This window comes from Poeciliopsis prolifica, unplaced genomic scaffold (assembly GCF_027474105.1).
Source record: "Poeciliopsis prolifica strain line A6 unplaced genomic scaffold, Auburn_PproV2 SCAFFOLD006, whole genome shotgun sequence".
NCBI classification, from domain to species: domain Eukaryota; kingdom Metazoa; phylum Chordata; class Actinopteri; order Cyprinodontiformes; family Poeciliidae; genus Poeciliopsis; species Poeciliopsis prolifica.
The window spans coordinates 9280310-9334241 of record NW_026562381.1 but is presented as its reverse complement, the minus strand read 5'-3'; the positions used below and the strand labels follow the sequence as shown (position 1 = coordinate 9334241).

Below are 53932 nucleotides of genomic sequence, written 5' to 3'. Positions count from 1 at the left end.
CCATTTAGACAAGTCAGTGGTTTTAAATGGGGGTTTAGCATCCTAATAGTTTGAGGAGCATTTGACGCCTCTAAAAGCAGAGGTGTCATTTATCAAACAAAACTCAACCAGCACTTTTAAAAGGGTAGCATTATGAGTTAGCCAGGCACGTAATGTCATGTTATAACAATGTTATGCATATCAAATAAGACTTAAAAGACCTGATTTATTGATATTGAGCCTCTGTCTCTTTAAATATTCTTGCTTTTTCTGAAACTCTGCCTTCAGGAAGTCATCACATATCTTCTCTATCAACCTTTAAGAGAAGCAGTTCCACCAGGTGTTTGCTAATTGCTGCTGGTGATGGAGCTGAGCAGGGGAGGGCTGCTTTATGAGGCACAAGCTCTGTATCAGTTTTGCCAGATTGGGTGGATTTCCACCCAATTATGCTTTCTTGAACACATTTAACTGGAAAAAAACAAAATTGGATGGATTGTTAAAGTTTGGATTGCGGAGTTTTAGAAAGTGTTCGTAGGAACATTCTTTTGAATTTCCTTGTGCAGCAGAACTTTAATAAATGCAGTCTTATTACACTTATCTTATTAATTAACGTATTTTGAAATCTTTAGAATTTGTTGAGGATTTTTCAAACATGCATGAAACAGTTGTGGCAACATTGCAGGTATGTTTTTGATGAGAAAATAATATTATAATATGATGTAAAACTAAAAAAAAAACCTTTATTTTACCTTTATTGCCCCTTTAAAATGTGACTTGGTTTTCTTCTCTTTGCAAGGAGAATCATGAGATACTGAAATATCACAAGGGAATAGGACAGACTTTTTGTGACCCTCTACATCAGGTTCTGTTTGTGTACTTTGATGTGTCACTAATTCTTTTGAACCCGAGAGAAATTAGTCCGTTTTTAATTGTCATTTTTCTGTTACAAATTGTAGAGCTGAGGCGACTTAAACTTGCCAGATTTATCAGCATCACATTGTTTGGATGGACAATAAACACATGACTTCACAAATCATATGTGGCCATTGTTCTACGAACACGTCAGAGCCAAGTCTGCATCACGTTTTGACAAATGAGGCCCTAAGTGTTTATGAGTGTTTTTTTTGTTTTTTTTTTTTCAGAGCCAAAGGTTCTACACACCTTGGCCATGGAGAATTGTAACAATACCAGGACACAGAAAAGTCAGTTTTTACCTTCCTATCAGGAACAAAATGAGAACAAGGTGATTGATTTTTCCCTTATCTTTTCCTATCTGTGTACATCCTTATCTGTGCTGTCTTTTCTGTTTGTGCTGATCCTTGTCAAGCTTTGACATCAGAATTTGAATAAGAACTTGTTAGAAATCCAGCATGACTATTGTACAACATGAGAATGCCAATGCATGTCAAAGCCATTTGGTTGAAAATTACAATTTCTAAAGTCGCTTTCCATTAACATCTGTGCTACCTTAGTTTATAAGGTTATAGGATAAATCAGTAGATCTTGCAAAGGTCAAAAGAAACAAATAGGAAAAATCCAAGTGAAGTAATCTGCATGGAAGAGGTATTGCCAGGATCCTGAAATAAGGGGCGTGTAGACAGTCCAGAAAGAGTTGAATATTTACACAACAGTGGTACATTTTTAAATACTTTCATATAACAAAGACCATTTTGGACCCATTTTGGAATACTGAGTGAAAATGAATTAAACAATTCATCTTGTTTAATTCATTCAATGTGCAATTCTCTTGCTTTTTTGTTCATTCTCAGGAGCCAGGCATGAATATTTTCCTGGATTAGTGGCAGCAAAACCCTATGGGATGTTGAAGCAGCTTGTTTAGTTTTTAATCCAATCAACCATCTGTTGCAGAGGATTCCTTGTTGATTCCCAATGTCATTCTTGACCTTTTATGCCCCCTTTGCAGAGCCTTGCAATGATATCTGCACCACTTAAACTTTTTCACATTTTGTGACATTCCAACTAGACACGTCAATGTGTTGTGTAAAAATTTTATGCAATATCTTATAACTTATGCTATCCATCAGAAAGTATTTTATAATGTGACATGGACAAGAAAATATTGCATGGTATTGACATTTCTTTAACTAAAATTGTTACTGTGGAGAACCAACTCTTACAAGTGCCTCTACCAGCTTTGGTCACATAGAAACCAAAATTACTGAACATTTTGTTACTTTTGCAAAACAGCAGAAGCTTTAGTTCAATGGCAGCTGAGTCCTTGTTTTATTCTCACATAGGTTTTGTTTGACTGACAATAAAGTGAACAGAAAAAACACATTAGGTTATTACATTTTTGATATTTTACAGTATAAATTGTTTCTCACAAATCATCTGGTATGTATGTTAAAAAGCAATTCCTTTTTGGTTTAATCTACAACTTGGAATTTTGTTTTTTTAACTATTTTGCTTTAAGCTTCCTACAGTTTTCTTCCTGAACTGCCTGGTGAGTTTCTTAATCTTTAATAATATATTAAAGACTAAAGTTTTGTGAAAATCTTTTAAGACCTGCAGAGAACCAATGTGTTCAGTTTAAATCACACACAAATTGACTCTATCTACTCTTTAGGTTAAAGCGTATGGCATTTTAATTAAATATTTAGTTTCTCAATGTAAACTAAATACAAATACATGATATGCTTTTCAAATTTAGCTGTAAAATAATTGAAAACCGTAAATCCTTTTTTTTCCACTTTACATTTGTGCGCTGCTTTGTGCTGGTTTTTTGCATGATCTGATTCAAGTACTTTAAAACCTGTGATTAAAGCTTTGAAAGTGTATAAATACTTTTGCAAATAACTGCACTGCGCAATATTTTTGAATGAATCTGTGACAATCTAAAATTTCAAATAACTTAGTTCTATCTCTAAGAGTCTACTTAACAGATGACAAATCATGTTTTATATTAAAAAAATTGTCTAAAATTAAGAGTTTATCCACTGACAGATTTCAATTCAGATTTGTTTATTTACATAGTCAAGATGGACAACTTCTTCTTGTCTCCAAAAATGTTTATTTTCTGGGTGTTTTTGTCTGCAAGTTTAAGAGATTTTGTCAGGGTTGTTTGTTGAATGAGAAATACATGTGGACATTTTAATTAAGATGGCAATATAAGTAAAAAATGTGTTTTAACGTTCATGCTAACTGTAGCTGAAACAGTTTCTGAATAAAGGAAGTGCCTCTGTACACCCACATTTTTTTTGTACAAGAAATAGCAGTGCATTTATTTCTTTTAAGTAAAATAAATTGTAACGTGGTTCTGCATTTGTTTTTAGATACCACAGCAGCTAAAAAATAGAAAAACTAATTCAAATGATGACAGTGATTGAATGCCAGTAATATTCATCCAGAATATCTATTAATATGCCGCAGCAGGAGGCCATGTATTATGAGACCCAAATCTGCCTATGGAACACCTCGGAGATTTATTAGATAACGCCTAGATTCACTATCTGCAGCTGTTATATATCATCATTTATGCAAGTCATGTGATCGACCTTACTATGTGCTTATGTGATTTTGTGAGTGTGTGTGGCTAAATGCGACAAGGAAAAATTGAGGACATCTGCAGTGCTCAGTTTACATGAGTATCAGGCTCTGCAGCTGCTCAGTCTGAACAGCTACAGCACAATAATCAGGTATGTGTGCATGACAAATATGTACTTTTGAGTCTGTCAACTACTTAGGAGAGCGAAGATGCTTTCCATTCTGATAGAAAGTAATTTTGTCAAAAGGAAAATCAGCTTATAGTGAAGATTGCTGGAGAAAAAAGCTTTTTAAAACCAAAAGCTAAACTTACAACAGTTAGATTTAGTTGAAATAGTCACAAAATCATATCCCTCTCATTAATTAAAGTATTATTTTTAACAGTCTCAACTTTTACAGCCAATATTTTTATGTTTTTCTCAGAGGATTTTGTTGGCTCTAGAGGCTGTATTTTTTTTTAAGTAGGCTAACAGGAAAGAGAGAGGGGGGAAGACATGCAGCAAATGTCCCTGGAGCCGGGAGTCGAACCCGCAACGGCCGCGTCGAGGATCAAGGCCTCCATACGTGAGTTGTGCTAAACCACTACGCTGCCACAGCCAATCTTTCTAAAGGCTGAATTCATTTTAGAGGCCCCAATTTACCGACTCATCCCTCAGACCATTTTTGACTGGATAATCCTCCTTTGCTTTCAATGTCTCATTTTCTTCACATAGTGAAGATAGTTTTGAGTTTAATATTTGAACTTTTCATTTGTGTTGCTGCTTTGATCATTTTCATATTTAATTGCTTAGATCCTGCTACTTTAATGGATTCCTAGTTCATTTATTTCCATTGTTGTTAATTTGGGCTTTTATTTCACAGGTTCAATGAGGGTAGTGTCTTCACAGATGCATCTGATTCCCTATTTTACCAACTAGAATCATTCTTGGGCAATATCTTGTGATATTTTCTGTCACCAAATTGAGACTTAACATGCCAACTCAGTCTGGTTTCTTGCTGCCAGTCTTGGTGGTGGGATATTTTTACAAATATTCTTGTCTTGGTTGCATCTACAGCTCACACTTTCTTTGAAGAATTTGTCTGATTTTAGAGCCTCCACAGAGCTATGCTCCCTCCTACATAATTTCCCATTCACTTAGTGTTACACTTGGGCAGAAGGTGCAATCAGGCATGCCATGCTGCTGTAATTCCCAGGGCTCTCTGCAGCTCTATTACAGGTTGCCGATATATGCTCAGTATATCAAATGCTCAAAACCCTTTTGAAATAAATATCCCCAGTCCAGGTATTTTCACATGTATGCTCACTCAATCATTTAAAGCGCTTTTTTCTTCTACTTTTCACTCTATCACAAACACAAATATCTGTATATCAGTAGAAATGAAGACAGAGATGCTTTGAATCAGCTTACCAAACTTTTCTGGGAAATGGACTGAACTTTTCCAGTCATTTTGACCACTCAAAGCGCTTTACGCTAGAGTCACATTCACCCATTCGCACACACATTCATACACCGATATGCAGGTTAAGTGCCTTGCCCAGAGGCACATCGACATATGGGGAAACTGGAATTGAACCTAAAACCTTCCGATTGCAAGACGACAACTCTGCCACACAGCCACAGTCGCCCGAATTTCAGTCGCTCAAATTTCATGTTTTAACTTGCAGTACATAGTTGATTTTATTTCCTGGTGATTTTCTTCTTGTAAAGCATATGTTTTTTTTTAGGCCAAAATATCTTCATTGATATATTAAGAAGATATGTCAATGAATATATCCACATATATTCATTGAAACATAAAATCTACCTCTGTTGAGTTTTCTCCAGTCACATTTTAACATTCACTCTGATGTTTCCCTCTCTTCAAAAGTTATCCACATTCACGACAGTGACTCATATAAACATGTATTTCTATTCATGAGTTTGTCCTGCTCTTCTCGTAGTTTCATCCATGAAAGTGTCAACATCACAATTGCACCCATGAGACACGTTTTACTCACCACACCTGTGAACAAAACACAGATCCATATTTACTAGGCTCGTCTTTTGTCAGTGCTTCCGTCTGCCATTCAAAGGCACATAATTATAGGCATTTTCATGTTTCTTCTTGTTTTTTATTTAGTTTTTAAAAATATTTTTTCAGAATTATGCACATCATTACTAAATACCAATGGACATTGTATGATCTGCTAAGATGTTTTTCTCTCTCCATCTGTTTGCAGAATTTCACAATAAAACATACAGTTCATCTAATTACAAGCCATGACACCATCTTTTTTTAATGTTTTTTAAATATTTTTTTAACAATAAAAAAGCCACTGCCTCTCTCGTTTGGTTAAATTACAGGTACAAATCAGGAACACAATGCTCCTATATAATTTCTTCAAACTACAGATTTTGTTGCAGGAATCTGGAGTGGTCAGTTTTTCTCACTTTCTTTGAAGTGTCTTTCTGCACATAAATTTTTTGATTTTCTGTAAAATATTGTTCAGCTTCATTTGGGATAAAACAATAAGCAAACAGCAGTAGAATAGAATGGGAGGAAATTCAGGTGTTGATTTTAGCACCTGAATATCTCCTATGCTAAATTTGTTTTAGCAAAGGAAACCTTCTACCCAAAATCCCCAAAAGCAGTACTTTGTTGCAGTTGCCTGCCCAAAATGAGTAAAGAATCTGAACATTTTATAGACTTTGACAAACTGCAATCAATACCTTTTTTTTGTTTCTCCATAGACATTGAAGTACTCTTAGGCTACTTGTATTATTTATCTTGAAACTTGAAGCCCACACATCTATTTTGAGTTAAGTTTAAACTGCACTGTCCAACAGAAGGTCCCACTGTTTACAGATATGCCATAAAAACAAAAGACCTTGCAAGGAAATGACAGTGCCGATACAGCACATTGAGCCCAGAGCATAATGGTTGTAAAATGCATGTGTGGTCATGAGAAGATGCTTTCAGTTAGAGTGTGTTTGTTCTTTTGATCAGCTGTGATAGTTAACTACTGTTCAGATAAAAAGATACTTTATCAGTGACTGTATATTAGCTAACAGTTTTTAAAATACCTGCAGGCTGTTTAAAGAAAGAAGACATCCAGTCAGCATCAAAAATTCAAGTTTGGATTGGCAGTGAATTATCAGCCACTTTATCAGGGTTACTCTGCTAGCACCAGATCAAAATTACTTTGCCTTCAGAACCATCTTAATTTTTCATGGCAAAGATTCAGTGAGGTGTTGAAAATATTCTTCAGAGGCTGAGGTCTATATGGACTTACAAGTGCAACAAAGTTGCTTCAGATTCATCACCTTCCCTTCCATGATGCAAATCCATTTTTAAGTGGTTCTACTGGATTAAGATGTGGTCAACATGGAGGTTATTAGAGTCCCGTGAATTAATTTTCATATTAAAGAAATGTGTTTGTAAAGATTTGAGCTTTGAGCCTCCTTCTGATGGCAGCAGAAGGATACACTGTAGTGACATTAACAGCACTCAGGTTGACGGTATTAATGAAATCAATGCTAAATTTATGTGAAAAGTATATTTACCTCTGTTTTTCTTGCTCTTTTAAATAAAGGAACAATTCCCCCTCCTATCTTTTTATTTCAAAATCAATTCAAGAGAAAAAACATACATTTGCTATTTGAAGCTTTGATCATCATAAAACAGCAGTTTCAGTATTTTTATTTGAGCAAATAAGCACAATGATGATATCCTGTTGGACAAGATAATAGTTAGTGTCACGTTCAAGTTCACAAACAAGCACAGTTCATAAAGCTTTGCATGTCCAAGTATGGTATAAAGGATAGAACCCAGCTACAGTAAAACATGCTGGTTGTTGTTGCCCCCACAGCATTAATATCTTACTTGTCTGTAAATTATTCACCGTCATTAAACTTTAAATGAACAAAAAAAAAAAAAACCCTCTTGTAGTTTCTCGTGTTTTTGATCTTGTGCATCTGTCGAGACATCTTTTTTGTATGTGTATATTTTATTATGAAAACTTCAAAGTTCATTTAATGTTTCTAGGTAAAAAATAAATAGTAGGATTAGATTAGAATTAGGATATCTTCAAATTAAGATATATAATGATGTGGAATTTATTTTGTCATGGCATCAAATGAGATTAAAATTGCATTGCAATCATTTTGCAAAATCTTGTGAAGCGCATAAGAGACTCTGAAAGTCTTAGAAGTTATCACTGAAAATCTGAATGTTTTCAGTAATTGAAGCAGTGTGTGACATCAGTTCAGCTACATTTCCTGCAGCTTTGGAGAAAAGCTGCAATTTGGGACTTTGAAGAATTATATAAGATGACACCAAAGACATATGTTTGTCATGTAAACTTGAAAAAGAATTTCAGCTAAGTTGAGCCTAGGGTCTGCAAGCCAGCAAATTTAAATGAAGCCTACTATTTCTGATAGGGAGAGTGGTCACATTTCCACCGAGGATGCTAGAAGCTTTTTGATGGCTATTCAAAGCGTGTGGATTCTCTGCAGCTTTTTGCGGGATGTTTATCTAAATATTGGTGAGGCTGTACATGTGCATAATGTTTGAGGTTGTATTTACAGCCATATCCTATGACTGAGAATATGCTTTCAGATGAGGCTTGTGAGTCAAAGTATGTTTAAAACCATTTCAAATGTAAATCTGACACAAGATGGTGAAACATCACATGTCAAAACAGTTTTCTGTCAACTGTATGGAAAAAAAAGGTTACCATTGATCCTATTGGAACAAGTGAAAAGTTATTTTTGTCTGTTATAGAGGACATAAAGATGTCAGAAATATAATCCAGTCAATTGTTTGAAAACTGCATGAAACAAAATATTTTGTTTCATGGGTATTGAGAGTTTTAGTTTATGTGCAGTGTGTTTTTTTGTGTGTTTTTGAGTTTGTAAGGATTTTTTTTTGTATAAGTCCAATGTTTTGTGCTCACCATCATCTGGATGAAAATTGTTAACAGTTTTTGCACTTGAAAAGGAGCTTGAGGTCATCCATCTCATATTTTCCCCACATCATCTGACAACACATTGCTCTTCTCATCACAATTTCCTCTCAGACGAAGCCTACTTTAACTATAGCAAATGCTTCTGATTAATGGGCTCTCTGGTCACTTTAATTTCTGGCGGAGCACCCTTTGTTTGTTCAATCAACTAAGGGTTTTGAAATAAAGTTCTTTAGAGTAAATCTAACCCATAAAACAAGAAATGAAGATATTATATGCCAAAGTTAAAGTGGGGGTCCATTTGTAGATGTCTAAACAACATATTTATATTTCCCCAAAAGCAGGTTTATGATTTGCCCTAGAAAAACATATAAAACACATCATCACAACTCCAGCTGTCACAGTATTTGGCTGAAACATTTTCTTCCCATATGTCAGTGTTCTTTGTAAATATCCATATACAGTATTAAAAGTGAACAACTTTAATTCTGTCCTTTCCCCAGCTGAGCTTGGAAAATGCTAATAAATTCCCCAAAATAGATCTATGACATTAACAAGCATTCACAATCACTACTGGGAGCTATCAACGTTGAAGCTGATACATTAATCATACTTTACACTTTAACCCCCAGATATTGATCTGTTGTTAGTTGGGGCACAGTGGTTCTACAGACCGCCACAACTCTCCAGTGTATTGTTGGTAGCCTTTGCATTAGAGGGCATGGTCTGTAGCACTGAGCACAGACCAATTAAATCTGGCTGTTTGGTAGAACTGCTGCTGAAAATCCTCTTGTGTTTAACAAAATGTAAATCAACAACTGGGACGTTTTTACTGTCTGAGAGCCTGGCAAGGTATAGATTGTCTGTGCTATATTATCTATGTACCACAGACTGCAACCAAAATATATATAAAGCACAGTCACATGTAGGGTTATTACATCCAAATAAATACATGACTAATCTCTACTGTAGTTTTCAGATTCTACACTGGATTATTTTTATGGGCCTGAAATTTTTTTCCCCTACATTGTGACTTTTCTCTCTTTCCTTTGAGCACACACTATATCTGTATTTGTCAAGTAGAAGAATTGGACAGAAGATGAGTAAAAAAAAAAAAAAAAAAAACTAGATTCCCCCGCAAAAAACAAAAACAAACCTACACCCACCTTCAGAAATCCAAAGAGCTATTGATCACCAAAAAAGTTCAATAAATTCTGGGTCATGGAAATAAATTGATGGCATAAAAAATTTGCACAATACCATCCAGACTGTTTGCTCCATCATCTCTAAACTCCACTAGCTTTCAGGTAAAATGCAAGTGATTACAAGAGTAACTGCCAACTGGAGCAACAAACAATTTTTATTGTTAGATGTCTTACTTCAAGTGTTTCATAATGTTCAATTTCTTTCTTGCACTTTAGTTTCAACAAAGCCTTATTATTTTTATATAATTGCACCAGCAGGTCTCAAGCAGTAATACCCCCTTCCTGCCACAAACAACCAAGAAGGTTTTTATACCAGCAAAACACAAATGATAGTAAAACATTCATGACATTATTAAATCAAACACAGAGAACATTTGAAAAAAAAAGATACATCATGCATTTTAATAGACAGCTCTGTTTTTGAGTAACTTCACGGTGCGATCCTGTTGTTCATGTTCAGCTCATTATCATTGATTTTATAGTGTGTCATAATCCCACCTTTTATTTCAAGTTTAGTTTTTTTCACTTTGATTTAAAACCTTATATTTTTTCTTTTAAAAAAAAGAGATAAACACTGAAAAATAAATGTAATTGATTTGAAACAATGTAGGTTTGTATTTGCTTTAAATCCAGGATTTAATCATTTTTTTAAAAATGATGTATCAATCTATGATGTATTCTTCATACCCCTGATTTACTTTCTTGTTTTATAGATGTCGGTCTCTTTGTGTTTTTGTATGTAGCCTTAAACAGAAGAAAGAAGACAGAAACTGAATCTACAAAACTCAGTTGCTCTAATAGACAAATATTTGTGTGTGTGTGTTTATAAGGGATTAACTGTTAGGAAAACCTTAAGACTAACAGTGCCCAAAGGGAAGGTCATGGTATTTTCATGTTATTCCAAATGATTTTATATTTCTCACAAAACCAGTGATTATGAGCTCAGTTCTTGGCTCTGAGGCAAATTAACTCCTTTAGCACAGTTGCCTCAAAAATGTAAAGGACAAAAGGACATAATTGTTAATAGAAAATTATTTAGTGAGAAAAAGTATCATTTTAACTGCATAACAAGGGCATCAAGTTCATGTGGTCTCAAACATGATGTTTGCGATATAGATTTTGTAAATTAAAGCTTAATCTCTTACAAAAATATGCTGTTTATTCAATCTGCCACCATGTTGTGAGAGTATTTTCTTTATAGGTGTTTTATTTTTTTAAAGAATATCTTCTAAGGAGGCTGTTCTTTTCTTAAGCGTGTCATGTGTAGATTCAGAGTCAATGTTTCAACAAAAAATTTGTTATGGTTGTATGATGACAATAAATAATCTTGATTTGTCATTTTATAGACCGGCTAAATGAACTCATTTGTAGGTTTTGTCATGCAATATTGTCTCTGCTACATAATTGCACACATGCAATTTTATGTGCATGGTCAATTATGCCAACATAATTACATTGTTTACAGACTTTGAGCAACTTATTGGACAGCCAGTAGCTATTTTCCTTACTGAAAAGTTGGAAGTACAGTTTGCATTGACGGATAGTTAATAAAGATGTTGTCACACCCATTTACAACCCTTTGTTGAATAAATGCTAAAGAGGCTAGCACAACTTTCAGACTGTTTCAGAATTTGTGGTCTGAAAATGTCATAAGAGAATAATTTCTATCCTCTTGTGATAGAAATTATTAATATTCTAAGATTCCCATGCATGTCTGTTTTTTTTTGGTTTTCAGTTGTTTGTGTTTCGACAGTTTCTTGATTATTTATATATACTTGTTAGGTGTAGCCATATTTTACTCCATTTCCTTGTTGTGCAATAGTGCTAGAATTGACTTTCTATTTGAGGATTTCTGTTTACGTTCTTTGTTCATTCTTGTGTTCTGCTCTTGGTGCAACTGGATTTAGTTCTCTTCTCTCAGTGGTGGTGTTTTTCCCTGGTTTGTTTCTTGAGTTTTAGCTCAGCTCTCTTTTGTTAATTAGGTTTCCCCCCTGAGTTTTTCTACCTTCAATCTGCCACAACTGTTCTTCTTTGCCTCTGATTAGCTCATTTGGTTTCTTCGTAAGTTTCCACCTCTGCCTCTGTGTTTTAGCGTCTGATTTGTCATGGTTCTTTCTAGATTCCTCCGTTACTTGCTTCACTCACTGCCTGCATTCGATAACCTGCTCTGCCTGCATCTTTTTTGTCTATAATCCCGGGCTTCCTCTTTTTTTGTGATTTTCACCCAAAAAGTTGATCTTATTTAGTTTTATTGTGAAAGTGCTCAACTTTGCCATAGTTTGTCTCTGCACTTGAGCCCTCTTCATGCCTCAAACCTGAGGTTTTAATAACTCCTGATTCTGGACTACATGTGATCACCTTTTGTAGAAAATTCTAATCTGAACACTATTATACTACATTGTGGAGCAATTAAGGCATTTTGAGATTTATATTTGTCAAAACAAAAAAGGGCGCTTTAGTTTTATGGTGTATTAGACAAGCATATTAATCACAATATATGTACTATTCTCCTTATGTTCTTAAAACATTATGTTCTTTGCTTTGCTTGCTAAAGTTAAAAAAAAATAATGTTTTCCTCAAATTTGTTAAAATTTTTCCATAAAACCTTAAGTAATGATGCTGTAATAGTACAAGTTGAAAGAAACGTTTACCTGGTTTCACCATGTGCTTTGCTGGGAATGGAAGCTATAAACTACCATGATCAGGAACATTGTGCTGTTGTTTGGGATAATGATTATTTTTTCCCCGTTTGTTAAAAAATCGACATAGCTCGCACTTTCACTTAGATTTTTGTCTGACTCTTCTCATTTCTTCATGTCATTTTTTTCCTGTGTGGTGTCAGTGCATAATACTCAACCTACAAACCATGTTGTTGATTTGGGTAAGTTTTCCACATTTTTAACAGATTAAAAGGATATGTGATTTGATTGGACTAAGTAAGATTTAACTAATGTTTTAGAGAGAATCTGTAAAGACGTTTTAGTCACTTAATAGCTTAAGAATTATGTAGTGGCAATTTTGTTTCAAGCATAGAGATTTAGTGTTTTTCTCTGTGTATGACTTTGCTCTTTGTACCATTTCTCTCTGGACCAAAGAGTAAACAGAGGGGCATACTGGTCACAGTCTGGCCCAAACATTTTCTTTTCTTTTGTAATAGATCTGAATCAATATCAACCTCTCCTCTTCCTTGGCTTCCTGACTATCTGTGGGACAAACACCCTGTGGTCCAAATGCTAGAACTGCCACATTCATCACTGAATGTCCAGGTTAGGAGTTCAGTCATGTTTACAGACATTTTTCAGCAGTCAGAACAACACACATTGTTCTATCTTAAATATATTAATATAATGTGTGTGTTCATTATGAGGATCAACAAATCACAAGCTTGTGACAATGAAAATAATAGCCGAGACTCATGGCCGCAGCAGATTTGCAAGGAGCCAAAATGTTATCTATAAATTCATTATGAAATGACTTTATTATTTCAAAACTCAACATAAATAGTAAAAATGAAAATTTTTTAATACATTCCCAAGTTTCTAAATATTTCAATAACTGATTAAATACCTAAAAATTTAATGTCAAATCATTACAAAAGGTGAAATGATGTATTATATCACTATCTGTTGAATCTTTTTCATAGTTTGTGTCAAAGTGTCTCATAAAATAGATCATGCTTGGCCAATCAGCACCAAATGTCTTGGTGTCGGTGCCGCCCACTAACTGTGATGTGTAAGTGTGACAGTGAAAAAATATCATAATGTATTGCAGCACGCTAATGCAAATTAATAGAAAAACAATAGCTTTTTTCAATAGATCAATTAGGTTATTCATTAATGAATGATACATTTGGTAAATTATATATACAAAAATATTTTGTTATTATCCTCATAAGCTCAGAGTATTGGTTAATTAATGAAGCATTTCCACAAGCTTAAGAAACTTAATGAAAAAACGTTGATGTACACATTATTTCTGAATGTTTACATTACATTTTACAAATGAACACATGTTATATCTGGACTTATGTCTGAGAAAAGTTTCAAAATACTTTTAATGATTCTACTGATTCTTCATATAGTCTTTTTCAAGGATAGAAATGTAATGTTTTTATTAATCCGTTCTTTCACAAATACAAGAAGTTTACTCTGAACCCTAAAAAACATTCTACCTTTTCACAAATCAAGAACCGCGTGGCAAACCAGCTTGAGATCCCTGCTCCATTTTAACGTTGAGTGTCTCTTGTCAGGGTTAATTCTGTTCTTTTTTTGTCAGTCTGCTCTGCCCTGAGTTTTACCTGTCTCTTGGCACCTTGTCAACTCTGTTTGACTGTACAGTACACATAGTCTTGTCTCGATGCCTTTTAAGCTGTCAGCTGTCCTTTTACCCTGTCCATGTTTTTCTTCTATTTTTTTCCCCTGGGTTCCACACCGATGCTTGCTCTCCATTATTGATTTAAACTGGTAAACATCTTACCCATTCTGTTTTTCTTTTATTTTTTGTAAATTTTATTTCTGTTTTTAGTCCTTGAAAACGTCTTTGAAGGTATCATCTAACTGTGTTTTATTCATCACTGTCTGGAGACATAATTTTCACAGTGCAGTGGGCAAAGGTTGCTTTAGGGTGCAGAAGACAATCCTTGTGCTCCTTTCACTCAGTGAGTTTTTATTCTGTTGCATACAAACCAGCAGTGTTCATTTCCACTCTTCAAGAGCCAATCCACTCCAAGTTTTAGGTGTTGACAGACAACATATGTACTGCTCACCACATAATGTCATTCAGTTCAGGTTATTTATGTAATTTCAAGCCACATTTTAGACATAAATTAAATGAAGTTTTGCCACACACAAACAAAAGGATGGACTAACAAGTAATTTTTTTTGCAGGCTCTAGTGTACCTTATATGACAGTAAGTAGGTGGATAAGGAGAGGGGGAAGACATGCGGCAAATACCGTGGGATCCGAGAGTCGAACCCGCAACGGCCACGTCGAGGACTCAAGACTTCTAAGTGTGGTTTGCGTTATCCCCTACGCCACCATAGCATGTCCTAACAAGTCATTTCTGTGGGAAAGAGAAAGTTAGAGACAACACAAGTGAGTGGATCTGTGACAGAGATACAGTCCAACACCGAAGAAAACAGAGGAGAACATTATCTTAATAGTATAAGCTCAGTCAACGGCCTCTAGAAGTAGAGAAAATTAACTCAAATGGGGTAAAATTTGAAATAGTATATACATTTTGGGACCCCCTGCTATGGTTTAAAATGTGTAAAGTTAATTTGGATCCAGTTTAGTGAGTCTTTTGTCCCATGTGTTTCCGATGCCCTGTTGAACTGTCAGGGATGTTTCCTGCCTTTCACTGTTGAGACAAATCAGAATTAAGTGGGCCGGACAAAATTGATTGTATCCTACCCACTGTTTAAACAAGAAATGGCTGAAAGGTACAGCTCAAAATAAATAATCAGTGTCATCCTCATGCAAATGTATGCTGAGTTATTAGAGACAGAGGAACTGCTCGTTTAGTAGTGTAAAGTGTAGGAGATGAGCTTCCTTCCTTAAACTGATTTGTCATATCGCTTTTTAGTCACACTAATTTATGGTTTAGAAGAAAGAAACCCCGTTATCATGACCATAGTGTGATTTAGTGCAAGTGTTTATTTGGAATCAGAGTGAGTTTACTTTTGTATTTGATTGAATATTAGTTCTTTTCACTAGAAAAGAAGCATTGCAGTCTTCAAAGACTTTTAACAAATAAAATGTATGTATTCAATCAGATGGGGTGTTGTGTTCTTTGTCAGCAGTCCACAAGGAATAGATAGTTTTCTTTACAACATTCTGTGATGCTAAATTGCCCCAGTCAGTTTGCTGTTTCTTAATTAAGGAGTGGCATAGAAATGATGCAGAAGTTTTCCCATACTGATGTATCCATCAGTATGGATACATACTGAATATAATTTGACAGTTTCATTGCAATTATTTGAAATATGTCAACCGTACATCTAAGACAAATTTTTTTATTCTTTGTTTGAAATCCACTCTGTTTTCTTGTCTATGAATTCATCATGTTTGTAACTCTCCCACACACTTTGAATGACATTTAGGAGAGCACTTATGTTCACCTTGTTACCTAAAACATTTGGGATGCACAGCCTCCCTACTGACTCCCCAGTTTTCCCTTTCATTAAGTTGACACCTTTTTGTCAAAACACTTTTCACGCAAGACAACATGTCACCTAGCTGCAGCAGCAAACTGAGCGAGTCAGATGGATTTTATAATGATACACACTTACATTAAAATGTAAAAATTTTTTTGTTGTTCTATTGTAGGATGAATGTTCTGTTGTCTCTTCAAGTTAAAACTGACATGTTCAGCCATTGTTATATATGGAGGATAAACATGCCACTGCGAAGGATAAATATATCATTTCCAAAACCTGTATGCTTACAAAACAGTGAGATAATCATGGTTACCTGCTCACATTCTGTGTGAAAACCTTTTGAGACACTCTTGTCCTCAGTGGGCCATAGTTCATCAGAACTGAAATCTTAATGCCTCATCAGTGCTGAGCCCTGAGCTCCCTGCTTCTCAAAATGAGCAAAACTGATTGTGATGAAAAAAAAAATCTTATTTTAGTTTTCTTCTGGTAGTAAATTTTGTGTCTAAATCCACTTTTTTTCTCATCCAGCTGCTTACATGTGGTGACAGATTTCTGAATTTCTATAATCATTGTACAATACTTCCAACATGCCATCTTTAGATCCCAAAGAGCAAAAACAAACTATTTAATTATGCAGGAAATAGACTCTAATTGGACATTAAATCCATCTAGATAGGATTCACAAGAAACATACTTGGTGGGAATAAATTCCTTGACATGCAGAGCAGCTCATTAGACACACAGCTACTTTACTGACCAGCTAAATCACCCCTGACTCCTCATTCCCAGACCAGGGCTCAATTTTCTCCTCACTTGACATGCACTGCACATCATCACTGTAATTGACGACTTGCTCAGTACTGCTGTGAAAGAAGCTGATGAAGGAGCCGATCTGGTAGACTTTGTTTTGTTCTCTTTCTGTTCAACTTTTTAATTCAACCTAAATGAAGACCAAAGTCTTAAAACTTTCAATCACTCTTTCTTACTCTGCCTTTGTTGCAGAGGAGATCAGCGCAGGGGAGGCAATGCCGTGAACATCAATAAGTTACCAATCTTCTTCTTCAACCGCTAAGAGTGAGGGGTGGATTGATGGAGCAAAAGGCAGGACTTGAGAGGTGTGTGGAGGGCAAACAGCAGCTGAAGAACCAAATCTATACACTGAGGGCAGTAAAGCATGACCTGCTGAATTCAAATGCTTAGAAAGCAAAGGAAAACACAAAGTAAGCCAAAGAAGTTTGTTTCCTTCCACTCTTAATTAGTTTTACTTTACATTTTAGAGACAAGACACAAATCAACCACTTTGAGAATATTCTGATGCATTCGCGTCAAGTAACATAAATTCACTCAGACTGATAAAAGAACATTAGAAATTTCTCCAAAAGGCCACAATTCCAAGCATTTTAATGAAAACTCCAAAAAGTAATGAGATAACACACAAACTCACCGCAACATTTTATTGTTTTTTTTTTTTTTTTAACAATTATTATTGATATGAACTGTAGAAGAAAAGAACAATACAGAAGAATAGCTTCAGATTTTAGTCTTGGTCGATTTGGGGACACTTGTGGTTTCCATGGGAACAGCCATTCAGGCTTAATAATATGGGTTTTCAGCAGACAGCTACATTTTTTCCCTGAAATGCAACAAAAGAGGAGCTGATGAGTGCTTTGAATTCAGCCAAACAAACTAATGCATATTTAATGATGGGGTCAGTTAAAAAGTCCTGCTTCATGTTTTATGCACATTTTGAAGTATCTCATTAGCAAAGTTGGATAGCGATGTCAAAGGCAAACAAAAAAGGAAACTTTAACTGGACAAGATTAAATGAAAAACAGACTGTATTCCCAATTAACATTTCATGTTTTAAACACAAAATAGTTACTATTGATCAAAGAAACACATTTGTACAATCAAGTTAACCTAGATATAAATAACATATATATTACAATTATGTTTAATTATCTAACACATATACATGTCGACCTACATGATTGCATATTTTATTTTGCTTAGCTTATCTTTAATGGCTTTGTTACTGAAGTTTATGAAGATTCTTTCTGTACACAAATCAAGTTTTTTACCCTTTTTTTATTTAAAGTATGTTGAACTACAGACCAGAATCTCTTTTCTTTTCTTTTTTCTGTTTTTGTTGCTGCGAAGCTCCCAGAGTACTACAGTACATTACTTACTGCGTACAAATTTGATGTGATTTTACAAGAGAATATTTTCATCAATAAACTTCAGAGAAAATTTTCAGATTCTAGTATTCTTGTTTTATCCTGAGGTTACAGTGACGTTATCGGTTTCCTCTGTGCCTTACCAGAGGCTTTATTTGTATTAGAGTATCAGGATGTTTTGTATATGCATGCCTCTTTTCATTTTTCATACTTTCTCAAAGCTATAAAGCTTTGAGATTAATCACAAACCCTAAAACTTGATTTTACTTTGGAAAAAGTAAATTCTACTTTTAGAAAGTATGGTCCAATTTGCAAATTTACTCCCTGGATAATCAGAATAAATTTGTTTAACACTGTTACTTTTGTTTTTCTCTTCCATCGTGCTGGTGAATGGAAATATCTGCCTGGATTGCAGATATTTGAAAGAATCACCTCTGTATTGGTGTGTGAAACAGAAAAATATGTCTGCATATCTTTAGAAAAAACTAAATCAATACCCAAACAAATCTTTCATTTTCTGTCTACCAAGATCTGTATTCATGCATCATTGTGAACAAGAGCAGAAAAGTCATTTTCTTACTGGTTTTTATCCATAAAGTCAGTCCAGAGTGTAAATCATTTTTAAAACTTTAGGCCTGAATATAGTTAACTCTGTTTTTGGGATTTTCAGACAAAGAAGATGGTGCAATCTCTGAACAGGCTACATTAATATTGTTCTACTTTATACTTTAATTTATTGTTGACGACAAAATTATATATATATATATATATATATATATATATATATATATATATATATATATATATATTATATATATATATATATATATATATATATATATATATATATATATATATATATTTAAATAGTGTCTTATATGTAAATTGTTTCTATTTTATTGATAGTCATATTTCTTTGAATGTTGTCATCGTATTCAAATGTTAAAAAGAAAAGTCTTTAACATTTTTGAACATTAGCTATTCAAACTAAGTGTCATTGCTGTTGCTCCAGTTGAGGCTTGTTTTTATGTGCGTTCATTGGTGTGTGTCTGGAGCAACCATGGAAGGATACAGAGTGAGTTTTGGCGTGTCTGATTGCATTACTGGGTGACTTGTTTCTCATTGACATTGCCTCTCATTTTTCTAATGAACTCCAGCTTGAGATGTTAAAGCAGGATGACAGCAGGAGCGAACGAAGTGCTAATCAAGTCAGTGGAAGCAGAAAAAATAAAAAATAAAATTCTGAGTCTTGCATAACGTTTGTCTTTCCTTTTTTCTTGCATATTTCTCTTCTTGTTCCCGCTCCTCTGCTCCCTGTATTGCTCCACTGACATGACATATCATTGGTGGCCAGTCATCACAGAGTACTGGCTGCACTGGTCACTGAATAAATCACCTAGACACAATTGGGTTAGGAAATGGAGGACTTTTACTGCCTCGTAGACAGATACGCATAGAGTAAATCTTCACACGTAAATGGAAACTTGCTCAGACTCTCTTTGTAGAACAAAACCACTCTGACCTGATTAGACAGCAACAAGAAAAGCAGACATCTTGATTTACTATTATGTTAGGCACATTAGCTATTCAAAACACATATTCTTTGCAAAGAGTACTTATACCCTTGAGTCTGTATATCAGACTTTCACAAGATCTTATAAACATCAGCTAGATTTAGCATTACTCTCTCACTTGTCTTTTTGAATTTAACCTTTTGATTTTTCATTATCTTCTTTATGTTTAACACATTTAACACATATTTTTTTATTTTATTTTTGTTGTTACCTGCAGCAGCCTTGCTTGTATTACTGCTGTAATTTATACAGCAGAATTTATGTGTTGCATGTGTTGAATTTACACATCAGACAGGTATTGATAATTCAGACTGGTGGCCATGTTTCAGCTTGCAACAAGTTCCTTCCTACCTGTTTTGATCATTTGTTATCTCTGTGTCTTGAACCATCCAGTCACTCACTTCCCCACTTGGACATTGTGTGGAAGAGAGCTTGCCAGAGGAAAAGGGTAGACAGTTGTTGATCCTTTTTTTTTTTTTTTTTACATTGCATGAATGCAGTGCTGCATTCTAATTATGCAGTGAATATTCACAGTTACTTGTCACACATCAAACAGTGGAAAGATATGGACATCTGAGGGGATGGAGAGTGCAAAATGTTTTTTGGGGAGAGAAAATGTAATAGTGGCCATGTCTCCTCATGATGGCAACACAAAAGTTAAAACAAATTAGCAAATGCTTTTTAGACTTTTCTTTACTTTGTTTCATATAAACTTGTACAAGATGAAACTAAGATAACTAATATAACTAAAGCAACTAAAAAAGAACACTTGCATGGGCTTTCACAACCCTTTTAGCTAGAAAACACATGTGTAACATTTAAATAATTTGAACAGATTGGTCTTATTGGTGCTATGAATTTTGAGGCACACAGTGCCATTCTGTAACAGAATCAAATACCATATTTCTTATCTTGAAATTTGTGTTATAGTCCAGGAAGTCCAAACAAAGGAACCTTTCAGGAAGGCATTCCACAATACTGGGCATTACTTTGGCAGAAAATGAAAGCTACTGCTCTTAAAGACTCCCTGAAACATTTTCTTTTGTTGATGAAATTGGATAATTATTAGTTTGTTCATAATTAGTCACATTAGTTCTTTTAATGGTTTGAAGGCAAATACTGAAATGTGTAGCACTAATTAGATTGCTGTTTATACCACCCGCTGCTACGTGGTTTACCTATTGAGTAATGAACTTAAACCACAAAAATCCCACCTTGATAAATCCAATAAGGTTTAATTCTACAAAAGAATGTTTTAAAAATGTTGTCAAAAGACAAAAAGATTGTCGAATTCAATTCACTTCATAGCGGCAACTCACAACACGTTTCTGAAGGCACTTCACTTAAAAAGCTAATTCAATTCAGTTATGGAGATAGATTCCAATTGATATAACTAAAGAAAGTATGCAGTCAAATTTATTTAATCATTGAAATTGATTAAAAAGTTTTCTGTCAAGAAAAACATAGCAGATTACACCAAGTCATTGACTTTCAGCAATCATGTCGACTGGATGAGCTTGTATCAACAGTGGGCATTTGCTTGCTGCTCATTGTTGCAGATGCAGGTTAGATTGTGAGAACTTCTGTCAGCAAGAAGCACATATAGTTTTTTTAAAAAAATAATAATTATTATTATTATTGTTGTGTAATAATAATAATAATAATAATAATAATAATAATAATAATAATAAAAATTATTATTATTATTATTATTATTATTATTATTATTATTATTATTATTATCATTTTCTACCTTTTTTCAAACTAAACTTTTAATTGGTCTAAAAATAGTTAATGATGGTTTCAGCCTCTTTAAAAGATCTGCAGACTTACTCATAACAAAATCAGATACTCTTCTTTATGTCTTGTTTGAAACAGACGTTTCGGGAACACTGCGATAAAAAGGGGACATAGAGTTCCTCTGGGAAAAGATTTCTTTTTTCAGGACAAAGAGGGGGCAAGTTAGGACTCTACACCTTTTCTTTACACCCTAATAAATGCAAATGAACAGTTTCATATAACTTTAACTTTTCTCTTCAACACAAAATGAAAGGGGAAGTGAAAAGGAAAGATGGAAGAGTTTTTTTTGTGGCCAGATGACGGCAGTGGGTTTGAAATTACTGTCTATTCATTTTAATATTGTTTTCAGCATCCTTTAGAATTTGATTTGATAATACTAATTCATTAACAGTCAACAAAAAAAAAAAACATATTGCAATAACAAAAGAGCTGTGCCTGTCTCCAGTGACCATGGCTTAATACTAGATAAAAAGTTTTTTTCATAATTTTGAGCAAAGCTATTTTTGAACAACAGTGGCTTTGGGTCTTTAAACTCTCCCACAGATGTGTATTTTGCTCAGTCTTTCTTTTATAATACTGGTCTTTATTTGACCAGATGAAAAACCTTGTTATTTCTGATATAATATCTATATCAGAAATAACCGGCAAAATAGCTGCATCATGTGGCATCATATCCATTCATACAGTTGACATGCATCGAGTCTTGCACACTGGTCTTACATGAGGAAAGTGAGGTCTGCAGTGCTCTTAGATGCTGTTCTGGATGAGCTTTAAGTGGTCCGTTGTACTGATAATGGTAGGTTTGGCTCCTATGGAATGTTTACCACTGTTCTGTCTTTTTCCTAATGGTGAATAATGGCTCCCAGTGTGGTTCACTGGTATCCCAAAGCATTACAAAGTACTTTGTAAACTTTTCTGGACTGACATGTTAGTGACTATGTGTTGCTAATGAAGTTGAACCAAAAAGTTGGAGTTAAGCACCAAGTAAGAGTCTATGGTCAATTCATCAAGAGAAAAAATAAACAGGTGGGAGAGAATAGGACACCGACTGGTGCAAGTATTTGGACTTGATTTTTTGCATACTTTAGTTTTGGTTAAGGGATTTTAAATCATACTATAATGCTTGGATTTTTCCAGTGACACCTAAAACAACCAGGTGTTTTGCAGAAGAGCTTAAATAACAAAAGAGCAAATTAGTGCAAATATCAGACGTGAAAGAAAACCGACACGTGGTATGAGAAAAGTCGACATGGATATATGTACATATTTGTCAGTGAGATATGAACTGACACATGAAAATGTTTTGATCTAAACCATTGCTTTGTAGCTTTTGTATGTTTAAAACTGCTGGGGTAGGTTATCCTTTGACCAAATCTGGAGTCGCTTCCAACCTGAATCAAGTTCTCTTCCAGGATTGTTTTGCATTTCCTGTTATCCAGCATCATCTTCCCACTAATTCTGACCAGCTTCTCTCTCTCGGCTGGAGAATGGACTCGCCACATCATCATGATTTTAAAGCTGTTCAGCATTAGAATTACGCCACAAAGAAATTTAGCATCTGTGTCTGAATTTTAACTTTTGGAGTCAAAATGGGATGAATGCAAATGACCACCACACTTAACATTTTTTGTAAATGATTTAAAATCCTTTTTTTTTCTATCACTTCACAAAAATGTGCTGCTATGTGTTATTCAATGAATTATAATTCCAAGAAAAGCTGCATCAATATTAAAAGCTGAAAGGAGTCTCTTCTTCAGCCAGGATTGGGACAGACTGCTGCATCTTAGGTGCCCAAAGGAGCATTAATGGATTTAATCCTCCCAGCAGCTGCTGGACTTTACAACATCACTGCTCCAAACAAACTCATGATTTTGCACAAACCAACTCAATAAGTGTTTACATCACATAAATGCACAGTTTTTGTAATTTCTTGTAATCAGAATGTTTTTAAATGCATTTATATTTTGATTCATCTTACTCAGTTGCACATTTTTGTTAATCTGTGTTGTTTTAAAATACTGAATATTCTCATTTAATAAATTTGCCTTTATTGTACAGTCAAATTCTCTTATTTTTACTTTTGGTTTAAAAACTTTACCTTTGTGTGAAGCTGCTTGGTACTATTTTGCCTATTGTCTACTGGTGCACTTCAGTTTTTGAATATCTTGAGTAAACACGGTTTTTCTAGTCTGAATAAATAAATATATGAGTTTGTGTGTCCTAAGATATAAATTTTTTATTAGAAACCTCAAAGCATGTTCTTATTTAAAAATGAAATGAAACAAACAAAAAAATTATATATACATATATATATATATATATATAATATATATATATATATATATATATATATATATATATATATATATATATATTTATATATATATATATATATATATATATATATATATATATATATATATATATATATATATATATATATATAAAAAAAACTAAGTCAGTGAAGAAAACATCAAAATTTAGGTGTGACTTTGTAAGTTTCATCTTTCCTCTGCTCTCATCACTGCGATTCGTAAACAAGCAGTTTTCTGCAGGATTACCTTTTTTATGATTCATTAAAGGGCGAAACAGATGGGTTGGATGATATTCTTTGGAGAAGTCCAGTATCACAGAGCTTTAATGAGTAACAACAGCTTGTATTTGTCATAGAAAAGTCTGTACTTTGAGGTCAGAAAACCATTATAACAGAATATGAGTAGTCATATTCAACTTTAAGTTTCACATTTAGTCAAGTGGATTACTTATTTAACTGCATGTTGAAGTTAAAAAGATGAGATTTGACATTTGCAACCAGTTATGTCATATTTAGACAATTCAATTAAAACGTTTGCTTGACTGATTTGTTTATCCTCTGGAATCATTTTAGCCTTTCATGTCCATCTGCTTAGAGCCAGGACGGAGACATCTGTTACTAGCTGCAGTTTTTAGGAACCTAGGTAACAACCAGCTCTACACACAAACACACACATACTGGACAGCATAGTGACATCGGTTTGATTCCCTGCAGTGGTGACATATGGGCCCGCTGTGTGCCAGGTTACTGCTGCGGCATTTACACTTCTAGCACCACGATGACCCTGATTAATGAATAATCAGTTGTTGATTTAGTTGGGCATTTTTATAGAATATCCAAAAGAAGCAGTCTGACTCTCTAAAATATTTCAAAAAATATTAAGCTTTTGTCCTTTTTTACTGCTTTAAACATAATTTGTTGAAGTAATTCCTCAATTGCCCCTTACTGCCCCTTATTTGAAAAGTGCTACAAATGAGCTTACACTGCAAGCATTATGATTTCAGCATGGCATTGCTTTTTTATTCAGTTTGTCTATGTTAAGGTTTGTCTGTCCCTGTCAAATAAACCTAATTGTATTGAATTTAATACTTGCTGTAATTATTGAATATATTTGTCAGATCAAAACACTGACTTCAGTCCTGACCTAGGGCTTTCTGTAGAGCTCAAACTTTAGTTTGAGAATTTAAGTTTCAGCATTTGGTGATCAACAGCTCTATAATGTTACGCTCCTCTCAATACAGTGAGAATTTAAATAGGTTTAGTCACACTAATGGTTTTCATTCTAAAGTTGTTTCTTCAGATTTATACAATGTACAATTTGAATTACACTATTCTGCAACGGTTTTAAAACACCCCTAAAAGCCACAATGTGCTGACGTGTTTTAAAGTGGGATTAATCAACAGGTTTCCAGAATTTACAACTTTTATTATTTTGTTAAACATAATGGCTCTTGGATCTACAAATCCCTGAGGCAGAAAAAGGTCCTGACCAGTTAATTCCTTGGTGGGAAGTAACTGGTCCTCCTAATGGGAGTTAGGAGTTAAGTGTTGTAATGGAAGGTTGTTTTCTTGCTTATTTGTTACTGAAAACTAAATGTGTGTAAGATTTTAAAAAGAGTAAGAAAACAAAAAACACTTTTTCTTTCTTGCGATAAGTGGGTCCAGCTTTGTGTAACAACCAAATGTATTTCTACCACTGATTTTCATCCCACCATTTAATCATGCTTTTTATTAACCTGGCTATTTATTCGGTTTCATGGTGTGAAATTTATGAATATTCTCTTGAACATTTTGTCAGTTTCTGATTACAGCATAAGCCACAGCCACGTGCAGGATTTTTTTTCTTTTTTTTTTGCTAAATGTATTGCAGTAATGGCTCCATGTTGCATGTCACTCATCATAGAGGTCATGAACAGTAGCTGCAGTGCTTTATCCTGATGCAGCACAAAGCACTGCAGCTCCTGACCTTCCCTGTGGTCAATATCTTGTTAGTGCTAACCTTTGAGATCTCGACTGCTCCTCTGAGAACCGGGAGATCTTTGCTGCCTTGGTGCGTCTCAGCTTCTGCCCTTCTGCTGTTATTGCCTTCTAATTATTTCATGCATCCCCATTTCCGCACTCTCTGATGAGCTTATTCATGCCCGCTGTCTTGTCGAGGTCGCCACATTCTGTCAGTGGAGGGTTTCAGGAAGTCAGAATTTTCTTCGCAAGCAGCTTGACGAAAAAAACATTGAAGAATTAAGTACGAGGGTAATAAAAACGAAGTGCAAGCAGAAGTGTGAATATTGGGAGGTGAGAGCATGTGTGAGAATGCCTTTGTTCATTTGTGTGTGAAAGTCCTTTTCATGCTGTCTTGTTGTTGGCTGTGTTAAGCTCAGAAGCTGCTGACCAAAGAAGGAATACAAATGTGTCACTTTATCAACATCAAAGCTTAATAATTAACAATATCCACGTAATGTTGCTGAGTATTTAAAATAACCAAATAAGTTCACCATCTGTTATTCTAAAAATATATAATAAATTGTGTTATACGATGTAAAAAAAAATAGAGCAAAAATAGTCGACTCTGTTTTGTCTTCTCTACGGGGTTCCATCTTCACACTTACTCTGACGAAAAGAGCTTCCTTCTGATGCTGTCTCTGTTTAAGACATGCAGACAAACTCTCACACCAGGGAGCCTGTGTCACTTTGTATGTTCTCTAGCATAATTAAAGGAAACATTTTTTGAACACACAACTCTTTAGACTTGATATTCTGCTCTTTTAGTGGAGTACCTTTGTCTTCACATAACCATTTATTAAGAACTGCTTCAATTTGTCCGGATCTGCCAGATCTAATTGAATTTTTAAAACAACAATTAGGGTCATGTCATTGTTTACATTATGATTAAAGAGCTTCTATGCACTCTGGAAATGTCTAGAATTTTATTCAAAAGTGTTACAAGTGCTGACTTCATTAAGGTGATAAATTGTTGGTCAAAAGTTAGATCAATCCATCCATTTTGAGCCTTTGCACTTGCAATGAGAACGCTGAGATTTTGTATTAATTTTTATCTTCAAAAAATATGCAGAACTCTCACAATAGTATATTTTGAACACTTGAAGTGTCACTATGAATTGTTGTTCCATAATGAGTTTGAGTTATATGACTTATACAAAAAGGCAGAATATCCTATTTAAGAAAATTTCATTTCACCAAAATAATGGAAAAAAGGAGCCTGTTTTTCTGTTGCTTTTTCATACCAAACTTCACAAACACTTGTAAATATATTCACTAGTCTGTGACATTTTTTTAAATCCCACATTACAAAGATTTATAGCTCACAAGATGTGTCCCTAAATTTGCCTTATATTGTACAAGTACAGGCCATTTAGTAGTGGTAATACTCTAAAATGCTAAAACCACCTTTACACCTCAGAAAATCTAATGGGTAACCAACAAACACATGCCATTAAGACACTTGCAGTTGCTCTAGTTTTCGATGCTTTTGTGGTCTCCCAAAAACCTGAAATGGGAGCTGTTTTAAAAAAATTACTATCTAATTGTTGAGTTGAGAAATTATTTTCAAGAAAGAAAGTTCGGAATCTTCCCATTATTGGATGACTAAAAATTTACTCCGATGCGACACTGAGCGGTGCTCAGAAAAATAAAATAAAGAAAAAAAAATATCTAAAACCAACAGCACAGGCTTCAATTAAAATACTAAATACCAATGTTCAAAGCAACACAAGTAGATAAGGAGAATGTCTTACTGCTGGAAAGAAACAGTGCAAATCATAAATTTGCTGAGTTGCATTGAAAAGAAAAGCAGTAGTTGTAGCTTTCACCTTTTTTATGCAGATGATATTTCAAATGTGAACTTCTCGTTCTTGGAAATGGTTAAGCATTATTTCGGAAAGATGACTATCTGGAATTATTTTGCAGATCAGTAAATTGCAAACCGTTTGTCTAATAGATGAGGCTTGTCTCAAATTGGACCACTCAACTGGCCAATGGTCCAAGTAAGTCATGGAACTTTACCTCAGTTTGCAATAAGCAAAAAAATCACAAGGAATAAATTGCATTATGTTGGATATAATCCTTTAGAATCTTGCATAGTTTCTGTTTTATTCTAAAGCTGGTTCACATTTTGAATCATGATAAAATGATCTGTCATTTTGGGAAGAAAGATATATTTTATGGACTCATGTAAGTTAATAATTATGAGCTGCTACTCTGTATTTGTCTGGGACAGAGAGGCTCATTTTCTCTAGCTATCCTGCACCGTCGGGCTGAGCTGACTGGTGTCAGAGGGAGGCAGTGTAGAGGAACGTTGAAATTTCTCTGACTTGAGAGGCTACCAGGGGCACACAGACTCTGCTGGTGACACCTCCTTAATGTGCAGGAGACGACAGGTAGACAAGGCAATACGGGAACCTAAAGGCCATTAGAAATGTGCAGGAAACGACTAATGAAGATGCTGGGCACTACCTGCCCAGAAAGAAAACACAATTTATTCAGCGGAGATTTCAGATAAGGCTGAGGTGTTCTGTATAGTTGTCAGACAAATGAAACTTAGTATTGGTGTGAAGGCAAATTAATTGACAGCATCTGTATGGTGACCAAGAAGTTAATGCATCTTGGTGGTGACAGTAGCATCTTCTGTGCCTCGTTTTTTCCCCAAGGGATTCAAATCCCTCTAGAGAACCAATCTCAGTGAAGCCATGGCAGGATTGTCTGGATTTCTCCACTGATTCCTGAAAATGGTTCACATTGCTGTTGAACTGAGACTTCAGAGCAACACATGAAGGTCATCATGATGTGATTTCAACCGTTAAGGCTTCCTGTTTAAACCTGCCCTTTTATTTGGATGCAGGAAGAAATTCTTCTGTGCAAAACTAGTTCACTTCAATGACTTAAATTTATTTCCCTCTGCAGGGTATGTGGACATGGTTCAAGGGCAAAGTACGCTGAGGATTTAAATGCATCAAATATATTAACTATTAAAAAATGTTTAATAAAAAATGCTACTAAAAATTGCAGAGAAATATATGGATTCAACATATTCACATTCATGCGTTTTGTAAGCTTCAAGAACTTCAATTATTATTATTTTTTACATAAAATGTTTATTTTAGCAGTACAGCAGGAAAATTCACCCACTTTCCATACCAGCTTATTTCTTATCAGGATTGCCAACCTGCATTGTTCCCTATTGGAAATTGGTCCATTACAAGCCAGCAATGAGATAGACAACACAACAAAACAGACATGTGCACATTCCTTAATTCACACCAAAGGGCAATCTAGCAAAGCCAATTAACTAAACAAGCTTGTTGTTCTGGAAGATGAAGTTAGAGTATTTGGAGAAAATCCAGAGAGAATGTTCAAACTCTATGCAGAAACACCTTTTAAAGCTAACAGGGACAACAAGGAGGCCGTCCAACCCTAGTCTACCATGTAGATATCTGTCAAAACATTCAGAGAAAATTACATGAAATTTTTCAAAGTAAAATAAAATGCATAAAAAAACTGATTAAGTCCTTTTGTGTTTTTGTAGCATTAAATAATTGCTTTCTCATTGCCCATCGGAAGCAAAGTCTGATTCTCCCAAAGGCGTGTATGATTTAAAAAAAAAAGTATCATTATGTGACTTTGACTTTGTGTGTACAAAACTAACCTGTTTACACTCTGACTTGCTTCCCTGATGAGAATAAACCAAATAGTTGCATGGAATGTATTTTTTACTTCAATACAACATTCCAGCTTCTTGAAACATGTTGTGTTTTGATATAGTGGATCTCCTTTCTCAATTTTTTAATTCAGTTTTTCAGATGAGCAACTAATTCATTTTCAAACAGTAATATTTTCTTGAGTCTTTGAATGTTAGAATTTTATAGATACATAAAATTTGTGCAACACCGGGTATTTTTCTTTAAGCAAATAAATCTTCTGAAAGAAAACACTCACTTTCTGCTCTCTCTGATTGTTTTAAAAGCCACTTTATTGTCTCATGGCGTTTACGGTGGACAGCTTGTGAATGTGAATGCTTTGAATTTTATTGAAGTTCACATCAAACACACATTTCTACATATATATATATATATATATATATATATATATATATATATATATATATATATATATATATATATATATATATATATGGAACTCACTGAGTACAGACAGTTAAAATAGAAAACAGCAGCTGCTTTGACAACGTTGAAGTATTAATGAAGGTTTTGATGAAAACAGACAAATAATGCAGGTGTTGGATTAGAAAAGTGGCTGTGCAGAAAAACAAACACATGAAACAAATTAGATGTCTGATCATATAAGCCTGGTGACATTTGGAAACCACTCATACTTAATAACTGGGTGGTCATAACTTCATTATCACCGTTTCTTTTACAAGATGAAGGCTGCCATGAATATATCCTTGTCTCTGTATCACAATGAATAATACACACACACGCACGCAAACACCCCTACACAAGGTGGAATTTTAATATATGAAGCGTGATCCTCCACTGCCATCTATCGGTGTCCTTTTTAAATCAAAATACTCACAGCAGTCCTCCACCAAACTACAAGAGTCCTGCAGTGGGATGATTTTGTATTTTCAGACTTGAATTGCAAAAAATAGTCTCTGCATATTTCTCTTTGAAAAATATAAATGTATTGTGGTAAAGTGTGTTAAACCAGTTTGGTTCACAGCCTTTTCATTCAACCCTACAAAATTTAAATAAAAAACAATTTGTCACAGCATATAGTACATTATGTGACTCATCAGAATAAAAGCTTCATAACTAAATGAACATCTGCTTACAAGAGGTGATCATTTTTAAGTGTTAAGATGTTTTATGTCAAATTGCTTGTAGTGAAGTCACCTCATCAGCATGTGAATTAAAACAGAAGCAACCCTCATTTAAAAATATAATATCTGAATAAAACAATTAAGACTTTTATTCATTTAAAAAGTGATAAACACCTATGTTTATCTGTGTGTATATGTGTGTTTTTTCTACCTATGAGAGTGCCAATGAACTGCAGAAATGCTTCAGATTGAAGCCAGTTATAGTTGCAGTGAAGTTTATGGAAAAGAAGTTTGTCACTAGTACGTACTTTAGGCAAAATCTTGTAGGTACGTTGGTGACTAAAACCTTAATTAACTTGTCAGTCTGTTCCCATCTGTCTTCCATCTTTTCACAAGTTTGACCAGCTGGCCTAAATGTACTGGGAATCCATGATGTCCAGATACTTGGCTTCAATCATTCGAGGAAGCAAGCTGATCCTGAGATCAAAAAACACAACACATTAAAGTGATTATTTTCTTATTTGAAACAAGTGATCATGAAGGCAACTTGTTGAAACCACAAAAATGTCACATTTTATTTTTCTGAGTCATTTCTTTTATAAGTTGGGAGGTGTAGAGATTAGGTCTGAGGTAAAAAAATAAAGTATATAAACTTGTGTGTGTACATAAAATTATTATATATACTATATATTTAGTAATGTTATATTATATAAACTTACTCCACAGTCAAAATAATTCTGAGTAAAATTGGTCAAAGGCTTTTTGAAGCCATTCTGCCCCCTGCTGGCTGTGAATGTCTCACCTAATAGGGACCAGGAGGATCATCAGCAGAGGAAACACCATCTTCATGTAGGGCAGAGGATACATCCCAAATGCACACAAGATGATCAGCTGGATCATCTGCACTGCTGTGAAGTAGTGCACTTTTCTCTGAGGTACACGGCGTATGTAGTGGGTCGGAGGGTAAGATGTCTAGACAGATGGGAAGTGGATCATACAGTTAATATTCTGTATTAAATTAGATTGAGTTCAATGTAATAGCAATAGCCCAGGGTGGAATTACAAATGATGCACACTGGCAATCAGATGAAGTTTTGAAAAATATATTTTTTTTTCTCTCATTTGTACCCAAAGTTTTGTAATGAATAATTTCATGTGCAGCTGCGTAGCATAGTAGGCTAGTTGGGTGTTGTGTAAATGTTGTGTAGTTAGGAGCTTTTCTGAATGTCATCTGTAAAAGATTACAAATGTTGTCATCTTTGAAAGCAAAGGCATTGTTTTGTGAATTTAGTAACATGACGGTTCTGTATCAGAAATAAGACTTTAGTAGCTCTTTTCTTCTGTGCCTGATCCAGAAGTGTAAACCGCATACCAACTTCAGCCATTTGCAGTTTAATTAACTTTTATTACAATGACTATGCTATGCAGAGCACTGGATACATGCAAATAAGATGGGTACAATAACTTTGGAGCACAAATGGCTGATTTGTTAAAAAAATAAAATAAAATCCTCATCAAGGTTGTGCTGGCCTGGACAATGAGCCACATTCAACCATATGAAAACTGCTGCTGACCCCATCTTATAATATTTGTTATTTCACAAATTCGAAATGGATAGAGAAAGAGACAAGTCTTTGTTGTAGCAAGATAATCTAGCACACACAGCACCGTTGTATTACGGCAATGTTTCCTCTATTTCAGACATTATTGTTGTTATTATAGCCAGAAAATATAGTCCTCCATTTTTGTCTAAGGTCTTTGATACTTAAAAATCTAAATCGACATGTTTTTGTTTTGTCATTTCTTTTGTATGCACTATTTTTGAATCCCAGTATTTGTCATTATTGTAATTGAGCACACAGCAATCAATAACTAAGTTGTAGAAAGATGTATCTTAGTTAGTTATCACTAGATGGGTGAACCAAACATTTCGTGGTCTTTCTGCTCACCTGCTCCTTCAGCAACAAGGTCATGCGATCTACCATCTGATTTCCATCGAGTGAGGTGGCTGCAATGTAAAGGAAGAGGCCGTAGAGGACGGGTTTGGGGATCCACTGAAGAGGAATAGGGAGCATGAATGCAGACAGGCCGATCAGGATGTTCGCTACTAGTGAGGTTAGACGCGTCTCCTTGACACTAACGATCCTAAAAGGACAGAAACAAAGCTAAAAGAACCAGCTTTATCAAAGTACTGATGCTCACCTTGATAAGAATGTGGTTTATTTTTAGCAGTGAAGAAATTAAGTGAACTATATTGGTTGGCTGACGTGTCCTACATAGTAGAAAATTTTAACTTTCAGGGTTGAAAGGATTTTGTATTGCTTAACTTCATTTGCAGTAATATAGGTTAGGTTGGTATGCTGCTGTATTGTTTGGCAGCAGTTTGGCAACTACAATCCTCGAGGGCTGGACCCCACAAAAACATAAGACTGAGATAGAGCTTCAGCTTTCTCCAAGAGCAAAACCTTAAACCACTTATGACCAAACTTTGCTTCATTTTTTTATAAAATTGCAAATACTTCTAATTTCTGTTTCAGTAACATGCAGAAATTGTCTTCTGTCTTCCTTGGATAGTGAGAAAAACATTAGTACCATTTAGATTTTTCGGGGGGCCCTGTTTTAACTTTACTCACGTTGTGTAGACATGTCCGTTCTCTACGTGCTGTTCTACTTTGGCAAGCTGACGGGCGTGTAGGGAGGAATGAGGAAAGGCAGCGTGCATCCATGGCAACCCCAGACAAGACATGAGGATGTTGATGAAGCCAGTCAGCATTAAGTCCCAGTGGAATGCTGTGCCTTTTAACAACCTGGTGAAAATGTGCATACACACACATAACGCTCCAACTTGTTTGTAAGTGTAGAAGGAGGAGTGCATCTGTTCTAATTCAGAAGCTATTACAGAGAAAAAGGATAGGACATAATTGCTGTCATACTTTCTTGTCTTGCTGCTGTATTCAAACATCAAACTGGAGCCTTACTTGTGTTCTGGTACATGTGTAAGTGAGATGACGATGTTCTGGTCGATAAAGATAAGCAGTGCAAGCAGGAAACCAAGTCCGATCGCGGCAAGTGAAGTCAGACCTGACAGGTTTTCAAATGCTGGGTACTTGAAGATTGGACCATCATGGACACTGAATACAGGAACTTATAAGAGAGAAAATATATTATAAACACATGCACAGCACAAACAAAAAAGTGAAATTAAAATCAGGATCCTTTCCTGCATGCAGGTGTTGTTTAGGGAACATTAATATTCTTGTCTTTTGAATACATCAAAAGCCACAGAAGCGTTGAATCACAAAAGGTGTTATGTGCCAAGGTTGTGTGTATAAACCTCAAGGGTAATCTTCTATCAATGCTTTGATTCGACGGCTCTGTACTCACGCTGTATGTCAATGAAAAGATAGGAGCCAATGAAGGAGAATATCACCACAGAGATTGGCAAGGCACAGTCAGACACCACGTCTCTGATTTTACCGTTCAGGTACGGGCTGCATGGGGAATAAAGCATCACATAGTGCAACTTTCTATAACTTTTATGCAGTGTGTTATACAAGACTGGATGGTATTCACACTGGTTGCTGCTGTGCTCACTCTTTTAAGATGAAAACAATAACAAAACAAGTCAAGTCAGGCTGGCACAAAAAGTTATGAACATTACATGTCTGTTTGTAATGTGAATCTTTTTCAAGTTTTATTTTACAGAAAATCATTTAAAATCCATAAATAGCTTGTTGCTTCCTGCCTGCGGTATGGAAAGTGACTTTTTGTTTTTTCTTTTAGTAAAATGAGATTCTTTTGCTGCCTCTAGTATCATGTTTGTTACAAAAGTCAATTTTAGTAAAACTGCAAAGTAATTTGTCACTAAGACTTCCTGCTGACAGAACAAATGTGTAAATGTGTTTAATAACTTAATGGTGCCAGAGTAAGAGCATAAACAGATGCTCTTCAAACTCCCCATGGAAACGTGCAGCCCTAATGTTTTAGTGAATGCTGAATTTATTTATCTCTATAATGATTCTTCAAGTTGCTTTAGATCGTTATTTAAAAGGAAGCTAAAATTATTTTTAAAAAGTCTATTTACCAATCTGATGTGAGCAAAAAGATTGCTGAGATACTTTGAACTGAAAGCGAGAGCTGATGTAATGCCCCCTCCTTTTCTCATGCCAGCCTAAACTGATGCAATACGAAGGAAACATTGCCTTTACTTAGAAGGCATTTAAAGGGCGGTGCACCTTTTTTTAACATTTATACCTTCTCTCGTTAATATTTATTCAAGAGCAATAAATCTAGAGCACTATTTCTCAAACCAGTTACTTCAGGGCCCACTATCCTGCATGTTTTAGGGTTTTTTCATATTCACATTACTGAAATAAGTACGATTAGCAGGTTTCTTCAGCACTTGATGGCATGCAGCAGGAAATGGTTTTTGAATTAGGCATACTGGAGAAGAGTTGCATACGAAAGATAAAGGATAGCAGAGAAACACTGCTCTAGAGAATGCAGTTTGGTCTTGCAGCCATTGTTTAAAATGCCTTTCACAGCCGGTTGTAGAGGTTCACCCTGGAGTCTTTTATGATTTAATTTACAATTCTGATGTTCAGAAAAAATACCACTCAGGGAGGAGACAGGTAAAGCAAAAAAACTTTTCAAAATGCTGGCCGAACCTGGTGAGAGAGTGTTTTTATCCACTAATACGCTGATATGAGCTGAAATGCCATTCATCAAAGGAAGAACACATAACTCCAAAATCAAAACCTTAATTTTGGAGACATCTGATGAAACTAAAACTGAATTGGCTGACCATGCTGAAAATGTTCAAATTTGGAAGAACAATCCAAATATAGCATTTATGGAGGTAGCAATGTGACGTGTGGGTGTTAAGCAGCAGGAAGCACATTACAATATACAGCATTAAGATGAAACATTATGTACCAATGTTGATGCATCATCTTAGCCAAAAGGCCAAAAAAATGGTGTTTAAGATGGACAGGGATCCTAAGCGTTCCACTAAATCATTTCTGAGGTTTAAAGACTCCAAAGTCAATATTTTAGTAACAAAGCTCCAAAATCACAAATTTTCAGGGGAGAGGCAGAAAGATGAAAGTAACCAACAAACCTGACTCAGTTATACCAGTTCTGAGCAAAACATCCATTTTGGGAGATGTTTGTGAAAGGATACCCAGAAAATTTAGTTCAAAATCCAATCTGAACAAATACTAAGAAATTGTGTGTAAACTTTTGAATTTAAAGAAAGTGCTTAAAAAATACTTCCCCCCATTCTAACACTTATTAAATATTTAAAAAAAGAAAAAGTTAATCCTAACTGGCCTAACATAGAAGTTAAAATAGAATAGAAGGAAGATTTTGTCTTTTTAAAATAATGTATCAAAATAACTTGTCTAAGTTGTATAAGGTGTTGCAATCTAGAAATTATTGGTATGTTCAAAGAATCAATGTAAACCTGGCTTACTTAGTATTCAAATTCTATTATGCTAGTGTCAATAGTGAAATACAATACTTAAAACTTTATTCAAATTAAGTTTGTTTCAAGCAAAGTATAAACCAGGTGGAGGAACAAGCCTTCAAATTGAGAAATGGAACCATACCTCCTCTTGATGAGGTAGAGTGCGTAACCCAGCCACAAAGTCCCCAACATGAGCAGCAGACAGAGAATGGGCCTTTCTCTTGTGCATTCCACCAGCGTCTCTGGCAGGAAGACTAATATTTTCTCTTCTGAATGTTCAAACAGTGACATGTTGGTCCCAATTTTATGCTCCAGCTTGGTGGATGTTCGGTTCTCAAACCCATCCAGAATCTCATTTATCTGCTGAAGCACCACCGTTTTGTTTGTGGTTGCCAATGTTGGCCCATAATAAAAGTGTTCAAAAACTGTGGAAAAGGATGTGAGAGGTTAGTAAGAATATTTGGGAAAACTGACATACAAATTTGCTTATTATTGTTGGAAATTTTTGTCTTAAGGAGCGTTTCTTGTAACTTGACAATATTTTTACATTTTATTTGAGTAATTTGAGTAATCAGTATTTTTCAATACCTGAGAAGATATGTGATTAACCATGTTTTCTAGTCAACATTATCTATAAAGGACAGATTCACAAAATGGCCAATGTATCCAGAGCTTTTCTAGACTTACTTTTGACGGTGCCTTTCACTGCATCTCCAACAAAAGCTATGGAGATGAACAATGCAATGACCTCTTCTGTTGAGCTATGAGATAAAGACAAGAAAAAAGAATAACAAGTCATGTTTTATGTTTTTATTTTCAAAAACACAGACATAACAACCTATTCAAGGCAACCTAAACAGAAGGTATACCAACAAAAAACACTGATTAATGATGGCGAAGCCAGAACATTATAACAAACAAAACTTTTTCTTATTATTGATTTCACTTCAGTAAGTGGCCCCAGGGGTCAATGGTTCTTTTAATGTGTTACAAATCAAAGTCTGTAAGGAGAAAAGGAGTCATGTTGTGTATTCACCGTTTGAAGAGTTTCATCATCAAGCTGACATTGAATAAGCCCCCGAGGATAAGGAAGAAGCTGTTCCATAAACCGATGCAGGCATAGAAAGCATCAAAGTCCAGGCCGTAGTCATCACAGATACCCCTGATAACTATGAATTATGTATACAAGACAGAACTCGTAAATATGTTTTTTTTTCAAAATCAGAAAAGTTTTTCCTGTAAAACTACTTGGAAAAATGTGTAATTATCTGTCTTAATATCATAGCAGTTTTTCAGCCTTTCTATGAATCTTTGTGTGTAAACTGTAAAATGTTTTGTTTTTCTGTTGATTTAATCAAAAAATTATCTGGTAAAATGAAGTCCACTTCTGTTTTTATTTTCTTTTTTAAAAAGAATTACAGAACAACACACACCACTGATGAAAATGGCCAGTGGGGCAGTGGTCAGAGGAATGACCAGAGGGGAACCAGCAAACAGAGAGTAGATCACTCCTCCAATGCTTTGGCCAACAATGGTCTTCTGAACATCTGTCCATGCAAAAAACAACCATAATTTTGCATGTGATACATAAAAATAGTGATGTATCAGATAATAATAAAGATAATGTCAATACCTATTTCCCCTCTTGTGCTTTCATCATTCAGAGAACCAAAAGCAATTGCAGGCAGGAGAATGGCAATGTAGAGGAAGATAGCTGTGGTGGTATATTTCAGTAAACAGCGATCCTTCCCTGTCATCCCTGTTAATTGGTCAAACAAAGATGTAAAAACCTCAAACAGAAACTTATCAAAAAAAAGAAATTTACAATATTGTCACACCGTCTGTGAAGTCTGAAGGATAAAGAGGCAGTCGCCGACGAAGGTCATCATAAACACCTCGACCGGCTCTGAAGAAATCTCTGCACTGTGAGACACAAAGCAGAATATAACAGCAATTTAAAGGCTTTTGTTTGTCTGTACTATACAAAGTACCTCTGGCCCAGTGTTTCTGTGTGTAGCTATGTTTCTTTCCTGCAGTTAAGCTAAAGAGAGATCTATTGCTGCCATTATCTTTGTCTACTTTTCACATTTCTTTCCCATGGAAAGCATAACTGGCCCAGAGCCTCTCTGTTTAGCTATTTCTCTTTCCTGGAGACTTTCCATGATTTGTTCAGCTAAACTTTAACAGTGAGATCTTGAAACAGATTGAAGACCTTTTGTAACAGGTCAGATATATGCTTGTTTCTACAAAGTTTCTGGTATGGTTACGATTGTAATCAAATACAGTTTTTTCTTTTCAGTGTTTTACAAATGCTTTTGACTGAAAATTTCCACATCTATCTAAGACCTTTTTTTTAATACTGACTTCAGAGTATTCCTAATCAAGCAAATCATTTCTTGTGTGACCAAGACTTTGAAGGATGTTTGCAACTTTATTTTTAAAAAAACGTTGAGCGAGTTTACGATTCAATTATCAAGAAAACATATTGTGAATCTACAATTTTTTTGAAAAAGAATGCTAAATCAATCAAAATGTGGGTAATTTTTAAAATACCTATAATGAAATGTAGACATTAGATTGGGAAATGTCCTGGTTAATCACCAAGAGTGATGACAATTTGAGTGTATGCTTCATATTTGGAAATACAATTTTTCTATATGCATGCTAAATAAGGTGTTTAAATGATGTGCAAGTATAAAATGAGCATAAAAACAAATGTACCAGATTATTTTGTTTGGTTTGTAGTTTACAATCCTGGAATTAAATCACAGTGTAAGAGGCAGCCTGACAGCTACAATGCAAAGTGTTGTTTTCAGCCCAGTCAGATCAACAACCTGTTGGGAGCTGCAGCCTTTTTACAACCCAGACCAGTATGTTCTCTCCTTTCAGCCTTTGGGTGTTCCTTCTTCTTCCCCTGCTTAACACAAACATTTCCTCCAAATTTGAAAACTCCATATAATGAAGTAGTTTATCGTTGCACTGAGCTGCAGACATTTTGCCTTCAGCATAGTGAAGGAGTTGCCAGTTTTTTCTTTTTTTTTTTTTTGTACTGTTGCCCAGCTGCTTCTCATTCTACCAGTCTAGCTAATAGAGTGTACAAACAGGATACTCAGATAATTTGGCTCATCTAGTTTACTTCACCACATCTTTATATGCCTGGATAGAGCCAGAAAACACAAGGGTGGTCTCCACATCTGGAGAGTTTGAGAAGTCAGTACAGAGTGTAGTATAAGGATAAGGATGTTCCAGCAGACATCTTCTTGTTCCTTTGGTTAATGCGTTTTGGCATTCATTTATCACCCTTTTGTAGCTATATATGGTCTCTTATAGCAATAAATTCTAGACTGATTACACACAGAACTGCCTGTATTATGAGTCTACACTTTTATTACACACCTGGAGTGCTTTTCCTCTTCGTGGGTCTGAGTCCTCCACTTCCTCTACGACTTTCTTCTCACTGGCGACAGAGAGCTGGTGTCGCTGGGAGACCAGCTCCTGTTTGAACTCCTCCTGAGTTTTGGTCTCCAGAAGCCTTTGCCTGAAGTCAATGTCAGAGAACATCGTGGCAAATGTCCTACCCAGTTCAACAGCTGTCTTGGTGCTTTTCTGCAAAACATTGTTCATAAAAAGGAATTTAACAGACGGAAAGTGTCCTATTTACATAATAGGACTTTTTCAATCTCACATTTTTTGCTAGACATCATCCTTAAGCGCAATGATTTTTCAAAAACCAAAAAAAATGGCTGCTCAAATCTGAGTTTGTTGTCTTTCTCTAATCCACACATGGTCAAAATTATACATACCAACTCCAAAAAAAACATACAGTTCCACTGATATACAGCTTCCCCGAGCAACGTCCATGTTAACAGAAAACTTTTTGTAGTCATAAACACATTTCTGGGGAGTTTTCTGGGTTGCTGTTTGAGTATGATTCTCAGCAGAATTGTTCATTGAAACAATTTTTGATAGGGTTGAGGTCAGAGCCACTCTAAAACCCCAAAGTTAACCTGCTTCATTACTTAAAACCAATTCTTATGTTTGTATTACATCATTACTGGAATTTGTTGGAACATTCAACTATGTCCAAGTGATCACCATCTACCTTTAATTTGGACACAGACCTGCTTCTTCATTATTTTATCCACTGTGTTCAATTTATGAGTACCTCTAGTCACAACATGCTGCTACCACCACCATGCTTGACAGGTAACATTTGTTGTCATTTTGTACAACTTACAATGTATGTAAGTCAAGTTAATAGACTGACAGCTGCTCCAGCTTTTACTCATTTGACCATAAAACTTTTCTCCAAAAGACAATTGGTCTTTTGGACCAAGCAGACATTTGGATCAATGTATTGATTAGAAAACAGGACTTTATTTCTCGATCAGTGAAAAAAATAAGGTTTACAGTAGCCTTCTCAAAATCACAAGCAACATCATAATATCCCAGAAGGTGGAATCTTTGATAAATATAAAACTAACCAAAGACTTGTGGGATAAAATCTACTCAAATAATCATTTGATAAAAGAACTATTCAAATTCATCATTAAAATAATGGAATTATTCAAATGTTTTTGCTCAGGTTTGTTCATACAAAGTTCCCAAGGATGCTCAAAGTATTTGGTTTACAGTTTTTGCTTTACCGTTCTTAGTGGTGCGAGGATCAGGATAACATAACGGGCCTCGCAGCAGTTGACTCCCCAATTTTGTGGCCTCTCCAGTCGGGTAATACAAACATGGCGCCTCTGTAGGTTTCTCACATTGGAGCTTTACAAAAAAAAAAAAAGGAATGCTGTAGCATTTAAAACTTTGAATGATCTGACATCACCATGGTAGAATGTAAATATTCTGTGATCACAAACATGGTAAGAAAGGATAATTGTCACAGCTAAACTCACAGAATACAAAGCCAAGACTGCTGATAATGAATACCGGTTGAAGTAGCAGTCACACCCTGAATAGTCTCTAACAGAAGGTGAACTGGAGAAGCAGAGCAAATGAAAAGATGAGACGGTTTTAATCTTTATTTTGCAAGAAAGTAATTGTGAAAACTTCCTTTCTTCACTCACCATTAATATCTCTGCCTCCTGCATCTGTGAACAGCGAGTTCATCACCTCTTCTACGTCACAGTTGCCCTGGCCGTCTTCCACCATGTGAGCAATCATTCGTCTCAGAACCTCATCCAGAGTGGCAGCTTTTTCATCCAGAAGGATGCTTGCCTGAGAAAGAAAGCTGTCCAGATCTCTGTGGGCACGCACTTCCTCTTGGAAGTTCATGGGTTTTACATACTGATAGGAAGGAGAACAGAATATATGTGATTAAGAACTGCAAAAGGAAATTGGTCATCTTATGGGCCTTATACGAGAAACGGATCTCAAGACATTTCAATTTAACTGAGTGCTTGAAGAGATATAATTTACAGTACTTCCAAGAAATGTCACAGAAATATTGAAAGCTGAAAACTAGTTTTGCTAATCACTTTACTTCACTCTGACTTTGTTAAAATAACTGATTTTTTTCAGGCAGTTACTACAGCTACCTCTCTCAGAAACCCCAATTTATTTTCCACCTGGGTTTTACACAGTCACCCATTTATGCTGCTGAATGCTGATATATTTTTTGGACTCTATTTTAGTACTTTTGATCATTTGGCCCTTTTTGATTATCATTCTGAGACAACAAAAGTATTATGTCAATGGCTCTTTATTGTCATTGTTTATCTTACACAACTTTAAAAAAAATGAGATCTTGGTCTTTCCAGCTTGTTCTGAGTAATAAAAATAAACTATGCCCTTCTTTAAATTCCAGATTCCTTATTCATGTATCAGTTCAGAAACTGTTTACATTGAGTCAATGTTGTACATGAGAGGCAATTTGCTGTGTTTTTTGAATCTTGAAGTTAGATTTAAAACATTTAATGTTTTGCAGTTTTTTTGTTTTTTTCAAAAAAAAAAAAAAACTGAGAAATAAAATCTTACTTTTCTTGTTGTGTTTAAAAGTCCATATCCCGGACCTTCAGAATCTGTATAAAGAGAAGCAAATAAAATGCTTAGATTTTGTCATCATATCCAAACTTTTTCTAAAATTTCCAGTTTATTTTAATGCCTCATTTAAAGCAATATTTCTCTGTTGTTTCTTAGTTGACCTGAGTTGCTAAATCCACAAGTGTTCACTTTCCAGAAGAAACTCCCATTTACAAACCTGAAACACTGAGGTGGATGTCATTTTCATAAATGTTGTCTGTACTGATGGTAGGTGAGTCCTGATCTGAAACTTCCTTCTCTCCATCCTTCAGCTCTGTGGATTAAAACATTAAAGGGCAAACACAAAAAACAAACAAGTCTCAGTCTTTGAAACACATCTCACTCTGTAGTTTCAGCTTTGGCACAAATAATTTGTTTTACAACGGACATAATTGCATAAAAGTAGCCGCAAATGTCATTAGAGAGCCTCCGAAGCTGCTGCGTTATGATCACACTGAGATAAAACTGCTTTTTGAATCAATGGGATGCTAACCACATTAGCAGCATCTCCAGTAAGGGACAATTTATTCTGCCCTTCCTCCACTTTGCCATCTGTTGACAAGAAAACAGCAAGAGGGAGAGAGAGCGAGAGACCCAATAAAAAAATCCCCCTCAAACCAGACATGCTGCAATATAACAACAGCAGCCTCTCGTAAATTCCTTTATGTATAGAAGATAAATATGGGTTTTTGATTGCGAGTTTTATGGGAGGAAGAGAAACTGCCTCAGAATTAGAAAATTAACCCTTCACAAGCACGGCTTTGTGTAATGATTATTCCTTCAACTCATCATTAACTCAGAGATCACCTGCCTCGTTTTTCACCTATTAATTAACCTTCCACCACACAGACAATGGACCGGCTGTTCACAGCAGGATGTGAAATCAGTGAGCAAAGAGAAACTTTGATATTAGCATAAAGAACCAATTAAATACATTGATGCATGTATCATCCCACAGGAAAATACCTTAAATAATATTTGATGAAATGTAGAGCACATAAAGTTCATAAGAGGTGAGAACCAGGATGAGAAAAGCAGTATCAGTAAACATTATGTGTGGATGCAGCTACATACCCATCTCCTGGAAAACATATCCATTCTTAGACCTCCCAGTGGATGGAGCCTCTGCGGAAGTGACAAAATAAACATGTTTACGAAGCTTCAGGCTCAGTTTCAAGCTGGCAGTCTCTTTTATTAAAGATTTTTATTGTTGTTTGTATTGTCTGGAAAGTCACCATCCCTCACTTCAAATATGGAAAGGTTAGAATCATATGAACTCTACGCAGAGGAGAATGATGAAAAAAGTTAATCATCCAAAACTTTGAGCAGTATGAGGACCTGTCTCAAAATGTAGGAGTGCTTTTTCAGAGAAACTTTATTTTTTCCCATCTTTATGTGCTACAACTGGAAACATTTCTGCCAGCAGATAAAGTTGTTGTTAATCTAAAGTTTTTCAATACATGTTAACACTACTTTTCTTTAAAGGTATTTAGGTTTTTTAGCTGTTAGTTGTATTTTCATGGTTTATTATGCAAAGCATGAAAACATAGTGGGATTTAAGCTGGCAACTGACCAGTGACTTCCAGGCATCATTTTCTATCTTCCTTATGTTATTTTGATTGGTTATCAACAGTGAATAAATGCAACATAAATACAGTGTAATTACAATATTTTCAAGTAAGTTTGTTTAATTTATCTGATTGCAATAGGGGTGGGTGGTCTTCTCTCTGTTGAAATCCTAACAACACCTACAATAAGGGTGCTCTCTTAAAAATGATAAACTAACATGTTCATGTACCCCTGAAAATTATTAACCCTTCTCTAACTTGCACACATGAGTAAAAATTCTCATTAATAGGTTTACTAATTACCCATTACCATTTGAGCTTCCTGAATAATTTAGATCCCACTGTGACAACTTGACCTTTGAATTTTCTTAAAAAGCGAATGGTGGTTGTGGGTCAGAAAAATATTTGGGAGGCTAAGAAAACAGCAAAATTCTTTCACATTTGGTTAGAACAAAAACCTGATGCCAGCTGTGTGCAGTGTTTGTATAGGCGATCATGTATCTTCAAGGTGCTGCTGCAGCTGTGCTGAAGGGACTTTATTTTTCTTTATTTTTTTGCCTTTGGCAGAATTTGGCTGCAGGGGCTCTGGAGCAAGGCCATATCTCAAAACTGATTAGACCTCACATTCCCATGCCTCCTCCACATCACAGGAGTCTGGAGACAACAGGGGACCCACGGCCTTTTCGCAACAAGCAGTTTGATCCTAACTTAGCTGTGCAGAGGATTTTCAAGATTTTTAAAAGTCTATGGTCAGCTTTAACGTTAATACTCTCAACGATAGATGCAGCAGAGATTGGTATTGAAATATAATGATTTTTAAAGTGTTGTGCTAACAAAAGTGTCACTTAGGCTTTAAAAAAATATGCAGGACAATTAGAAGTAGGAAATGACAGTTTTATCTCCTCTACCTGCTGTTGTTTGGTCAGAAGAGAGTGCAGGAAGAAAATTAGATTGTTTTTGTTTACCTGCTGTCCTGCCAGCTTCTACCAGTGAGTCTGCTGGCAACCTGGCCCACTACCTCAAACATGGTGCAGTCTTGGGACAGAACAGTGAGGCTAAGCTGTGACTTTTTCCACAGAGGAAACCAAAACAGTCTGCTCTGCTTCTTTGACCTTGTTTATTAAAGGTTTCACAGCACTTTCCTCTCATGGTACCAGAAGGTTTAAATTCTTATTTCCCTGTTTATAATTCTAGTCTCTTTTTATAGCTAATAATAACTATTATTATTATTATTATTATTATTATTATTATTATTATTAGATTTTATATCTAATGACCTTTCTGTCAAATTTATGTATAGGTATTCATCAAAAAGTAATGTATTTTTACTAATTGCTTTTTCGTACATTTGATTACAACTGATAAGCTGGATTGTTTGTACATCAAAACAAGTCCAAAGTATTTTGAGCATTTTTTAATTACTAAATGTTGGCACAATTTTATTGAAAAGCTCCAAACCAGCAGCACCAATCAATTTCAAGTGATTTTCTTGTTTTATAATACTATATACTATAAAAACTGCTCAATTCAGTAAAGGCTACTTTTGAGAACTATTAAAACAGTGTCCTTGAATAAAAATATTGTCAGAAATGTCTTATAGTTTTGCTTTCTATTGAATAAAAATAAAAAATACCTTTACTTGTTTCAGAACTTTGACTCAATACAGACTGGGGTATGTATTGAGCTATAATTACCACCTCTGGTTAGAATATGGAAACTTCATAATTCCCTTAACAATAAAAAAAATTTTCCCACTTGGTCATAATCTTGATATATGTTGTGCACCGTGTTAAGTGTGGAAATGGAGGCACGTTTTCTGTGCTTTTCTGTTGTCTGTTTATCAACAAGATTGAATAAAAATTAGGATACCTGACCAGACTTGATAAAAGACGAAGTTTGGGCAACAGAAGACTCAATAAATATTAAACACATACCTAGACAACCAAAATAAAAGGATTCACTAGTCTTTTATTAATTTCTGTTTGTTGAACTTCGAATCTGAGATTCTGTAACCCTGCTAAGCTATTGAACATGACTGGGTGTCTGTATTGAGGGTATTTTCTTCAACAAAAAGTCCAACTTAATAAGGATTGTTTTATTATTCACAGACTCTGTGTTATCTGAGGCTGCAAAGTGAATGTCCTTGAGCAAAAACAAAGAAAAGAATGCTTGTTCATTCTCTGGGAAAAAGAGAGACAGATACAACATCAAGAACTGTTGGGTTAACTTAACAAACCATAAAAATTACTACTTAAAATTAACCTAAATATACTAAAACCAACCATAACATAAAAATAACTACTTTACTAAAGACATGACTCAAATTTCAGGTTCCTCTAATGTACCATGAAATGTTCAAAATTTCACAATGTACACATTCACATGCTTTATTGTTATAAAACAAATACCAGGAAGCAGGAACTGCAGCTCATTCCACTCAAACACCTCAGAGGATGCAGATAAGGACAGACTAATGTGTGTTTATCTGAATCCATGAAATTGACTGCTGGACCAACTTTAATCAGTGACACATCAGATGCAGTATAACAGCTAGAGAGCATATCTGAATGCCTTTTCACCCAAACTAGACATCAAAGGGGTTAATTTGACATGTGGCACTAATCCCTGTACAACAGATGGGATTTAAGGAGCCATTTCTCAGTAATTACAGGGGTGACTTATAAATAGCCTTTATGTCTGATCATAAAATCAAGTAAAAAGCAAGGGACTGATAAAGGCTTAATGTAAATAATCTATTTTTTTTTCCAAGCTGAACTATTATACTACATCAATGTTAGTCTTGAAATTGTCTAAATGAGAGTTGGAATTCACTAGATTAGAACATTTTCTGCCAGTTAATCTTGATAATCCTTGACCAGTGAAAAAAAAAACTAAGCAGGGTACTACCTTAACTTTTTAATGGAGGAGCAGAAAGATGGACACATATATTTTGTACTTTGTACTATTTTGTACTTTGGTCAAACTAACACAGACACATTCCAACTAAGAGTTCTTGGAGACAAACAACAAAGAAACGTATCATCCTGTTCCAGCTGAGAGACAAAAGAATTTACAGCCTGGCATTTAAAGGTGAGACAATCTGAACAAAGATTTTGCTCAAGTGCTGCTTTATTAAGAATGAATATAAAGTATAATAATCAAGCATTTAAAAGTTGCTGTTGTTCTGTAGTTATAGTGCATTTGTACAGAAGAAAATTTAGGTTCTGCCTGTTTTTTTTAAAACACTTGATGAAAGTGTCATTTATTGCTATGATGTAAATATTGACTCATATGTCCTCCTGGCAATGAGACATATTTTTTGTCCTCTGTAACAAAGGGGTTTCTAAATAAGGACTGAACAAGTCAAAAAAAAAAAAAAAAAAAAACAGTAAATAAAAATAATTAGAATTTCTTCCACAATTTATACCGTGCATAAAGTTTTGTTTAATAAACACTAACATCTCACTCAGACAAAAAGCTGGGTTCTGTAAACAGGCTTTCTCATACACTTGACACTGCTGGCTCAAGTTGCATTATGAAAAGATCTTCTCGCCCCGTTAAAACCCCTGTGAACTCACCAGACGGAACAAAATGGAGGACTTTTTTGGAATTCATGTTCTTCAGGCTTTCAATAAAGATGCTTTCCATGAGTCAACCCATTATCCCTCTTCCCTTCATCCACTAGTTTTTCTTTCTTAATATTTTTCCCACACACACATCATGGGTTTGGACACTGAGGTGAAGTCACCTCCCTGCACCTCCTCCAGGAGAGCATGGGAGGGGAGGGCAGAGAAAAAAGATTGAGAATGTGAAACATTTTTTTTTTTTTCCTCTCTGTTTTATACTCTTGAGTTTAAGAACTAGAGCATTTCAATAACATATTTCTAAAGACAGACAGGTATTTTCTTTTATTTCTTGTTTCTGTAACATTTAACTTAAGTTTCAGATGCCACAATAGGAGCCTCCTTTTAGGACCTTACAATGAGGTTTATAACATTAGATGAGTGCTCGTCCCGTGGTGCACCAGTATCATAATTTACTATATTTGTGGCAAAATGTTTTTACTGACTCAAAAAATTCCTCACGTATTCCTCAGCATGATCAGCACATTTTTTGGAGGGATGGCTCGCTGCTGCTGACAGAATGTCCGTGTACCTGAACATTTAACTCGCATTCAAAACTGCCAGTAAATTCAATAAACATCAATAGGTTCGTCAAGCTGTTAAGCGTTGCCTGAAAAATGATAAGTAATCAAGCATGGTTTGACCAATGTTTGCTTGATTCAAAAGGAAATCAATCTTGGTATGCATCTATATTATGTCGTCTTTTTTTTTTCGTAGCAACATCTCATACCGCCACAACAGTTCAAACCTTAGATAAAGAACAATCAGCAGTGGCATTAATCAGTTTAAAAAATACATTTTCTCTATAAACACATAATTAATCTGCTAATATTATGCTTAGAAGGACAGTTTCTTTAACTAAAACAGTCAAGAGCAACAACAGCAACACCCCAACTTAATTTGGTCAATCACAGTTTTCTGATAGCAGTGTGCAAAGACACAAAAAGCTACATCAAATAAACATTGTCCATAATAGCAAAAAGGACTTTCAAGCTTATGGAAATACACAAATAAGTGTTTAACAGACTATATAACTCCATAACTCTGAGATTTTCTGTTAACATGAGATCAGCAGATCAGACTTATCTCTTGTTTGGGTATGTGTTCAAAAAAGGGGTTCAGGGGTTGCTGCAGAAAAATGTTACTAAAAAGCAAAAAGTTTCTCACTCAAGCCTTTTGACACACTGGCTTATTAAAAGCAGTAAATATTACTAGTTTGTCAACTCTGAAAACTGTGGAAATTGTTTCTCATAAATGTTCTGATCTCAAACTAACTAATAATATGAAACCATAGCCTTATCTTCGTCGTACACTGCCTAGTACGCCCTTGAACTCACGTTTTGTTAGATTGCAACCAGAAATTGCAGTGCATTTCTTGAGGATGGAATGTGACAAAATGTAGAATTTTGAAAATGAAAACTATGCATGTTTTTTTTTATGTTTTTTTTTTTTTAATAAAAACAGGAAAAGTGGGAAATGCATTCTCATGAATTCCTTTTCTTTCTGATATCCTGAAATGCAGAGATAACCCCGAGTCCATTTGTGTAGTCAGTGCAAACGCAGTTGTTCTCTGAAGGCCTTTATTAAATGAATATCAATATATGAGATTCTAATGATGACAAATGTTATTTATTCTGATTTCGGTGTTGGCTCCATGCTGCAGTCCGTACACTAGCGCCATCAGCTGATAACAACTGCTACAGCATTATAAAGTTGGAAATACGATGCAATCTAAGTTGGGCATTCAATATAGTGCCATTGTGGTTTAAAAAGGATGCATTAAATAAGTATGCATATATATTCTCTGAAAACACTCTTGATAAAATGAATAAATTAAATAAAAATGAGATCTAAAAAAACACAAAAACTGTGAAAGAAATGTAAAATTGAAAAGGAAAAGCAATATTACTTAATCAATGAAACTAACTCAAAGAATTTCATAAAAAGTATTGATTTAAGTAAATTTTCAGATTAATCTGAGGGAATAACGAGGTGTAAAAAGAAAACTGAGCTCAGTGTTGTTTTGGCAAAGTCTAATTATCTTATAAACATATAATAGCTGTCAGCCTTGCACAAATTGATAGTTTTTTCAGCTGAAAAAAAAATCACATTAAACAAGAATACAAAACCAACCCTAACATTCTTGATCACCAGACAAACTTGATCTCACTGCCATTGCTGCGCTACAAATTACGATCCTTATAAAAACTTTACAGGTTGATTGTAAATAGCACCAAAGGTCGTTGTGGAAAATACCTTATGCAATCAGAAAAGTTTTTATTTCATGCAGGGGAGCTTGAGATTTATTGTGGTGGTGGATGCAAACAAATCCAAAGAATCCTGCTTAGTTTATCACATGGTGGTGGCAGGTGCAGGAGATCAGAACGATGAACTAAACAATGTTCTTGTCAGATTCATGACTAAACAAACAAACTTAACAATTTAATAAATAAAAGTGGACGTGAGCCTGCTGTCATCTTTATGCCACAAGATGGCAGCAGAGTCTCTTCTGAAGTAGCAAAGAATCATCTTCCTATCATGTCATGCAAACAGCAATGTCTGTAGAAAACATGTTATCTCATTTTTAATCCCTAAACCTTTTATTGTGCAAACTTTCAGTTTTGGGTGACCTTGATTATGGTCTTGAGAGAGATTAATTATAAACTAATCCATATGGAAATCTTTGAAGAGAGCAAAAATGTTTATTTCAATCCATAGAAACAACATGCTTATAGAGTAACAATTACTGAATGTTTCTTTTATAAACAACTTTACATACATGAGTATTTACATTTCTATTCAATTATGCTTTAAGCCATATTACCATGTTTTCTGGACTATAAGCCGCAGTTTTTTTCATAGTTTGTCCGGGGCTGCGACTTATGCTCCGGAGCGATTTATGTGTGGAAATTAACACATCGTTATATCATATCACGTGTTATTTTCACACTAAACCACAAGAGGGCGCTCTAGGCCTGTGTTATTCTATTTTCGGAGTTATCAGAGTTTTTTAAAAGCAACACGAAGATGAAGACTTAGTGATTTGGAGTGACACGGTTGGTTTGGTAAACTTGTTAGCATGTTATTTATGCTATAGTTATCTGAATAACTCTTAATATGTTATGTTAACTTACCAGGCTCATTCTTAGGTCGTTGTTTGTCATGTAACATTAGCATACCGTACAATTATTCAGCCTGTTATTTCCCTCAAAAATGTCTTATACTCCAGTGCAACTTATATATGTATTTTTCTTCTTTATTATGCATTTTATGGCTGGTACGACTTATATTCCGGTGCGACTTATAGTCCGGAAAATACAGTAATTGGGGTAAATTGAGTGAGTATCTTAAGGTTTTTGCAGCAATTTGTTAGAACTTTGATCTGTTCCTCCACAACTGGATTCAGTAAGTCCAATTTGTAGCCAATTTGACAACACATACTTAAAACTTTGAACATATATGGGACTGAGATCAGGGCTTTATAATGGTACTTTGTTGTTCTAAAGCCAATTTGTAAACAATTTGGCAGTACACTATGATCATTGTCCAATTGGAAGACCCATTTGAGTCCAAACTTAAATTCCTAACTGAGATCTTACACTTGTGTTGTCCAAAATCTTTTCATCTGATGTTATGTAAAACACTGTCCTGCAGCAATATGCTGCCACCACCATACTTCACAGTTAGTTGTTGTCAGGCTCCTTCCTTCGCCCTTCAATTGTACCAATGCTAATAATGGCCAAACAATTTTAGTTATAATTTTAATTTTCAGCAGTCCACAGGACACATCTTTAAAATGTAAGGTCTTTGCCCCTGAGTGCATTTGCAAACCATAATCTGTTATGTTTATGGCTTCTTCATCACTTAGTGGCCTTTTAGTCCTGGGCTCAACTGACTGTGAGCCCAGTTGCCTTGTTGCTTAAATATTCTATAAATATAAACATGACTTGACTTAATCAGAGATGTAAAAAGCCACGGCTGGACTTTTATAATAGTACAGTGATGTAAGTTCAGTGTGTTTATTCTTCTGAATTTCATTAAAGTAATGAAAAAAATATTAAGAATTACATCACTCTTATTTTTAAGACATAAAGAAGAACATCTTGGTAATACCGTCTGACCTGATACAGGAAATGTTTAGTCATTATGTGTGGGTTATGTATGTGTGTTTTTCACCTGTGTGCTCATATGAACTGTATGAAGTCAGTCAGTTTCTGTGAAACATTAATAAAGTTAAACTCCACAAGAACCTCAAGGCATAAACTGGATCAAACACTCTTACAAAACCCCTGAAAGGCTAATGCTATAGGTGTAAAATAGAATAAATACAAAGGAAAATGAATAAAAATACTTCCTACGTATTTCAGGTTAAATCTATAAACAGTCTGTAACAGCAGACAGAAATTAAGCAGTGAATGACGTATAAGAGCAACTGAAGTAATTTCTGACAAAACTATAAATGTTTAACCGATTGAATGTCAGATCTTACAGTGATCCTTATTGCAGTCAAACATTAAATGTGAACACACGTGTGGACAAACTGTGCTTGCTGACTTTCCAGATGAGAGGACAGAATCAACCCTCTGTTGATTCTGTCCTCACACTGCAGCTCATGTACATCATGAACTGAGATTTTAAAGCTGTGCTATGGATCAATAAACATCACGCTTAACCTATCTGATATTCCACGGTTCTGTAACTTTAAGTCTTAAAGATTCAAATTAATGCATCATTGGAATACTGGGTCAAACTGTTTAAAGAACCTCCAAGTATATTTGTGGGACTTATACTTATCATTAACACACTTTCCTCTCTCAGCTCTCGCTGCTACATTCACAACCATTAACTAATCTATTTCTACACATGAAAATATTAGTTGGAGAGACAATACTTAATTGTGTAACTGAGAATGAGTTCAGAAATACTGTAGAATGGTCACCATGTCAGGCTTTTTATATAAAAAAGCAAATATTTTGCATTTAACATCATTGCATAGCCCTTACCTTCGGCATAGCGATTCACTGTGACTCCTGGCATCTCCTCTATTTCCTTTTTGCTCTTCATCAGGCCTTTTTATTTTGAGTTTAAGCAAGAAGTGAGAGAGGTTAGTTAAGAAGGAGATGAAAATTCAAAATTCTTCTCTTGCAAGAACTGCAGCGTGAGTGGACTCCCAGACAGACATCACAGTAAATGGGAACCGGGTCACTGCAAATGAGTAACATCTTAATGTCTTTCCTGCCGATCACAGACGATCTGACTTGCACAGATTAAAGTAATAAAGAGGTTTGAGGTGGGCTTTGGGCAAAGTAGAACGATAGAGATGAGGGTGAATAAACTATTTTTAGCACATGCTGGCCATCTTTGATGTTTGATTTTACTGTTTTGTGATTTGTTGACATGAATGAATCCTTCCTACGTTTAATTATGAATTCCACCTCTCTTTTTACATATCGTTCCTAGAGAGCTGCTGTTTTTAATGATATTAGTCACGTTAACAATTATAGCAACGCAAACAATTTAGAGTACTTTCAATATTCTGAGTTAAATGCAGAACACTGTTGCAACATTGTTGTACATTTTTTCATTTGTTTATTTTTACCTCTGTATTATATTGCCATGAGAGTTTTGACTTGTTAAAAAAAGCATCTAAAGATATTGTTTCTCAAACAAGGTCTTCCTTAAGATCTTTTAAACATGTATTCTTTAAAATTGTCTGTATAATTCATTTCATTTTTGTATTTAATTAGAATTTTATTTGCATGATTTATTTTTGTAAAGGATTTTGGATTTTTACCTACGTAAAAGCAAATGGTTTCTGAAAATCAATGCTTTTTCACTCCTGGTATGAACCACACCCAAAAACAATGAAATCTAAATTTAGAGCAATCACCTACCTCTTTGTGTAATCTGTCACTGATTATGTCAGCTTTCAAAGACAAACACCACATGTTCAATGCACATGCGACACGTTTCCCTTTCCACTGCCGATTTCCTGTAAAGGTTTGTGTAGAGATGTAGTTTATAGAAACTTTATCTCACTGATGACCAATTTTTTTTTTTTTCAAACTCTATCTTAGTCACTTTTTAAATATTCTTAGATGAGCCAAACAAATATTTGCTATTTGGGCACTGCTCTCAGAAAGAATTACCCACTAACAGATATCTTCTGTTTTTATGTTTTTGTAGCGCCTAAATACTTTTGATTATTTACTTAATTTAATATCAAGAAAAACTTGAGTAAATACAAAAACCATAATTGTTAAAACTCCCCTTTTCTCTCATCATTTTGCGGAATGTTTATGCAAAAGTCTCGGGTGTTAAGATGTTATTTTTGGCAAATGTGAGCTGTGCCTCTGAGTCTTCCTTGGCCAGCAGGAATTTTTGGCTTTTTAACTTTTTTATGGATGACATATCTTCAGTCTCTTATTGTTCATACATGAACACTGAACAATGACTTTGAGTAGATGTGCCCTCTCTTCTTGAATGTCTGTAGATAAGAAAATTGTGCATGCACTTCTGAAAACTTTTCATCTACATTATGTTTAAACTGGTTTGAATGATTTCCTCTTTCTACAGGTCTAGCAATAGCACCTCTTTGACCTGAGCTTTGCAGAGAGCATGGTTAACCCATTGTCAATTAAAAATTAACAAGGAGGATTACTTTTTAGGATATGGAATCCTTTATTTATACAGGAAAAATCTCTTGAGACAATGAGTCTCTTTTGAGACTCACAGAGCAACCTGTTACATCACGAAAACATGAAAATAACAATGCAATCTGTTAAACACTTCTAA

At 35.0% G+C, this 53932-nt stretch overlaps 1 protein-coding gene across 2 annotated transcripts; it reads right to left on the bottom strand.

Annotated features, from left to right (window-relative positions):
- Nucleotides 1-28738: 28738 nt before the first annotated feature.
- LOC129360777 (solute carrier family 4 member 11-like) lies at nt 28739-52271 on the bottom strand. 2 transcript variants are annotated; one of them, XM_055031179.1, is made up of 20 exons: nt 52141-52271; nt 43021-43071; nt 42125-42220; nt 41902-41945; nt 40992-41211; nt 40821-40902; nt 40566-40689; nt 39316-39525; nt 37758-37842; nt 37553-37678; nt 37353-37466; nt 36956-37088; nt 36607-36680; nt 36062-36344; nt 33837-33943; nt 33431-33596; nt 33086-33259; nt 32402-32597; nt 31255-31424; nt 28739-30929 (listed from the first exon to the last, which is right to left on the bottom strand). In XM_055031179.1, exons 1-20 carry the CDS (start codon nt 52199-52201, stop codon nt 30863-30865), a joined length of 2583 nt encoding a protein of 860 aa, XP_054887154.1. In that variant the 5' UTR covers nt 52202-52271; the 3' UTR covers nt 28739-30862. The 2 variants fall into 2 exon arrangements, with proteins under 2 accessions (XP_054887154.1, XP_054887153.1); XM_055031178.1 differs by lacking the exon at nt 52141-52271 and adding an exon at nt 47093-47213.
- Nucleotides 52272-53932: the final 1661 nt, after the last annotated feature.

What these genes read in the sequence shown, in the direction of transcription:
- LOC129360777 (XM_055031178.1), bottom strand. Translation starts at nt 47,162, where the DNA reads ATGGAAAGCATCTTTATTGAAAGCCTGAAGAACATGAATTCCAAAAAA. An exon ending in CATCCACCTCAGTGTTTCAG is followed by an intron (nt 41,946 to 42,124) that starts GTTTGTAAATGG and finishes CTCTTTATACAG; the next exon opens with ATTCTGAAGGTCCGGGATAT. An exon ending in TCCTTCAGACTTCACAGACG is followed by an intron (nt 37,679 to 37,757) that starts GTGTGACAATAT and finishes ACCAATTAACAG; the next exon opens with GGATGACAGGGAAGGATCGC.